This window comes from Setaria viridis, chromosome 1 (assembly GCF_005286985.2).
Source record: "Setaria viridis chromosome 1, Setaria_viridis_v4.0, whole genome shotgun sequence".
Classification (NCBI taxonomy): Eukaryota; Viridiplantae; Streptophyta; class Magnoliopsida; order Poales; family Poaceae; genus Setaria; species Setaria viridis.
The window spans coordinates 38,111,810-38,172,172 of record NC_048263.2 but is presented as its reverse complement, the minus strand read 5'-3'; the positions used below and the strand labels follow the sequence as shown (position 1 = coordinate 38,172,172).

The window sequence follows — 60,363 nt, the reverse complement described above, 5'->3', positions numbered from 1 at the left end:
AAAAGGAAAAAAAAACTGGCTAAAAGACGTTCGAGATCAAGGGGGGAAATATCGATTGCCTGCGTGCTCCCATGTGCCAAGCCATAAAACACCACCAGCAGTGACAACAAAAGTTCCCCAAAATAATGCTGGCAGATACTGTGCTATTATCATGTAGTACTACAGCACAAAAAAATCAACTCAAAACACATTTTTTTTTAGAAAGGGAAAACAGCACAAGGCCTAGTGGCTCTTGCCAGCACATGTTTTGGTTGATCACACTTGGGTCCACTGGATAATTTTACACTTTGTTTTGTTATGAGAGGGTGAAACCTACTTACTTCAAACACTACAAAAATGAAAAGTACTAAAAAAGAATCCTATGAGACACTTGAGGTTAGTGGGGGAAAAAAACGCGATGCTCATATGCTCCCAAAGCCATAAACACTATGCCAATAATGACAGAAAATCCCCAAAAGGAAATGATGATGTGGATTATGCTATCCTCAACCATTCCACAAATCTCAACTCGGACAAAAGTTTACAAGGAGAAACAAACAAAGAAAAAAATCCAATATTTTTGAAATAAAAAAATCCAATATATGACATGTCTTTTATATCATGAAGTTATTTACCTTTTATTACCTCACAAAAATCAGACCATTTCCTTAACTTTTTGCTTAGGATTTTAAGGCTTTAGAATGGGAGCACGATTTTTTCCCTTGAGATCAGGTACTGTTTGTTAGTGGAAGTAAAGAGTATGCATAAACTGAACCTTTTCCAACTGGCATGCCATTTCGTCTGAATATATATAATCCTTTCCACACCATGAACGAAAATTCGCACTGGTAGAGACACAAATTTGCGAGAGTCATCCATACACAAACGATAGGTGAAAAAGAAGTGGACGTGCACAGTTCTCCATGAAGAGCAAAGCATACTCCGTACCATCCTAATCCTAGCCCGGTATTGGCCGGTCCCGGCCACCCAAACAATGAAACGACTGAACCTCCCCCGGCAGCACCCCTCGGAGAAAGGAACGTTCCTTTCACAACCGTCTTTTCACACATCTCGGTGTGAAGTTACTCGCTGCTTTGACTACCCGAGAGGCCGAGAGCAACGTGCGGTGCGGTGCCGTGCCCTTTGCAGCGCTGCCAGAGGAGAGGAGCGTGGATGGCGCGGGGGAATGACCAAACTGCCATTCATCGGCACGCCCGCGGGCCCCGGTGGGTATCGGGTGTCCAACGGATCCGGGCTCGCTTGACCCAGCCCAATCTGAGCCATGCTGTTTCCGTCAGTCGGAATGACCAAACTGCCCTTCGTATTGGTCCGCACGTCCGCATCAGCCGGTCCAGAAGGCCGGTCCGCATGAACCGGCGGGTCGCGTGCAGCGCCGCGCCGAGAGAAATTTCTTGTGCTAGTGGCCACCTGGCGGCTGGACGATTGGTGCCACCGAGGCGCTTTCTTACGTGTACTGGTTAATGCCATTTTTGCAATATGGGCTTACGGTTCCTCAAAATTATGTGCAGGTTTCTGCTGTTTTTGTTATACTTGGATTATTTCTTCAAAATTGTGGATCCAGGCTGGGGATTGGACGAGATGTGCCACCGTAGCAGGTTTATACGTGTATTCTGACATTCTTGCGCGGATGTGCTTACTGTTTTCCGAAATTCTGGATCCAGGTCATGCAACTTCCATTGTTTCCGTTGTAGTGCGTAGACTTGTGCTGCTAAGCAGTCGGCTTGCTATCTTACGTGGACTCTATAGCAGGAAAAATATAATATAAAACGGCTCAAATGCATAACGAACAGGATTAATCAGGAATCATCATTCTTTTGCGGTTGATGTCATTTTGAGGGTTCGTTATGCAAAAGAGTGCAATGAATAGGTTTGGCAGGAATTATCCACGACATATTAAGACTAAGTACTGTAATAGAAATTGAAAAAATTAGCCACAACTACTCTTTCCAAAGGGAATTAGCTACACAACATAGTAACTTTGACGGAACATAATTGAAGTGCACCCAAGCTAGATGCCGAGATGTGATGGCTGCACCATGTTTTTTCTTCATTTATGCTGAGAAACAACTTGAACCACTACCAATAAAAGTACGCTTCTTAGATGTTAAAATGTCAATCACTAAGATTGCAATAGTTAATGAACTACTACTCCAACATCTAATTGGGGTATTAAGTTGGATTTTCTCAGTGAATTTCATCATCTAATTCGTTCATTAATAGTGTAAAAATGGAGGACTTACCGAATTTATCATCAATACCAAAGCACTGCGCATCGATGTCACTAACCTACTCGCAATAGAGTTAACAGAAAATCCCTGCGACACCCTTCACGCGAAACCCGACCCAGTGTCGTGCGCGCAAAGGATCCGCGCTCCAAAAACTCTCATGGGAAAATGCCAAAACAAAACAACCCCCAAAGAAGTCGCGAGCATGTTTTACGCCGACCCCCTCGCTCCGCTCCAAAATCTCAAATTCTCCCCTTCCACCCTCACTAGGCACAGCGCCCGGCCGCCCTACATAAACCCTCATCTCCACTGGTCTCTCCTCCTGTTTCCACACTACAGTGTCCGGCATCCTCCTGACCTCCTCCCCCTCCCTCCCTCTCGCCCCTCTGGCCTCTCCACTTGAGAAGAACTCAATAGAAAAAAGGCAAAATTTTTTTTTACCTTTTTTATATCTATCTGAATAAAATCAAGAAGAGGGAGAGGGAGAGAAGGCAGGGAGGGGGAGGATAGTAGCAATCCAGATTCAGAGAGGATAGCAATCAGCTCGCGAGGAGGGGAGGAGAGGAGAGTAAGAGCTGCGCTGGTGAATTGATTGCTCGTTGCTCCAGTCCTGCATTCCTGCCGTAGCAGCTTTTGGCAAGTAGGTGGCGTGGCAAGCATGCTGCCGGGCTATGACTGCGCCGCCTCCGTGCTGCTCTGCGCGGAGGACAACGCCGCTATTCTCGGCCTTGACGACGAGGGGGAGGAGTCCTCTTGGGCGGGCGCTACGCCGCCACGCGACACCGTCGTCGCCGCCGCCGCCGCCGCCGCCGGGATCGCGGCCGATGGGTTCTTGACGGAGTTCCCCTTGCAGTCGGATGAGTGCGTTGCGGCGCTCGTGGAGAGGGAGACGGATCACATGCCGGTGGAGGGGTACCCCCAGAAGCTGCAACGGCGGTATGGGGGCCTGGATTTGGCCGCCGTCCGGAGGGACGCCGTCGATTGGATTTGGAAGGTGAGTTGTGTGAATCTATCGGATCCTTTCTTTGCGTTATTATGGTGAGATGCTGAGATGTGAATCGCCGGATTTGCGTAAAGGTTTCTCCTTTATAGAGTTCATCGCGGTTCTTGACTTGATTGCTGCTCATCGGTGTCGTACTGGATGTATATTGTCTTCACAGCTCACTGAATCCGCATCTTTTTGCTGGATAGGTCATTGATCATTACAATTTCGCACCGTTGACTGCAGTTTTATCTGTGAACTACCTCGATAGATTCCTCTCCACGTATGAGCTTCCTGTAAGTCTTGCAATTTTAGTATCACTGCAAGCAATCCTACTCAAATTACATAGTGTTGATGGGGGGAAGATCCAAATCATGGCAGGAAGGTAACCCTTGGATGACGCAGCTCTTGGCAGTGGCATGCTTGTCTTTGGCTTCGAAAATGGAGGAGACTTTTGCGCCACTCCCCTTGGACTTGCAGGTGAGTCAGTGCGATGCATCTCATAAATGGCCTGCACATACATTGTGAAAGTTTTGCCTTCTCGAGAGATTAATTGACGACTTTGCCTATCAGGTTCCTGAGGCAAAGTTTGTTTTTGAGGGGAGGACCATAAAAAGGATGGAGCTTGTGGTGCTAAGCACCTTAAAGTGGAGGATGCACGCTGTTACTGCTTGCTCCTTTATTGAATACTTTCTTCACAAATTGAGTGATCTTGGTGTACCCTCCTTGCTCGCACGCTCTCGCTCTGCCGACCTTATCTTGAGCACTGCTAAAGGTACAATTTTAGAATTAGTTGATGTGATTCCTGGTCTTCATCGATCGGCATATTGAATTTGTCAATTTGGCAGCAATCAATTCCTAAAGTTTGACAATTGGGTCTGCAGGTGCTGAATTTGTGGTGTTCAGACCCTCAGAGATTGCTGCCAGTGTTGCTCTTGCTGCGATTGGGGAATGCAGAAGTTCTGTAATTGAAAGAGCTGCTACTAGTTGCAAGTATTTGGACAAGGTAATATTTCACAGCTCTGTGTTCCAACTGAACCATTTAGCACTTATCATTGGATGGTAACCTCTGAGTGCAACACTTACTCAAATTGTTTCCAATTTAGTCTAAACACCATTAATGTGTTTTAGGAACGAGTTTTAAGATGCCATGAAATGATTAAAGAGAAGATTACTATGGGAAGCATTATCCTAAAATCTGCTGGATCATCAATTTCCTCTGTGCCACAAAGCCCCATTGGTGTATTAGATGCTGCAGCCTGTCTGAGTCAACAAAGCGATGATGCTACTGTTGGATCTCCTGCAACATGTTACCATAGTTCTTCCACAAGCAAGAGGAGAAGGATTACTAGAAGACTGCTCTGATTGCTTCAGGTGTGCTCCTCACCACTCTAGGAGTTTTTGGTTGGTTCAATCATCTTAATTTAGTTTGGCCACTCAAGGATAATGGTGTAGTCAAGTAGTTGCTGAAAGGAACAACAAAGCAGGCACACTACTTGATCCATATAGAACAAATAACAAGCTGCGTGCTGTGAGCCAGTTCATGCAATTGACATCCGTAAGGGGAATACAAAACCCTTGGGGGTTCAGGATGCTGGTGTAGGTAGAGAGGGAACAAGGAATTTACATATATTGTAGAGATAAGAGCTCTCTCTTACCATTTTGTACTTTTGCTCCTTCAATTTGCATTGAACTTTAGGCAAGGGTTGCCTTGGGCATTGAACTTGCGATGAATGAGAAGAATCCAAAAAGGGATCAGCAGTGCAATAGAACAATTTGATATATTTCATGATACTAAAGATATATTTTCTTTTGTTAATAATGAGTTATCAGTTTGTTGACACTCAGCATTGTTCTGTTTCTTTTCAATGGTTGATCATGTGCACGGTACCATCGTTGATTATCCTTGATTGCTACCCTGCCTGTCCTATCCACTCTATTTATTTATCTGGAACATATACGGACCTTAAATGATTCATGGGTTTAAAAGATACATTAATCTGCTAGGTCAGTAGTTTATCTGATCAAATTGGGGAGTATAAATAAAGGGATCCTGTCACTTAAAAGTTACAATTTGGTTGGGAATATTTTGTTATTGATGCTGGTGAAAGCTAAGACTATGCCAATAAACCTTAGATCAGCTTGCAAAACCCTGAGAAGAATCCTCTGGGCACAGTAACTATTGTTGTGTACTTGGACTTTTGAGTATCGATCTTGATGCATTTGCACTTGAATTCCACCCGTAAACAAAACTGAGATCCACCTACCATCTCTGTGCGCCTCACGGTCAAGCATATTTTGGAGGCAAGAATCTCTATTGTTTTATTGCCACTTACCTTTTCCCCCCCATCAACTGCATATGCCACTGAGGTAACTGGAGCCTGTAACTATTGCACCATGAACAGAGCCAGGGTTGTGAAGCATCATCAGTAACCAGCCGATAACTGGAAACCCCCGTCCCCTGAACTGCCAATTGGGTTTCTGGAACCCTGGTCGTGTGTGGTCACTACTGCGTAGCAATGGTGCCAAGTACAATTGTTGCTTGACGCTCTACCCGCAGTACAATGGGCTGTAGTTACTTTCTACCAGTGTAGGGCGTGCCTCTGTCTTGGTTCACCTGGCCCTGTCATTTGCTGTTTCCGGATGGGTATGCTCCCCTGCACTGAATCACTGATGAGCTAATGCGCTAGAAAAGGGTTCTTTGTGTCGTTCAAATTGTTTCTCTGCATTGCGCAGATGCACAACTTACAGCAACCTGCGATCAAGAATTATCATACGAAAATCGTTCAGCTTTATACACTTGATAGCTCTCCATTGAATACTTCAGAGATACCTGGTAATGGGATGTCGCAGTGTACAGTCTGCAGTCTGCTGGTGCTGAATACTATTCGTGCCCCCAGCACTGACTACTGCGGGTGTGTGATCTCAGCGACAGTCCCAACCCAACCAAATGTCCGGATCAGCTTACAGCTATCGCCATAGATCCAACACTCTGGCCTGGCCATGCCGACAAGCTCCTGTTCGACGCTTGCTGGACAATGGCAAATCCCAACGAAATTTCAGAAGCTCTGCACATGATCTTTGCAATTATGCAGCAAAGAGGGAAAGGGGAAAATTATTCAGCTCTGAATCCAGGCCAGTCGCCCAGTCCTTGCCTCCATTCACTACAGGTGGCGGAGCCATGATCATTGATCGCTCGAAGGCACATTCTGAAGACCTGCTCCATGACTTGACCGGAGTAGCTCATCATGATTTCGTTATCGACTCAATGGCGCACATCATGGCTCATGAGCCCTCCTCCACGGGTCGTGGACCTTGCGTCGCAGGGAGGGCAGCGGCTCCGTGCCTGGACCTCCTCATTGGGCGCTCCCCATGCCTGGCTCCTACCACCTGCATTCCCTTGTCGCCCCCCTCCTACCAATCGAGCACTGCACATTAACTTGTCGTCCTGGATCTCGATCGATCGCCTCGCCCCCTCCCCAGCCAGCAGCACGATCATGCTGCCCCCGCTCTTCGTTGTCACGCACCCTCTTGCCTCTTGGCCGTAGTGCGGTTCTTGACTCGTTAACAGCAACTTCAGAGTCAGAGATCGATCCCAGGCAGCAGCAAATTCAGAGCCGAAACATGGATTTTAGATGGCAACGCGGTGCGTGAAATAAACTATGCGTGAGCAAGACTTGCAGAGGTGCAGTTGCAGAGGCATGTGCAGGTACACTGTTGCTGGTGGTGGTAGTCCTCTTCACATCGTATGATACTCTGATGAGCCATGAGTTCAGATCGCTGTAGACATTACGCTTCGGGCGGTCTCTCCTGCCTGTCACCCCGCGGCGTGAATCGTGGGTCGCCGCGGAGGGCTTGTCTACGAAGTGAACTTTTGGTGCCAGTGAGTGGTGACCACAGCCATTGGCAGGTCCAGGCTGCATCAGTGCATCACCCATACCATACATGAAGCCAACGGAATTCAATGGTGTGCTTGGACGGCCGCTACGTCACAAGCGGGCGCGTAGCTGACGGTGCCGGTGTCCACGCCCCTCTGGAAACTTGCCAGGTTTCACGGGCTCAGCGGATGCGATTTCCCCGCCTGGTCCTCCCCCATGGCTGCAACAACTCGGACCTTGCAGTGAGAGCTTCTCAACTTCTTCACCTGCAGGTAAACTTCTGCAGGCCAAGCTGCAACAACACATGTACGATGGTACGGCAGGATTGGCTCGTGTTTTCTCGGTGCGGCAGTGCGGGTTGCTCCTGGTAACAGTGGCGAGGGAGATGCAAAGGAGCCGTGGCTCCAACGTAAGATTACACGGGGAAGAGGCGGGCGAGCCAGCGACGAGCGGAACCGGAAGGGGAAGGGCTTGGATCTCTGTGCAGCTGGTGGTGCTGCTGCTGCGAGCCTGCGACGGATCAATCATCGGAAAGAGACAGATCTGGAGCTGTTTGGGGCGGGGAGGCTGGGGCGTGCGCCCGGCCGACGACGGAGCGCAGCGCAGCCACGGCCCCCGGCCCGCCACGCACGGGCACACCACCGTACCGAGCTAGGAGTCGGTTTGGAAAGGTCTTCCCCCGTGCGCCGTACGTGCCCCGCGTGACGAGATGATTGTTCGGTGTGCGCAACGCGATCGCCGGGGACCCGGCGTGGCTGCGAGCTGCGATCTGATCTGCCGTGCTCGGTGCTCCTCCTCCGTTTCGAATCTGGGATCTGCTGCCTGCGGATTCGCGCGGGTTTGTGCGAGGTAAACAGCGGGCGACTGCTCTTTGGCGGGAAGGCCGAGATTGGATTAGGGCAACTCCAAGTTCCTTAAAATTAAAATTATGTATTGGAAGTTCTTTCAAAAAAATTTTCCTCCAAAAACGTATCAACCCACAATAATTCCTTAATAACTAGCCCTCAATATTAAAACATGCCACATCATCGTATTGAACCTACGAGGGGTTTGTTTCTTTTTCCCCTCCACCACCGTGACCATGTCTCTGTCACTCCTCACGTCATCTTGTTCCCTAGCTCTCTGCGCATTCTTTCTTTTCCCCGTTCCCCTTCCAGTCTTTCCCCTTCTCTCTCCTCTAATCCTGTCACCCTTTTCATCTTCCTCCAAAAATGGATTTGTGGTGCGGTGATGGGCCGGCGAGGTCCCGCTGCCGCCTCGAAGAAGAAGGGGCCGAATCACATATGCCTCGTGGATCTCGCCGGCGACGCATCCGCTCCCCGGCGATTCGTCCATGTCGATCGGGAGGCTGATTTGCGTGCGGCCGCGAGAGGCCCGTGCCACGGGACCCGGTGCCGTCGGAGGCCCCCGATAGCGAGAGCGCGAGGAGGAGGAGCCGCGCCGCGCACGCCAGTAGCAGCGCCGCCACGGTCGCCATCGACGGCCTCCCGCCCCCGCCGTTGGCGTCAGCGTCGATCTCGCCGGCAACACCATCACTCCCCTGCGATTCATCACCGTCGGGAAAGGACTGGCGTCGCCGCTGCCGCCGCCGCTTGGGAAAGGAATGGCGCGTGTGGAAAAAAATAGCGCCAATGGTAGGCGTGCGTGGGCGGATTGGGGGAGAAGCGCCGCGCAAATTTGCAGGCGGAACAGCTCTCCATGCGGTGGACGCAAATTTAGGGTAGGTTTGAGAGACTTGTTGGAGCAACTTTTTTCCTATTTCTCCCTAATTAAAATTTTAGAGCTAATTTGAGGGAGTTCTTGGAGTTGCTCTCAGGCAGCCACAAGGCCTAGGCGGCTGGGCGACTGTTCTCCGAGGACCGAGGGCTGCGTCTCTGACAATTCCAAGTTCCGTTACATTTTCTTTTGGGCCTCTTAGTGTTCTGCGATTGGCTCATCGCGTTAATGCAAAGAGTTTAACCTGTTGTTGGCTGTCGCGTCCAAGTTATGGTTTAACCAAATGGCAGCCACTGAAGTTTTTTTATCAATCAATTGGCCACGACAACAGAAGTTTCTGCTCAGAACCCACAAACGTCGTGTCCAGCCAAGCAATTCTCAATAGCATCCAGTTTATCTCCTTTTCTTTTTTTTTGAAACTAGTTTATCTCCTTTTTCTATACAGGAAGCATCCGGATCCGGTTTATCTTGAGCATACTCATCACGCCTAACGCGTCGTCCACGTCACGGACTAGGAAACCCGCCTTTGTTTCGGACTCCGCAATGGCACCGAGGTCTTCCCCGAAACAGTTCAGGCGGCCTATCTGTATCGTCTTCTTCCGAGCTTGGGCCTTTCCGTGTTGACAAAAAGCCCAGCCCACCCAGTCGCCGCCATAACCGACCGTCCTAGTCAAGCCTTATCACTTTCCCCAAAATTAGAATCAAACCCTAGCTCGTCCTCCTCTTCGATCCCCCCCGATCCCCACCAGGCGACTCGCCGGAACCCTAGCTAGCCCTAGATCCACCGCGCCGCTTCCGCGGCCGCCGCCATGGCGACCCTCAAGGACCTCCTCCCGGCGCCGAAGACGACGGCGTCCACCTTCTACGACCACAGCAGCGACCCCTGGTTCAAGGAGCGCTACGGCGGGGAGCCGGCGCAGGGGTCCGCGGCGGCGAGGCCCGCGGCCGCCACCAGGGCCATCCCGCCCTACGGGAAGCGGGCGGGCTTCGTGCCGCGCCGGCCGGAGGACTTCGGGGATGGCGGCGCCTTCCCGGAGATCCACGTCGCTCAGTACCCGCTCGGCATGGGCCGCCGCGACGACAAGGGCGGTTCCAAGATCCTCGCGCTCACGGTCGACGCGCACGGCAGCGTCGCTTTCGACGCCGTCGTCAAGCAGGGCGAGAACGCCGGTAAGATCGTCTACTCCAAGCACAGCGACCTCGTGCCGAAGATCGCCACGTCCGATTCCCAGGCGCCGGTCGACGGCGACGAGGAGCAGAAGGAGATTGAGGAGACCACAGAGCGAACGAAGGCTGCCTTGGAGAAGGTTGTCAACGTACGCCTCTCAGCTGCTCAGCCCAAGAATGTGCCCACGCATGATTCTGAGTCCAAGTTTATCAAGTATAAGCCGTCCCAGCAATCCGCGGCCTTCAATTCAGGCGCAAAGGAGAGGATCATTAGGATGTCAGAGATGGCAGTGGATCCTCTTGAGCCGCCAAAGTTCAAGCACAAGCGGGTGCCTCGGGCGTCTGGGTCACCACCTGTGCCGGTGATGCACTCGCCACCACGGCCAGTTACAGTGAAGGATCAGCAGGATTGGAAGATCCCGCCATGCATTTCGAATTGGAAAAATCCAAAGGGGTACACAATTCCACTTGATAAGAGGTTGGCAGCTGACGGAAGGGGGCTGCAGGAGGTGCAGATTAATGATAACTTTGCAAAACTTTCTGAAGCATTGTATGTCGCAGAGCAGAAGGCGAGGGAGGCAGTACAGATGCGCTCCAAGGTTCAGAGGGAACTACAGCTGAAGGAGAAGGAGAGGAAGGAGCAAGAGCTGAGGGCTCTTGCCCAGAAGGCACGCATGGAGAGGACTGGTGGCCCACCTGCACCATCAGGTGTGCCTACTGGTGGCAGCAGGGGAGCGGTTGAGGCTATCGATGAAGATATGGATATGGAGCAACCACGTGAACCACGTGAGCAGCGCAGGGAGAGTAGAGAAGAGAGGGAAGCGAGGATCGAGCGTGATAGAATCCGTGAGGAGCGCAGACGTGAGAGGGAGCGGGAGAGGAGGCTAGAAGCCAAGGATGCTGCAATGGGCAAGAAGAGTAAGATCACGAGAGACAGAGATCGTGACATCAGTGAGAAGATTGCTCTGGGTATGGCAAGCACTGGTGGTGCCAAAGGTGGTGAGGTCATGTACGACCAGCGGCTGTTCAACCAGGACAAGGGGATGGACTCTGGGTTTGCCACTGATGATCAGTACAACATCTACTCTAAGGGGCTCTTCACAGCGCAGTCCACGATGTCTACGTTGTACAGGCCTAAGAAAGATGGTGATTCTGATGTGTATGGTGATGCGGATGAACAGTTGGAGAAGGTTATGAAGACTGAGAGGTTCAAGCCTGACAAGGGTTTCACTGGTGCTTCAGAGAGGACTGGCAAGCGAGACAGGCCTGTGGAGTTCGATAAGCAGGAGGAGAATGATCCCTTCGGTCTGGATCAGTTCTTGACTGAGGTGAAGAAGGGAAAGAAAGCCGTGGAGAAGATTGGAGGTGGAGGCACCATGAAGGCAAGTGGTGGGTCCTCAATGAGGGATGACTATGATGGAGGATCTGGGAGGTCCCGCATTAATTTTGAAAGGGGGCGTTAAGGTATTTGCTCTTCATGATATCTTTCTGCATGTTTTCAATGCATTATCAAATGTTTCAAGTGGTGCCATGTAAGAAGGTGAACTCTTTTTGATAGGAAAGGGCTTCATGTCTAAGCTACAGCAGGTCATGTCCCTGCCGTACTTTCAGTGGTTGTGTTAAAGAGTGTACTCTTTAGATCCTATGATCCTTATGTATTTGTGTATCAGTTAATGATGGGATCTATCATCTTCTTTACCCATATTATGTAAGCATACGTCTCTGTTGAACTTTCAAGCGGAATGAATTTTAAATACATCAATCCTGCCAAGCGGTAGGAACTTAATAAATACATAAATTATACTGCTTGTGGGATATGGAAGAACTCAACATACCTATTTGTTGTTCTGTCTTGGAAGGGTGAATTCATGCTGATGCTGCGAAGATTATGGCTTAACAATTTTTTGAGGGTGAGATGGATCTGATGTTCATAGATGTACCGAATAGGATTTCATCTTTGGGTGTTTTGGTCATCTGTAATCATCGAGTCGTTTTGTTCACAGATGTATTGAATAAGAATTCACCTTGTGATTATTGCAGTGACCATGTGTTGCTTGGCTGTGCTCGTTTTGTTAATGTGGAGTTTCGTGGACTATGTTCAATCTATTTTATTCGATGATGGCTTTGTATTACAGAGCCTTGTTCTGAACATGTCAAAAAGTCTCCTTGTCGATGGCTGTGATTTTCAGAGAACTCGTTTATGTGTAGTAGCTTGAGGGGTTACTTGACAGCATGATTGCTTGGTCGCATTTATGTGTTGTAGTAGCTGAGGGGGTTTGTACATGACCGCAACATCGCGTGGTCCTTTTTTGTAGAATGCAAACTAGCCATGAGATTGATAAGATTCAATCGTGATGATGATTCTTTTGAAATTTCTGGTCGTCGAAGAAGCCAAACATACCTCCCTGGTGCGACATTAAACAAGAACATGAGCCTCAACATTAGAAACTCGTGAAGCAATATGCTTCTTGCCTTAATTTCTTTAGGTTTGATGAGTACACAGGTTCTGCTTCTGAAGATTTTTTTTTTGGATAAGGAAGCTTTATTAAATTTCAAGAGCATTACATCAACATGATACAAAGTCTTGAAAAATACTCCCGACCTCTTCTGCTTCTGAAGATTTTTTTTTCGGATAAGGAAGCTTTATTAAATTTCAAGAGCATTACGTCAACATGATACAAAGTCTTGAAAAATACTCCCGACCTCTGCATAGCGGGATGCACACAGCCTATATATGACAATCCGTAGACTAGATCGCCATCCATGTGCTTGGGTAAAAAACTTCCTTAGCCACCTGCGCCAATCGTAGTAATGCTGCAGCAACCAATCATGTGAAGCTGGCTTCTTACAGCTGGCTTCTGTAAGATAGTCCATGTATGGAGCCAATGTATAATTTGAAAGATAACTTGCAATGGAGATGAGTTATTTTTTTACCAAATACTATATCATTTCTGCATAGCCATAACGACCAACATGTAGCAGCCGCTTCTAGCAGAATTAACGGTTTCATATCCTTTTCAATGCCCTGTAGCCAATTCCCAGATATATTAGACACACTATGAGGTTGAGAAAGTCCTGATGCCGCATATATAATGGACCACACCGCATGTGCAAACCGACATTCGAATAAAAAGGTGTTTAATTGTTTCATCCTTATGACAAAAACAACATCTTCTGCTCCTTCGCCAATTGCGTCTTGCTAAGTTATCTTTTGTCAAAACCACTCCCCCACATAAAGATTTTAATTTTTAACAGAGCTTTTAGTTTCCACATGCACTTATTTAAATTGGAAACATTGCTATGGATCATTGCCAGGTAATGAGGCTTCACTGAGAACTAACCACTTAGGTGTAGATTTCATTGAAATTCATCTGATTCCTTTCTTAGCACAATGTTAGCAATACGTGGAAGCAAATTGTTCCAAGCTGTTAACTTGTGTGCAATTAGATCTCTTCGCCAAGTTATGTTCAATGGTGAGGTCCCGAACACTTCTGCAACATTGTCATGTTTGTGACGAGCTATGTTGTACAAATAGGGATATTGTTCAGCAACGTTGAATTTCCCAACCATTTATCCTTCCAAAACTTAACTTGTGTTCCATCTTTAATTATGAAGGTCCCAAAAGATAGAAATTCCAATTTTGCCTTCATAAGACTGGCCCAAAAATGGGAGTCCCCGTTTCTCCACCGAGAGTGGTTTAGAACCAAGATATTTATTACGTAGTATTTGTTGCCAAGTCATGTCTGTTGCGAGTAGCTTGAAAAGCCACTTACTAAGCAAAGTAGTGTTTTTAAAATCTAAATTTTGAATCCCTGGACCCTCTTATCTTTCGGCTTGCGGTACTTTCGTTTCTGGTCATCACTTTGCCAAAAGAATTTTGGGCGAAAGTAGTCCAGTTTCTTGAGTACCCCTTTAGGGATCGCAAAGAAAAACATCATATACATAGGTAAACTACTAAGCACCGAGTTAATCAGTATTAGTCATCCCCCTATGGAAAGATGTTTACCTTTCCAACTGCTGAGTCTTTTCTTAAAGCGCTCCTCTACTTTCTTCCAATCAGCATTTGACTGTTTCCTATAATGTATTGGAATACCCAAATACTTCAATGGAAAATATCTCTAGTTACAGCCAAATAGTTCAGTATATTGATCAATTATTTCTTGTGCCTCGCCAAAGCAGAAAATTTCACTTTTATGGAATTTGATTTTGAGTCCTGATAGTTGCTCGGAAGCACAAAGCAATAGCTTCATGTTACGTGATAGTTGCTCGGAAGCACAAAGCAATAGCTTCATGTTACGTGCTTTCTCTAAGTCATGTTCCATCAAAATAATTGTATCGTCAGCGTATCGTAGAATAGACAATCCATCATCAACAAGATGTGGTACTACCCCACTAATTTGACCATCCGCTTTGACTCTACTTATTAGGATTGCTAGCATATCAACCACGATGTTAAAAAGTAAAGGTGATAATGGATCCCCCTGTCGAAGACCTTTCTTTGTTTGGAAATATGACCCGACATCCTCATTAATATTAACCGCTACACTACCTCCCGAAATGAAAGATTCAACCAGGAGATCCACTTGGGCGAGAAGCCTTTCATCCGTAGGGTCTGTAATAGGAATGACCATCTTACTTTATCATAGGCTTTTTCGAAATCAATTTTGAAAATAACCCCATTTTGTTTCTTTCGGTGCAACTCGTGTATGGTTTCATGTAAGACGACGACACCCTCTAGATGTTGCGTCCTCGCATGAAGGCCGTTTGAGTTGGGCTAATTACATGATCTGCAATTGCATTAACTCTTATTGTAGCCACTTTGGTAAAAAATTTAAAGCTTAAATTCAATAAGCAAATTTCTGTATTCGATTTGCATCTTTTGGGATCAATGTTATGACTCCGAAGTCGAGGCTAAAAAGGGGTAAGGTTCATTTATGTCTGCGCATGAAGATTCGTGATCGCTTCGAAGCATTAGCTATCACATAGTACGCAGCCATGTCTGCGCCAAGGATATTGCTTCATTGCATCAACGAAAGCCAAAGCTTCCATACTCTGGAGACGATAGACCAATTAACCCGCTAAAGACAGTGCCATTAGCATCAACATAATTCTGTTCTAGGAAACGCTCCTTGCTTTGATTTCCTTTAGGATTTGATGAGATGCTGCACACACGTGCTGCTGAAAATTCATGATCGCTTCCAAGCTGTCTGAAGGTATCACGCACTTGTGCACACCCGTGTCTAACGCAAAGGATGATGCTTGATTGCAAGCCAAAGCTTCCAGAGACAGTGGACCAATCAGCCCGTTAAAGACAGTGGCATTAGCAGCAACGTAATTGTGTTCTTTGCGCAGGCCAAAACCTGGGTGCTTGCTGGGGCCAAGCAACTGGCGTGTCTCTTGCATAGAGTGTGATTCATTTCTTTTATGGGACTTCTGAGCCCATCTTGTAATTTTTCAGCCATCGGCCGCCTCTCCTCTTTATTAATATACTCTCACCGTCCTATGAAGAGTGCAATTATATCCTCCATCCTATGAAGAGTGCAATTCTAATTTTTCTAGGACAGATTAGTGGTGACGTATTTTCTAGGACAGAGTGCAATTATATCCTTATTTGTTGGCCACATGCAGTAAGTTTTGACATGCAAATCAGATCTGGCCACTTAATTAGGCGGTAGTTAGATCTATTATCTAGGATTGCACTCTTTTATGTGATTTTTTTTTCAAAAGATAGGATTGCATTTTTCATGGGACGAAGGGAGTAACAGGCGGATCTTCTGCCGGTTCGTTTAAAAAAAATTATGTTCTTTGCGCTATCATTGCCGATGTTGGTTGATCAGGAGGCGCTATTATCCATTTGGGTGCAGGTTGTTTGATGCTTCAATGACGATGTTGCTGCTCTTTCCTCACATACTCCTAAGTAACATATCCCAGTGTTCCATGTCATGAAGAAACGCTGAGGTCCCTTGAAAAAGAAAAGGAAGAAGAAACGCTACGGGCTATTGAGATGGGCCAGCATCAATCACGACTCGCATGGGCCATAAATTCCGGCCTGCTAGGCTCAAAACAAAGTAATTTTGGGCCCATCATGGATCTTTTTTTTTCCTTGCACAGGAATCTTAGTTTCCTGTGAACCGAGCGTGACATTTCAGCCGTGACCACCACCCAAAAGAAACGGAAAGGAGCGAGACGAATATTTCGTTTCACTATAGCATTACGACCTCAGGAACAAGTTGGTTCCGGCGTAATCGGCAAGGATTTTGTATGGGAGCAGGGCGACCACAGAGCCGTCTCGTCGGCGACCCCAACTTGTCCGGCGCCAGTTTCCTCCGCTCGATCCCTGCGCCGTCCATCTCGCTACCGATTCTGATGCTAACAATCTCGCTACCGATCACGAGGACGCCTTCGATCGCCCGCTGCATCCCTCTGCTTTTCGCCGCATCGATCCGTTGCACAAGACGCTATCTTTAGACTGTGCAATCCAGCGGCGGCCTCGACAGTGTTCTGACTGTTCGTAATCTGACGACGGCCGGATTCAGCACTGTCGATCAGCCGCCCAAGTTATTCCTTCGCTTTCGAACTTTATCAAAGTAGAAAAATTCAGGCTTCGCTTCGTTGTACATTGTACCTACTGCAAGTGAACGATTCCGTTACGCATTGCACACATACGCCAACCCGTACGCATCAGTCCTTCCCGTCAATTTCGTGACGCATATCGTGAGACTATTTGAAAGCTACGCTCGTATCCTGCGGGGTCCCCCATCAACGTGACTTCTAATGGCCTGCCCAAGAGAGTACAGAGAAAGATGAGGACGACGAGCGAGGAGCTACTGCTACGTGGGGAGGTCAAGCAAGCAAAAGCCGTGGAAAATTAAAGAAGGGCGGTGGAGGAAAAACACGGCGCGAACGAACCACGCGTCGCGTACGTGCGAAGGGGCACGTCCGGAGATCGTGTCCCGATTCGGTGATCGCCTGGTCGCCGTCGCAACCTCAGGCAGCATCCCCCGTCCTCCTCGCCGGCTCGTCCACCGGCTGGCCGGCCGGCTCGCGCGCGCGCACGAGGACACGGCCCCCTAGCGGCCAACCTATCGTGATCCGCGCGCTCGGTTACGCGGCCGCCCTCGACATCATATCTCGGTCACGATCGCGCCAAGGGTCGCGGCAACGTGCGCGGCGCCGCGGCCCGCTGCGGCGCGAGCGTACGTGTGGAACGTGCCGTGGCCGAGGGGGAGAGGGATCGGTGCGCGCGAGTGATCACCTCCATGTCCGGCTGCCTGACCGACCGCCCGCCTTTCGGGTCGTCAAAAGGCAGCGGGGCCTTGTGCTTGCGCCACATCGACACTGTTGCTCGTTTTGTCCTATCTGCTCGTGGACGTGATTGAACTGGCATGTTACAAGTCTACTACCGGCTACCGCCCATGTGACGAATAGCGGTGTTAGGACGGGGAGTACCTAATTCCATTGCCAGTCAGCTCCTCTCTCTACTTTTTGCGAGGAAGGAAGCTTCTTCGTTTACATGTTGCCAACAAACAACCACCAAATCCTTCAACAACAAATGAGTACATCATCCACCGTGATTTTTTTGATTACACAACAAGCCTGCTTTTTTTTTTCCAAGAAAAGAGATCATCTCATCTCCGTTTTCCATGGCACAACGAGATATTTGTCAAAAAAAAAAATTCACATGTGCCATTCCAGGTTCCCCCTGATTCCGACCTCTAAAGGTGACACCAATCAGAGCCTAGCTACAAATCACACTGTGCATATTCATGCTGCGGTGCTGCCACTTTCAAGCTAGCTTTCCAAAGGAGTGGACAGGGAATTGCATAGGATCGGCAACAGCACCGGATGTTGACTGGTTTCAGCATCACCACCACTTAGTCCGTGAAAACAACAAAAACACAGTATTCTCCTGCCGAAATTGTGGTCCTCGGATCCGAAGACGACAAGCGCCGATCCAACGTTCGCCGCCTCACTGGCGGAAGAATCCGACGCTGCAATCGCCGGAGATATCAAGGATCTGGAGCCGGCCGGCGATTCCGAAAGCCACAAATCAACCTCAGACACCGCAGAGCTGTCCCGATTGGTACCTGTGATCCACACGAATTCGTCAAAGGCCACTGAGATCTCTTGCGAAACCCCGGCACAGGTTTTGTCGTTGGTGAGCAGCCGCGAGCAATGATGGTTGGTGCGTGTTCGACCGATATCTGGCCAGCTTCTTCGCTTGTGGCATGGGCCTTTGTCATGGTTAGGCTGCTCGTCCCATTCCAAGATCATTTTTTCTCGTCATCTTTCTCGGTAGATGCTAAGCCGAGGACAACGACCTGCCTTGTTTTTCAGGCTTGTAGAATTCAGGCATTCAGCCACGCGGTTGGCCGGTTGCATGAGTTATGGCCTCTCTGCCTCTCTGGTGACTTGGTGAGGTGTCGAGTTTACGCGCAAAAGGGATGCAGATTTGACAGGGATAAGGTGACGAACAAGGGCGCAGCCAAGATTGTTTTTGGCTTGTAACGAGTAGACCTGAAAGGGTTTACCAGCAAAATGATTGTGGCTGCACTGTTCTCGTACTGTCCGATTGACCGACTCATCAGGGATTGAGAGTGAAAAGTAGCTGGAGAGAATATTGGATAAGGGTTTCGTTTCACAGGGACAGGAAAAAAAGGTTGTTTGTGTCTATGTAATCTTCAGGTTACATCGCAGGGCTCACTGTAAGATATAATACCGAAGATAGGATATAGTTGACAGGACCAACGAAATGACTGATGAGTTCAGACGAACCGATGCTTCCAAAAGTCGAAGATTTCTAGATGACTTGTATGGATTGGCACAGATCTGCCGGGTGCTCTTTCAAGGGCTCAAACTGGACCGAAATTGCTGATCAAATTTTAGCTAAAGTAGCATACTTTGCATCCAGCTACAGTTTATATATCTTTGAGGATGGAGTGTATCCCTCTTGCTGCTGCAACCAAACAAATTAAACATTTGAATTCTTCCAATGGAACACGGACTTCCCTAGAATTTTTCTTTGACAAGGAGATATGACTATATCATTTTCATTTCATGTGAAATTTATCTTTTTTAAAAAAAACAAAAGTGAAATTTATCTGAAATTCTACCGGTCCTATATCCTAACGAGATGATCGCGCCGATTGGCATCTCGTGAGAGGGACGGAGAAAGATGCACTGCTGAATGCTACCATGCCACAGGAAGAAATCAAAGCCCGGTGGACGGCAGGCACTGGTGGCTGCACCTGCGGTGAATCGATGACGTCGTACGTTCCAATCACCAGCGTTAGGGTCCCTCCTCTCCGATTCGGCGATTCCCCGTTGTTCGTACGCAACCATCCTGTGTCCTGTGTAGGGTAATCTTGACTGGCCTGGTGAGCCATTTACACGACCTTTACACCAACCCATTGCAGCAACACTGACTCGAAGATTTTATGCACTAATTAACACCGGTCTAAAAGACTCGATTTCTTTAATTTCCTGCACTAGCACAATGACTGAAACGATACGTTTCAGGTCCCGTTTGAATAATCCTGTGACTTTGTGAGGCTGTAGTACAACTCTGGCGTGCTGAGGCCAAACATGCTGTTTACTCGCCGACGCGAACCGAAATCTGAGACCGAAGCACCTCGACAACGACAAAATGGCACCGAAACTGGCCTGCCCCAGCACGTTGCATCATCTTGGCGATCTAGCCGGCCAAACTGCCAAAAGCAAAACATCTCAGGAGTTTGCTCGTGGCATTCTACTACCAAACAGGCTTTATTTTCAACAACAAGAAGCTAACAGTATCCAAAGTACCAAACTTCCCTTCGTCCACCACCATCCGGTTAGGTTTCTAGGCAAGTTCGTGACGCGTTGCTACCAGCAAGAAAGGGTATCTCCCCAGCGGCTTGATTCTCCCAAACCAGATGCCTCTCCTCGAGCACCCACAAGCGAAACCAAACAAGGCTAATCGGGGTCCTAAAGAACCCGACAACCTCTTAATGACAGACACGAGGAGCGCCATAAACAAGGCGTGGTATCATACCAGAAAACCCTAAAAGAACCTGAGATCTAAAAAGGCCCAGGGATCTCAAATCCTCAGCGGAAAAACCATCTAGATCGAGGCGACCGATCGCCCCAGATGCAGCAGCTCATGATATAAAGAAACGGGCAGATCGAACTGGATCCTGGAGAAAACAAATGCGAGGTGCAGTGACCCCAGGAAACAAACCACATGCCTGCCAGCCTCTCAGCCGGGATGGCACAGCAGAGATCTAAACAATGCATTGATCCATGATAAAGAGACAACACATCCTAGTTAACTATTCGCGATGACGAGTTAGGGTCGTAGCGAAAACTGTAGTGGTTAGCACGCGGATGGTGGTGCTCAACTGGGCGTTCAAATATGCAGCAATGGAACTCCATCACCATCAGTTAGAAAACTGCTGTTACCTTTGCCAGTTGGGGTAGGTGTTGAGCTGCCTTGACGACCCCTCCAGGATCCTGAAAGGTGCAGAAGGGAAAAGGCAGCAGAATAAAAACAGACGGCCATCAGTGCAGTTGATGTCATGAGGCTCTACAAGAAACAAGGACGACGACTATCAGAGCAAATCATTGGTAGGGCCTATCGTTATGATGGCAATTCAATACCGAGGCTACGGTGTTTATTATAGCGATAGAGCTGTCACAGTCGAGGTTACATATAGATGATCATGGCAAGCAATGGAACAGTGATGACGATGACAAGCAGGGCAAAACCAAACAATGCCGATGAAATTTCAAATTCCTCCAATAGCTTCTTGATTAAAAATAGCAGAGGGTGGAGACCAAGAAAAGGGATAATGGTCAAAAATAACTCATGAGTGCTAAAAACGTAGAAAAAAAGGGAGAAAAAAATAGCGTAGCCGAGTTTTGGATAATCTAAAACATAATGGCCGATGGAACATTGAAGCTTCGGACATAGGCAGCATTGCCATTCCTTGGTCTGAGCAGAAAAACAAAAAGGGAGATGGCAAGATACAAGTAGCTTGAGACTTGAGTGCCGAAGAACCATCCGAAGCCAGCTGACTGGAGTCAGTGTGCAGTCAGTCCCTGTGCAATCAGTCCCTACTCATCATTGCTATACTGTAAGACCAGCGCCAAGCGCTCGGATGACTTGCTTTGGACGTGCTCCTCAACTGCCCCAACTCAGAATGCCACCCTGCCAGCCCAACGATCAATGAAGATCAAGAGAAAAGAATAATCAGCAGCCTCTTGATTTACAGGAGCATTCCTGCGGCAACTTGAAAATCATCCACAGGAAGCTTCCCTCGCTGGCTCTGAAAAACTTGATGAGGAATAATTGAACAAACATGTTCGTGGGTACAGCAGGTTCCAACAGCAGTACTACAAGAGGGTAACAAATGGTGGAGCATCATTCCTTGGTCCTGCCAGTGACCGATACAGGTACAACTTGTCAACAATCTCAGCCTCCCCTTCATCATCAGGGTGGTCCTTGATTACTTCAACCACCAAATTTTGCATTTGCTGAGCTACATCTTTGCAGCCCCTCATAGTTAGCCTGCATGAGTTCATCCATAAGAACCTCATATTGTAGAAGTAGTTCAGTCCTGAGAGCAATCCCTTGTCACTAAAAGGGCTATCTCTGACCTCAAGCTTCTGCAACTTAGTGCATCCCTCAAATATATATTGCAGGGACATGTCACTATTCCCAGCAAAGGCAACAGACAGAGTCTTTATTAGCTTCCCATATTTCCCAATGTATGCAAAAGCTTTATCAGTAAGCAGGCCAGAGACTGAAAGTCTGGTGAGCTTCTTGCAATTCATCACAATTGCACCAAAACCATCATCCATGGGCTCCCCGGTGATCCGATCAGGCCGGTGGCGGCCCATAATACAGAGGCGGAACACCACAAGGTCAGGACAGTTCTTGGACATAGCAATTACGGCTGCATTTGTCATCCGCTGGCAGAAGTAGAGGATTGATTCTAGCTTCCGGCAGCCTTCTGAGATCGCCTGAAGACCAACATCTGAGACTGAGCCCTCAGAATCTTCAGAGGCATCCAAAGGAAAAACTCGCAGCTCACGGAGTTCCGAGCATGTATCAGCCACAGCCCGAAGGCCTTCATCGCCCACCGTATCAAGAACCTAGAGTAAGAAATTTAAACATCAATGCCTACGTTTTTAACTGCCAGTTCACATAAAAATTAGTATACGCATCAATGTGAATCTGGAAGGCAGCTTACCCAGAAAGTGCGAAGATTGATGCAGTTGCGAATAACTGGTTTGAGTTCCTCAGCAGTTAGGCTTGCAAAGCTGAAGTTTAGAGAAGTGAGCTTGGCACAAACTGGGTAGATTGCTGGGAGGTATTCTGGATTAACATCCCGGAAACCTGATAGACAAATGAGCGACCTGGATGCAGCAAAAGATGTAGCAAGCTCAGTCACAGACAAACCCCCACCAGGGGCAGCTTCAGATCGGAATGCACCAGTTCCAAAGTGCGTGAGCTGGGGTGCTCTTGCCATCAGACGGCGCAGCTGCTCTACTGACACATGGTGGTTCACACGCAACCGGCGCAGGGCTGGTGAGCGAGCAACCAGTACCTCCAGGGCCTCAAAGTTGAACGGAACGCTGACACAATCAAAGACAAGTGACTCCAGAGAGGTGTTGGACTCTGGGAACTTGGAGATCCAATCCACCAGCTCATCGTCCTCATCCTCAACGTAATCTTCAATGAGATCTAGCACGCGAAGATGCCTACAAAATCAAAACCACCAACCGTGACTGTGAGATACCAGTGCTACAACTTAAATGCTGCTATTAGTGTTCCTATTCCCCAACAACGGAAAGCAGACAGCTTGCAACTGGAAGTACCCCAAATCTGGGTGTAACCAATTTAATTAGCTAGACTATTTTGCCAAGGACCTTGGGGTAAATGGAAAAGATCAAATTTAAACTTTGCCAATAGAAACCATAGGACTTTCTACGGCAAGATTCGACTGTGGCAGTACCAGGTGTCACGAGCTCGGTGATTAGAACAGCAAGAACAATAAATAAAGATTTACAGGTAATTTTGACAGGAAGGCGAGTTGCGATCAGAAACCAATACGGCCATAAAAGCTCGGCGAGATCAGATTCTGATCCATGGCACGGTCGGACCAATAAAACTGAAAAGCGTAAAGGGCTAGGAGTGCACATTAAATAAGGGGGAATTTGCGTGGTGCAGCTAGGATTGAACAAATGCACGAATGGCATAGTATGATACCCTCCCAAAGCGAGGAAAGCTGGTAAAATACTCCCCCGGATACCACAAGGCCGCTTAGATTCAGCTCGTGTGCAACAATAGAAAAGTTGAGTGCTACGGCGACGTACCGGCAGAGCTTAGCGATGGCGGCGAGGCCGACCGTGCTGAAGCCGTCGCAGCACACGAGCGAGAGCTCCCTGAAGAGCGGGAACGACTTGGCGACGAGGTGGAGGTCGTCATCGGAGATGGTCATCCGCTTGAGGCAGATGCGCTCGAGGCGCGGGTACGCGGGTCCCAGCGCGGCCACCCAGGGGGAGACGTAGGCGCCCCAGCCGTACGGCACGAGGCTGAAGTCCGCGAAGCGCGGCTTGCCCTTGAGCACGACGGAGCGCAGGCCGCCGAAGCGCTCGACGGCGCGCCGCGGCGAGACGGCGTAGCAGTTGCCGATGAAGAGCTCGCGGCGCGTCTGCGCCTCGGCGCGGTACCAGGAGCGGCAGACGAGCGAGGCGGCGTTGCGGTCCCTCGCGGCGGTGAGGAACTCGAGCACGCTCTCGAGCACGTTCTCCAGCACCTGGTCCGGCGGCGCCCACCTCCCGCCGCCGCCGTTGCCGCCCCTCAGATCCGGCTCCCACCTGTCGCCGCCTCCCCCGCCGGGGTCGTCCTCCGACATCTGCGAGGGCGGCGAGTCGGAGTCGTCCTCCGCCGCATCGCGCATGCCGGACGCGGAGGAGGACGAGGGCGAGGCGGAGGACGCCGTGGGCGGCGCTAGGGTTAGGGATTGGGGGATCTGGGGAGGGGAGGCGCGGTGGGGTGCGGGGGAGGAGGAGGTGGAGGACGAGTGGGGAGTGCTCATGTGAGACCTGGAAAAAAGGATTAAATAATGATTAGATCTGAGAGAGGAGCGAGCGAGCGAGGTGGACTGGGACGCATCGCAGGCGGCGATCGAAAGCCTCTGCCTTTTTATTCTCTCGCCCTCACCTCTCTCTCCTCCGTTTGGCTGGTTTCGGTTTGGGCTTGCAAAGAAGACGCCAACGCCAACGGAGATCAGATCGGATGCCAACGGCGGCCGGCGACGCCCGGGAAAGGAACAGGACGATACACCATTACGCTGCTCGCTACTCGCTACGCACGGGTGGGAGACGAAGATGTTGTAGTTGTAGCAGCCAGGAGGTGCTAGCATGGGCTTTGTTCCTTTCTCCTCTGGGCAACGGCAAGCTCGTACTAGGCTTCCAGTGCTCTTGTCACTTATTAGAGCAAGCCTAATAAGCTTATCTTTTCACAAATTCCAAAAAATAATTTTTATTACGATGATGGTAACAAGAGCCTTTCCTTGCTACCTCAATGATGGTAACACACGGAGGTTTCGTTCGTGCTTTAACCAACACTAAGAGCAACTCCAAGAGTATCCTAAAAAATTTTTCCCCAAAACTATGTATTGGGGGTTCTTCCAAAAAAAATTTCCCCCAAAAGCATATCAGTCCGCAACAGATCGCTAATAAATAGCCCCCAATATTTCAAACACAGGCCACGTCATCGTATTGGACCCATTGGAAGGGACGCGCGGGTGTGCGGGAATCAGGATTGGGGGAGGAATGCCAACGCTAAAATATACGCGGTGGCAGGCTGTTTTTTAGCGTCGCTAAAAAATTGGGGAAGGTTTAGGTGGATTGTTGGAGTTCATTTTTTCTCTCTTTTTTCCTAAAAAATGTATAGGGGGTAAGATTAGCAGCCTCTTGGAGTTGCTCTAACCACCTTAATTCCTTACCTCTAGAACACTCAAATCTGGCAGGACGGCTTCATTCTACTCCATGCACTGTATTTTAACACTAAAACGGCAAAGAATGTTTTAGCATTCACAGAACTATCAGGCCCGTATGGGGAGTTCAGAAACTCCGGGAGAATCATCAGGTACATACAGGCGACCAGATACACGTATTCAAACCGGGTCTTGACTCTTGACTCGTACGACGAGGTGTTGAAAGAAAGCTACAGTGACAGGTGAGGCACTATTGCGAAGCATGGCTCCTCCTGTCACGCAAGGCGACACTGTTTGAGTGCTCAATCATGCACAACACAACGCCCGGGCCCCGGGGCGCCCACTGTTCAGCTACATCGCGAGGTCTTGCTCGCTTTACTCCTGTGCCGCGTGCCGCGTGCACCGGTGTGTCCGTGCAGCTCACGAGACGGCCGGGCGCAGGGGGCGGCTCGGCGTCTGATCGAGCAGAGCGGAGCAGGTGCTCACCGGCTCGCCGAACCACGTTGACACCACACTGCTAGCGAAAGGGAAGACAGCTTCTGGTGGAGTGTAGTTTCTGTTCGCTCACTTTCTTGGTTCATCATCACCGCGTAAATTGCACGGTCGTGTTGCTTTGTTGATGTTTTGTCATTTTTCCCGAATGGCGATTGAAATCTACAGCATGGACCATAGACCATGAAACGTTGCATATGACGGATAGGAAATTTTTACGTTCCAGAGAAGAAAAAACATGATAGCTTTCGGAAAAAGGGAGAAAAAAACATGGCATGTTTTGATTCCTTTTCTTTCTACATGTGGTTACTGCATCGTTGGGCATACAGATTCCTCTGCGAGAATAGAGGCAGCCCAAAAGAAAATAAAAAAGATGCGGGTTTCACAGACTGAAAGGTGAAAGCTATCAGACAGCTGCTTGACTCGGAGAATCATGCACGGCGAGGGGCGGGAACCCGGAGAAATCACTTGGCAGTTGGCAGAGATATCTTTTCCGTCAGAGCCAACCATATTTTACCTCGGGACTCATGAAACCTCGCGACCCCCGAAGCGCTCGTCCGGCCGGGGCCCCTGCTATGCCATGAGGTCTCGTCTTCAGAGAATTCCACCTGCGCTGCGCTCGACTCGATTGAAGGCATCCGATGACAGCTCTCAATTCCAGGGTTTCTTGGCGTTCCCGGCTCCCAGCTGGAGGAAGGTTGTGCAGCTATGGCCGTCCTAAATGTAGCTCACAGGCTCACAGCCTTGAGTCCTTGATTGCTTGGTACAGCAGCTGAACAAGGACCAGAGAGCCAACGCGGGTCATAAGCCTTTGGCCCGACATGTTGCTGTCTTGTTGATAACCAGTAGCCGCCACCTGCAAGTACGGAAGTACAAGCATGAACGTTAGTTAATACTGATGAAGCTTAATGCTACTTGGTACCAGTACCAAAACTTGAAGACTTGAGTCAAGTTAGCTGATGGCTGCTGATACAGTGATACCTGCTTCCACGAATCTTGATTCAGTCATACTGATACTAGTTAAGTCATTTATTTGTTTCGCTTTACTCTTGTGATTTGCTGGAGTGTGCATTTATATAGACAAGTTTACCATCTTTAGTTCGACAGTGTAGCCACAATTAGCACCATAATTTTGATGCAGCTGGAGTGCATCATACTACGGTTAGGTCTTCAGCTTCGGACACCAGCCAAAATGACCAAATTTCAGTCACTGTCGCCCCTCTACATACAAGCACACTACTAACAGAGGGAAGGGTGCAACTCCGTTCCATTTTAGGGAAAATGAACTGGATGTGTAGACCAGTAACAAATAAAATCCAACTAGAAACAAGCTACAAGTAAAATGTTTCCTTGAGCATCTGAGTTCTGAAATAATCCAAAAATTGATATTGAGAAACATGTAGTCAGGACTCAGGAGTTGAGGAATGTGGTGCAGAACTGCAGATCACATGTTCAATGGCAGGAAATTCAGTTCTAGACTTATACAGTGCATGTTTCGTTTGAGCATAAGGAACAGAGGGGTCCCACATGAACAAGAAGGCCATAAAAGAGGCCTGCTTCATAGGACTCAAAACAAAATAAGAATGCAGATAATATTTCTTGCGCCAGTTGTATTGTGCATGTAGCTACAGCAAGGGTGGGGTTGGGGGATTACCTTGTGCATGTTATGTTCAAATGCAATGATATTCACAGCCCTGGTTCAATTAAACAAATGAATGAGTTCATGCAGTGCTTCTTCCACTCCAAATTGTTCCAACAATGTGTGCTGGCATACATCAACCACCCTGCACAAAGTCATGTTCAGAATAAAGAAAACTCCTGCTTAGCAAAACCAAACTGAAAAATAATGGCCAAAGGACTGCAAGTTACGTCCTTCACTAGTCTACTAATAAAATTGTCAAGAAAACTATAATAACTTTCACAGTATCCTTTTGCCATAATCTCATTGATGAATACCTGACAAAAGCTCATATATCACCAATGAATGAAACTGAAACTGAACCAGCTTACCAGCATATATGCTACCTAGCACCTTCAGACCTTATCTATGCTACTCCAAAACATTAGATTATTGGGAATTTACTTATTTACAGAGGCTACGGTGTTGATGGCGTGACCACTACTCTGCCCCTATACTTTGTCTTATTTACCCACCCTTGCCCTGTGTGCCTGTGTCTGATTATTGGGAATTTACTTATTGACTTATTTTATTTGCACATACCAAAAATTTCCTCTATGACACCTCGTATGAACCACTTATGCACACACACACACACACACACACACACACACACACACACACACACACACAGATATATATATATATATTTATTTATTTGTTCTGCCACTGCAACGCACGGCCGCATGGGCAATGTTGCTAGTTATTGCAAGAATTTCTACAAAAACTATTGGCTTAGCAGCTATCCATTTAACCCTTTCTTGTAATCTTGTCCTAAATCCTTAGAGCTGTAATTCAAGGAAGGTTCCACTTCCCTCCTGCTTAGATCCCAGATAGGGATAACAAGCAAAATTCTTATATATCTGGTTGATCCCGGAAAAAATTGACCATCCAAATCTTGAGTAGCTTGGCTACATCAGGCATTCCAATCCTGCTATAAGCTGTACATGCCCATTGCTCCTTGATAGTTCAGTTGGTGATGTTAGCTGAAATGAGAAAGGAACGAGTTCGGCAAGACGACCACTAAAACGGCAGAGTAAATAAGCTCAGTTACCTACTTATCTTTCAGTAAAGATTAGGTGTTAAGATCAGTGACAGGAGCTCATTGAGACACCCAACTACTTGCGATTAGTCAAGTAGACACATTTTTAAAACACTTGGTGTCTGGTCCTGAAGAAACCATCTACCAAGCCAATCCAATTCAGTCCAGTAAAATCAACCCTAAACGATCCTTAAAACATTGAAAGACACCAAGGAATCTTCCTATTCAATAAGCAAATATCGGACTATTGGATAAGGATGTTACATAATAGCATATCCAGAATAGTATTCTGCATAATAAAAAGGCAAATATCCTACTTCATGTTGGTATTTCTATATATACATAGACTCCATTATAATTCGAACAGGCATTGCACTAACTTTTGGGGTGAGGAGAGGCTATGGTACCGAACAAGTTTACCATTAAGGCAGCAGATGCGGGATAAGATATACCATAAGAAAAGAACCTGATTGGAATATGCTATTTGTTTTGCCACTTTAGATGTACTACTGATTGCATAAACAACTTAAACAACATGTCTAGGCCACAAGCCACGGTGCATTTTTACCTTTGAATGAGCTTCTGATTATCCATAGTAACAAGAAACCACAGCATCAATAGTAACAGCACTCATCTCCTTCTCAGACCTATGCTCTTCTTCTTCTGAGTGATCGCAAATCGTCTTGACATCGCAACATTGTAAAATCTCCTCATATGCTCGGACAATCGATGTATCGCGCTAAGGTCGCCTACAGCTGATAACCGCAGCATTATAGCATCAAACTTCTTGTATGAAAGTTTCATGTCACGGTTTATAACCTCATCTAGAAGAGCACTTGCATCTTCTGTTCTTCCACAATCAAACAGACCATCGATCATTATTTCATAGGTATCAATAGCACGTTTACATCCTCGTCTGTCCATCTCAAGCCAGATATCTAATGCTCTATGCGCCTCTCCCATCTCAAAGAACATCACCATCAGCATATTATAGGTATGAACACTGGGCTCACAATGTGCCTCTATCATTTTCTCACAAAGTTCAAGTGCATCATCAGCCTTTCGAAGACTACAAAGTACCTTAAGAAAGCAATTGTAGGTGACAATGTCAGGAGGAAATCCAGCCTTTCCCATCTCCTCCAACACACGATAGGCAGCATCCAGTTTACCCACCAAGCACATCCCTTCAATCAAATCTTTATAAGTCGATACGTCAGGCATACACCCACTACTTCTCATATCTGAAATCAGTTCAAAACACTCCTCCATTTGATCAGCCTTAGCTAGCGCAACAATCATAATCGAATACGTCTTGGCTGTGGGTGACGATATCGTTGATCCCTCATTCCTCATGAACTCAAACAACTCCCTTGCCTCTGACACCAATCCAGCACTGCAAAATGAATCGATAGCTGCTATGTAGGTGAAACTCTCTGGTGTGTGCTTCATCTGAATCATTTCCTCTAGCACCTTCATGGCCTTCTTGGGATCCCTCGCTCGGCACCACCCGAAGAACAGGATACTGTACGTCTCGGCATTACCCTGCAACTTCCTCTTCACGCGGCCGAACACCGCCTCCGCCTCCTTGACCATCCCACACTTGCAGAACGCGTCCAGCAGCACGTTGAGCGCGTCGGTCTCTGGCGGCGTACGCATCCGAACCCGCCGCTTCTTGGCCAGCTTCCTCATGTGCGTGAGATGCTTCTCCGTGTAGGCGCGCAGGATCGCCAGAAGCTCCTCAACCGGCACCGACCTCGTGCCATGGCGCTTCATGTGGTCGAGCACGTCGCAGAGGACACCGAACTGGCGGCTCTTGTACCGCGTGCCGGAGAGGATGTCGATGATGTCGTTGTAGGTGGCCGGTTCGTGGCTGTACCCGTCCTGGTGGGACGCCCAGGCGAAGAACCGGAACGCCAGCTTCTCCTCGTAGCGGAGGCGGTGAAGCACGTCGGCGACGAGCGGGGTAGTCAGCTCGGCGCCCAAAGCGTCGAGAGCGGCCTCCGTGCCCTCGTGGGCTTCCGCCTCCGTCTTAAGCATGGCATCATAGATCCTATCAGAGATCCCGGCGAAGCGCTCGTCCTGGAGGTGAGTGGGGAGGATGGCGTGCTCGGAGAAGAGCCGCCGCGCTGGGAGGATGGGTAGATGGGGCGGCGGCGGCAGGATTCGGGTGGGGTGTAGCGGTCGGAAGGAGGATGGGTTGGGGGAGTGTGTGGCGCCGTGGGTTGGTAAGGGCGCGGCCGCGAGAAGGCGGCGGAGATGGCGGAGCCGGGAAGGGAGGTTCATCGTGGGATTTGGGAGCGGAAGGGCAGGCAGGGCGCGGATTTGGAGGTTGGAGAGGATGATGAGGGTGGCCTGCGTAGGAGGGAGATTTGGGAATAGGGATCGCACCGCGGCGCGGCCGCCGGTGGGGCGCCCCGGCGATTTTCTGCGCTCCTGGTAACGAATGGGGATGGGATTTCGCCGGAGACAAAGCCGAAGGGCAGGTGGACCTTGAGAGTTTGCGCGCTCGAGTGGCTGTGACACAGCCCACCCCAGCGCTCGCTTCTTGGACTGGAACCAAGCCGAAGCCCGCATAGCTTGCGCGCTCGAGCGAACACAGCCCACGAGCGTGCGTACGGCCCATGAGTTTTGTTAACCTGATGATGTTTTGCCGCGGACTCGCTGCAAGCCTGCAACTGCCAACTGCAAATACGTTTTGTCAGACAACATTTTGTAAATAAAAAGATCTCAAAATCCAGAACGGCAAGGAAGAAATTGATAAAGGGATAATGAACAATGCAAAAAAAACACAGTTGCTCAGAAACTAGTAATAAATTGTGGAGGATCAGAAACTGCGAAATCCAAAACTGAAACCAACGTTTGAAAATTCGCATATGTGGCAGACGGATCACTCCTACTAATCCATAGCATTTGGCCGGAAAACAGATCAAAACTTACATGTGGATGCCGAAAGCCGAAAGGCATAGCATGGTGCCATGGTCGTACACCATACTATAGCAACCATTTTTTTTTTCTCGAATACGCAGGAGAATTGCGTATTTTTTATTAAGAAGGAGAATGTTTTAGTTACATCACCGCGGAGTTCATGCTCACGCTAGCGCATAAGTACTTGGGGAAAGGAGTTACATGTCCATAGATGACCCGGAACCTGACTACTCCCAAAGTAAACAACCTAGGCGACGCGCCCAAGCAGCCATCCAAAGCTCCGCTTCTCGCTTGATCATCTCCAGCAGGTCCGGCGCGAGACTGACCTTTCGATCAAACAGCCGAGCATTTCGTTCTTTCCAAACGCTCCAGATGACCAGCATGAACAGCGTGTCAAAGCCACGCCGTCTTTCCTTGGGTTGGAGTTTCCGTGCATGCTCCCACCAATCTTGTAGACCTACTGGCACCCCGGGGAAGATACAATTACAGCGCATCCAAGACCAAGCTCCCCACCAGATTTCCTTGGCAAAGTAGCAGTTGACGAGGATGTGGTCGCTGGATTCGTTCTCCTGGTCACAAAGCCAGCAGGTGTCGTGGGCGTCCAATTCATGGCGGCGTCGCCGATTCACAGTCCACAGCCTTTCCTTAGTTGCCAGCCAAGTGAAGAACTTCACTTTTTGGGAGCCCAGTTCTTCCAAATCCGGCGAGCACCCTAAATAAATCCGCAAGCGTACGGATATACTGTTGTAACATTTTATCCGAAGAGTATTCAAGGTATCGTTATTTATATTTTTTTCTAAAGGATGGCATTGGTGTAAAAGGATTTATCGGATACATATCCAGGACGATATGCTAAATAAACCAAAGTTCATATAGGATAAGACATGATAAATATATGAGGGTAATGTGACACACGCAGCCAATCTCAAAAATAAAGAATAAAAGAAGAAGCCTAAGGTTAGCGGGAGCAAGGCATACATGAGGTCCTAATGGCATCTATCTATACTAGCAAAGCTTATACAAGCACATGATTAGAACTAATTCTAGGCATACAATATTACGGGGAGAATACACGTCCCTGGTCTGCCAAGGCAAGGTATCTTTCAGAACTCTTACACCATACTCGAATGTAGGGGACTACAAGGGACGGATAGGGCTGTCACCACCTGCTGCCTACCCCTCGGTCCGTGGGACACATTCATATTCGATGGATCCCAACACGTCCGAGCACCACGCTCGTATACGGGATCACTACTCTAGCCCCTCCGGAACCCCGACCATGATGATTGACATGCATAGAACTAGAGCAAGCTCGAAGGCACAATGAACCGATGCGGTAACATAGATTCAACCTAAGTATATGGGTATAACTTAATAAAGCACAAGATATGGCATTGCGTACTACCGAAATAGCATAACAACCATACTTTTTATAGATAGAATACTGACAAGTCGAGTGCAAAGCCATACCGAGAGCCGGAGGTTATATCCCCAACCAACCCAAAGTCTAGCTTAGCACTACAAAAGTTTGAGCACTATCCTAGCTCCACTAGCCTAAGGATTACAAGAGTAGCAAGAGAGAGACGGAGAGAGGCTTCAAGTGTGGTGTGTGTAGAGAGGGGTGGGGGTCTCCTCCTCCTTTTATAGGTGGTAGAGGGCGGTTCCCGGGTAAATATTCCAGCAAATCCCTTGCCACCGCCTTGGGGAGTCAACCATTGCCCACCACGTGGAGGATAGGGACGAGGGGGCATTGTCCAGGTTCGGCCGAACCTGGGGTTCGTCTGACCCTTGACTGGGCTGTCTCACCACCGCCTTTGTGTGGTGGGCCGCCTAATGGGCCTTAGTCATTTTCCTTGTGGACCCACGTTGGTTTGGGCTGGTTTGCTCTAGCATGTGAGCCCTCTTATCTGTCGTGTACGCGTCTAGTATTCTTCAGTGTGTTTCGTCCACGTTTGCGCACGGTTCCTCTCTTATACAGACTTGTATCCCTGAAATAACTTATTTGCCAATACATATGGAACTAGGTTATTGATAACAAATATGCGAGTAGTGTGCCGGTCGGATTTCTGTCATAAGGACCGTCAACACACCCTTGAGCTTGACGCTTCCTGCATGAAGTTGTTGATATGCTGATGACGCCGTACAGGTGCCATCGCTTGTCCAGCGCCATCTGTAGGCGTCGGCTCTATCGGCCACCAACTGCACTTCTCCCACACGGTGCCATAGTCCGATGTATTCCAGCAGCGTAGGGATGGAGAGTCCACCCATGATGTCTTGCGTCTATTGGCATCCTGGCTACGCTTGTGCCACCGTCCTTGTGTTTCTGATGTTCTTAGAGACCATGGCGAGGACACTTGGTGCAATCATTTTGACCGACCGACCATCGATCCAATTATCCACCTAGAATAGAGTTCTTTTGCCATTACCGATCACAATTGTAATAGAAGCGTTGAAGAGCGCCTACACCTCTGACTCAACCCGGAGCTGTAGTGCAGACCAGGTATGCTCGCTGTCTGTTTTTTTGTAGCCACAGCCAACGAACGCGAAGAGGCCAATCTGAAGTCAATTACCCCCAGGCCTCCATAGATTGTCGGATGACAAACAGTAGGCCATGCAAACCGCGTTCTTCCCCCTGACCATCATGTCTTTTCCAGTCCACAAGAAGTTCCGGCGAATGCTGTCCAATTCTTGGATCACCTAGGCCGGCATCTTGTGTTCTATCATCAGATAAATCAGCATCGCGGACAAGGTCAACTTTACTAGGGTCAATCTCCCACTTTACTAGGCTACCTTCTCAATTAGCGGTCTGTACTGGGACTTTGGCAACGCCCTGATGGCTAGCGGAGCGCCAAGGTACCTGATCGGGAACTGGAGAACCGGGCAAGGTAGTATCGCTTGGAAATCACTCAGACCAGTGTCACATCCATAGATTGGGGGTGATAGAGCATTTCTCTAGATTAGTTTGCAACCCTGATGCCTCGCCAAAGATCTGAAGTATCTGGCTCACCACTGTAGCTTCTCCTGCTGTAGGGGTGTCTATTAGGATGACGTCGTCCGCGTACATACTGCAGTAGTGCTGGATGGGCGGCAAACCGGTTGGATGCAAGACACCATCAGCGCTGGCTCTGATCACAAGTCCGTTCAACATGTCCATCACCAGAACAAACAACATTGGCGAGAGAGGATCCCCTTGTCGCAGCCCCCAACGGTGTTGGATCTGATGCCTTGGTTCGCTGTTGAGCAGAACTTGAGTGGATGCCATGGACAGCAGGAGGGCGATCCAGTCCCGCCAACGGGCGCCAAATCCCCAAGCTTGCAGGACTTCCAGCAAGAATTGCCAGGACACCGTGTTAAAGGTTTTAGATATGCCAAGCTTGAGGAGGAGCTTTGAGATCTTGCACTTCCTGAGCATAACTGCCGACCGTTGCACATATTTGAAGTTATCCAAGATTGAGCAGCCGCCAATGAAGGCGCTTTGGTTGCATAGTACCAGGTCATTTATGTGCCGGGAGAGGCGATTTGCGAGGAGTTTGGACATCAGCTTTGGAAAACTGTGAATTAGACTGATGGGCTGGTAATCCCTTGGAGAAGTCGCGTCTGGCTTCTTGGGAATCAGTGTCAGCAAGGCACCATTGAGACAGGCAAACCCCCTATGGTCAATCAACAAGAATGCATTGACAGCCTGCAGTACGTACTGCTTGATCACTGACCACACTGCCTGACAAAATGTAGCCGTCATACCGTGCGGCCCTGGTGATTTGTCTGATGGCATCGATTTTATCACTCCCCAGACTTCTCAGAGAAAGGTTCATCAAGATTAGATAGGTCACGACCGACGATGCCAAGAGCCTCCAGGTTGAGAGTACATGGCCTCTCAGCTTCAGTGCCAAGCAACCCATCAAAGCAGCTATCGGGATAGATCCTCAGTATCTGCGAGGAAGAAAAAAGACGGACTCCTATTAGAATTTTCCTATAATTCTACTAGGACTCATACCATGTAATCCTACTAGGACTCCTCCTTGTAACCGACTAGTAATCCCCCTGAAGTATATAAAGGAGGATAGGGGTATCTAGATCGGCAGCTCAAACCAACAGAGGCCAAGACCTCCTAGAACAACAACAGAGGATCAAATCCTCAACACCAAATAACACCCAAGCGCAGAGCACAATATACAACACCCCAAATAGGACATAGGGTATTACGCTACTCTGGCTGCCCGAACCTGTATAAATCTGTGTCTTGTATTCTCGTTTTTATCTTCGAGTTTCAGGTCCGATGATCCCCCACCGACCAATCTACAACCTTGGGATACCCCTCGGTAGGTTGCCAGGTATAAAACAACAACATCTAGTGCACTAGGTAGGGGTGATCGTCGAGATCATCGAGCAAGCTTGAAGGACCTCATCATCAAGATCAATTTACTCGACAAGAAGCAAGTAACCGAGTCAGAGTTCCGAGCAGACAAATCTATGCCGAGACAGAATCAATTGGCTCCGCGTTCCAGTAAAAGGCCGAGTCGGTTTCCACTACAGGCTGCTGCATGCGGCTGGTCGATCAAGGCAGAGGAAAATCCGATTCGAGTTGAGAGATTAGGTAGACCGGGGATCTACGCCATAATTCCCAAGATGACAAAGGTTTGTTACAGTCACACGTGGATTGAGATAAATAATCAGCTCCGCTACTCTCCGTGAAAAGCAATTTTGAGGGATTTGTGCTACACGCATATGGAAGGCTATCACAAGACCTCAAAATCACAGCCTAACGTATATAGAAGATGTACGTGAGAACTGCTACCCCAACGTCCAGCCGCATCAAGTCGCCGATGACTACTTCAACCACTTGTCTCGACTAGAAAACTAGTCAAGGGCGGGCCTCACACCGTCGACAACTAGTCAGAATCGACTCCGACTAGTCAGCTTCATCAACAATCGACACGGCTTCGTCGACAATCATGCACGAATCAAGCTAAGCCACTTTTTTAATAATTATTTTTCTCTAGCTTGTTTTTAGCATGGCTGGTGAATGCGCCGACTAGTTAAGGGATATGGGTACCCCATGGGTCCCTACCAACCAGGACACTGGCCGGACCTGACAAGTGGGCCCGCCCGACTAGGGCACGCGGGCTAAGGACACAAAGATGCTTGGAGTACACGCAAAGAAGGCCGAGCGATTCAAATCAGCCCGGATATTGCGGTATACGTATTGTACTCGAACTCAGATCACCTTCCATATAACTATCGAGTAGATTAGATTCAAACCGACTTGTAACCCTAGGTCGGTAGTCTATATAAGGCGGCCAAGGGAGCCTCCCGAGAGGATGAGACCTCATCCCTAGATTTCACGCACCAGCGCAAAGCAATACAAGCCACCAGTATATAGGACGTAGGGTATTACTTTTCGAAGGCCTGAACCTATCTAAAACCCTCGTGTCCCTTGTGTTCTAGCGATCACCTTCGAGTTCTTGGTTTCACAATCCCCTCCACCTACAAATCAACCACTTGGGTAACCCCCTGGTGGACTGCCAGGCTTATGAATCCGACAGTTGGCGAGCTCGATGGCATCCCATCCCGGTGTTGTTTTCCCCGAGAGCATGAAGGGCTACCTCACCAATCTGATCCAGCTCCGCTTTGGGAGCATGCTGGCGGACTCCGACTCCACCACGTCTTCCGTCGACTCGGCGTCTGTCGCCAGCTCTGCGTCCTCCGGATCTACTCTGACGGAGCTAAACCTCCACCCAAGGATCATCACGCCGCTTGCCCAGCAGGTCGGCGATCTCTCTCTCTCTCTCTCTCTCTCTCTCTCTAAGAGGATTTCAGGCATCCTAGTTGCGACCCGCCCACCCACGACCTCTGAGCTAATTGCGGGGCTAGATTGCTGAGTGTATAGATCTCTCTGAGGTAGTGCTACGCTCAACAAGCTCGGCGCGGGGTCCTTCTCTTGCCCTATTCGGTCTGCAAAACACGGCCGCCGTGTATTCCGCAAAACTTGCGCAGCCTTTCCAGATCTGATCTGGAGACCCACCCAAACCCGCCTAATTTTCGGACTGTGGTGAGTTCCAGGTCCCCCGCATCGTCATGACTCCAAATCCCTATGGAAGCGACAAGGATAAGAACTCCTCCTCACCAGATCGTGAAGCCTTCGTGGTCTCCGCCGACGAGCCACCTAGGGATGGCGAAACCTCTTCTCAAGAAGCAGGTCGCAACGCCAGGAACCAGGACTGCATGGTATGACGCCAACAGAAACAGGACAATACCTAGCAACAACCTGCTGCCCACGATGAGGTAGAAAGTGATCAGCGCTGACCACCGCGCGCCAACGATGGCGATAACGCCGACTAGGACAGTGCCCGTGCCAAACTTAGGCACCCTGCACGCGCCCGCATTCTACAAGTCAACCTCAAGCAGGCCGGCCACAACATCTTCACCACACCCCAGGCCAACCTGGGGGCTGCTTTCGCCAACCTAGAAAACCCTCCAGACTCGGAGCAACTACAGTAGATCCGGGCGCGTATCCGCACCGCCAACACTCAAATCGAAGAGCGATCCCAAAGCCGGTCCACATACTCCCGGTCCACGGCTACCTGGCACTCTTGGAGTCGATTTGGGCATAGCAGATCCGGCCACCACTGAGGCGACAACCGCGTGGGAGGTCAGCTAGACCGAGTCCGGGAAGAAGAGGTGGAGCAACCTACCAACCCATTCGCCAACAACGTCAACAACGGTAACAACGACAACCGACGTCATGCCAGGAGAGGTGTTGACGCTAAAAATCGGCCAATGACTCTCGGCGTCGGACACACGACCCGGGAGAATTTGCTTAACTTCTGTTCGGGTGATCGCCCTGGTGCAATTCGCGCGGCGTGCCAGTCAATATGACCTGTTGATTGACAAGGAAAGAAAAGTGTTAAATTCCAAGGGCTTCGATCGGCTAAGTTTCTGATATGTCTTGAAAAGTGTATCAGCGAATCGTCCGATTTACTATAGAGACGACCGGCTATAAAACAGTTGATAATCATGTAGCAATTGTAAGGAAAAACTACTAGAGCAACCTAGATAAAGCTACAGAAGCAACACTTGGAACAGATCTAATCGGCTATGTGATGATAAATAATGAAAAGCCGACAGTTCGTGTCTCAAGCTGGATTACTGGTGATAAAACTAAAACGACAGGTAAAACCTATAATTCTAGTTAATATCGATAACTGGTGAATAAATCTAAATGAAACGACAGTGATGTGCCCGAAGCTAAAGCTTAGATATTACTCGATAAGCAGAACTTACAAATTGGCCAGAGGTCGTGTTGATTCAGCCCTGCCAACTCGTACGAACTCGTGAAAAGAGAAGAATTTGGCGAAGTCGCCGACTTGAAAGTAAAGTGCAAGGAAAAAGTAGATTTGTTTTGTTGATTGAAGTGTTGTTGTTTACAAGCCTTACGAGACAGCTATTTATACCCTGTTACAACTTATTTCCCTAACCGACGAGGATCTATTTCTAATTTTAAAGATAAATATTTACAAACGTACGCAACCCGTATCGGAGTTGGTTATTATTTTCCCACGGGCCAATCTTCTCCTTCAGCTAATCATCACCCTGGCCTACTTTAGGCCCACATCAGCCCAGCCGCTCTGGCTCTCAATCAGCCAGCCTCTATTGACTCCTTCAGCTGATCAGCCGAAACCTTGTAGCTCTAATCGGCCGATTCCCAACTGTAGCTTCTTGCTCGCCGCGTCGGCCGCCTTCCTCTCCTTTGAAGCTGATCCAAACACATTTCAAAATCCAGCGTCAACACATGCCCCCTAGTTTCGGAGTGAAACATATCTTTTGCTCCAAAATTTCTTCAACTCTAATTTTTCCCCAAAGAAAGCGCAACAGTAAACGCGTCAAAACTCCTTTTTGCTCCGAAGTCTTCCCTTTGATGATTGCGGTTCTTTCGAACGGCGCGCCCGCAGGAAACTGCTCTTGCTGAAATTCGTGCAGACGACGCGATAAAAATCCCACCTTTACCCTTCTCTCAAACCATCCTTTAAATACTCACATCTTCCGCTGCTTCTTCTCCCCGAGCTCCAAAAGCTTTTCTTCTCTAGCGGATCATCTTCCGACGCATTCCGACGCCCATTCAGCTTCCAGCTGCATTCCTCCGGTGACTCCTGTTTCATCTTTTGATCATTCCGCACCGGTCTCCCTAATGGCGATTCCATCGTCAACCATAGCTTTCATCCTAGAGGTAAATACCCTAAAATTTTTTCCCTTTTCACTTTTCACCATTTTGCGCATCTTTAGATCTGTTCTTAGTTTTCTCTCATATCTTCTCAGGAGCTTAGGGAAAGAATCACCATTCCTATATCCGATGCACCGGGTCTTATCGGTCTTGGCCCCATGGGGAATCCAGATCCAACCGAGTTAATCAACTTGGAGACTCACAGAATCCCCTTCAAGCAATCAAGCATGGATCTGAACAACTGGTCAGGCACATTTAGATCCTAGCCGAATGAGACCCCCGGCTGGAGGGAATGGTTCCTGAGGATGTCCAATTCCAAGAGAGTTCTTTAGGACGAAATAAAAATCGTCCACTACATAAACTTGTCTCTGTCTCAAATGGAGAGGAATGATTCCTTGGTCATCGCGGCATCTTATTTTTGGTTCGACGCCCTCAATGCGTTCCTTTTCGGCCACGGGCCCATGACCCCCACTTTGGCCGATGTCCTGATGTTGACCAGTCTTGATGTTTCCTCCCCTGACTCGCCCTTTGATTTCCTAATCAAGCCCACTCACCGTCTGGAAACAAAAGGAATCGGCGGGTGGAAGGGCTTCATCGAGAAAAACATGAAGACCGGGCCTATCGGCGATAGAGAGTACACGGCCTTTTTAATGATGTGGCTGGAGAAACACTTTTTCTGTGGCAGAGCAGTCGGTTCCTCCTCCAACACACAAGCTCTGGCCGAAGCCTTAGCAAGAGGCTCTGCTATTCCTTTGGGAAAGCATTTGCTGGGATCGGCCTATTACATGATGCATCAGATCGCCGTAAAGCTATCATCCGGAGAGGCTATTGGGAACCCATGTGGTCCCTGGTGGTTTACCACCCTCTGGTTTAACTTGTATATGAGCAGAGTTTTCAGAGAATGGGTCGAAGACAAAACCTTCCCCAACATTGAATCAGAGGATGATCCATCATCACGACGCCGTTGCACATCCTTTGGTGAAGCTGTATCATCTTTTCTTGGCAGCAGATTTACTCCCTCGAGAACGGCTGAATACTTCAGATGTTTTTACATCGGTTTTAGTGAAGAAACCACAAGCTGGTACCCATACCAGAGAGAAGAACCTCTTTTCGAAAACCCTGATTGCTTTGACTTGAGCACTAGTTCCTTTGAAGATGGACTCATGGATATTTTGATCAAGCCCAGGATCCTGCCAGCAAACTTCTTTTCTGGAAAGGATTCTCCAACTTATGAATTCTACAATCCATCGGTGGCAGCTCGGCAATTTGGCCTAGGATAGATGCCAATTGGGATTTACTTTGTCAGCCGTGTGAAGTTTCAAGAGTGGCTTTCAAGAGGGCTCGAATACAATCGACTGTGCAGCTTGATACCAGATTCTAGCACCATCAACTTGACCAGCTGGCTAATAGCACCCTTCTTCGTTCAACAATTCAAATTATGGTGGAGAGAGTGGAAACAACACCTTTTTTTGCACATCTCCTGCAATATATTGTAACAAGCTGGACCCTGCTCATATTGACCCGAACGCAGAGGTAACAATCTTCCCGGCCGATTTCTAACTGTCTTTTTCATGCTACAGGGTTATTACTGACTTCCCCTTTTTGCACAGTCTAAAAGTCAGCCTCGTCCAACACGCAGCCGAAGCAGAAGGCCGATAGAAAACCGCCATCCATATACATCATTCCCGATTATCGGCTTTCACGCCCCGTCGATGGAGTACATAGGCACCGGCTGATTGAAGCAGAAATTGAAGATGTCCTCTTCGAAGAAAATAAGCCGACGGGTACGTGCCCATATAGAATCGGCCGATCAATCGGTGATGACACTAGCCGAGCCCTCAGCTGCGCCGACTCAATCAGAAGTACTGCCAATCATTCAGGAGGTTGACCCCCAAGCAGTTTCAGAAGCCGGATCGGCGGCCGCATCCTTGCTGGTAGAAGATGTACAGGTAATCCTGTCAATGATCACCCTTTCCTTCTAAGTATACTGTCGACATTAAATTCCACTCCTTATTAGGTTGCGCAAATTCTTCCGGAGCGAACTATGCATCAATCGGCCGACCCTCAGGCAGAGACCGAACCACCAGCAAGCCTTCCAGTCGAGGTAAAGAATGTACATTTTATTTGAGTTTCCCAATCCCTAATTAAAACTGACTGATCTTTGGCACAGGCCATCCTAAATACATTGATTGTCCCCTTCAAGCAGCCATCAACCGCGCGATTTTTGGAAGTAAGATAACTGACACCCATTCTCAGATCCAATTATCCCTTCATACTCATAGAGATTTTTCCTATCATTCTCTAGGAAGCTGGTCCAAGCACCGTGCCAATCATTGTCGAATCTTCCTCTTCTGATGAGCCAACCACTCTGATTCCTAAGACAAGGATAGCACTCCCACCAATGCCAACAGAGGAAATCCAATTTAAGGAGGTAATAACCCTCAGTATTTTACCGGCCGATTTCCTACCTCTGTTGGCTAAAACACTTTTTCCTCTTTACTTTCTCAGGAACAAGACACGCCCAACAATAGCCTCTTTTCCTTCGCGGTTGCTATCTCTTATGATGAGGAGGTTGCTTCACGTCAAGTGGCCCTGGGCTCAATAACCGAAGAAATTCGTGCCAAGCTCCAGAGTATACGAACCCTCCTCCAGGATGACATCGGCCGATTGGTGGAAGATACTTCGCCGATTCGGCAAATCTTCAATGAAATCAAAGGCCGAGTCCCAGAAGACGCAGAAGAAGCTCTTGCACCCGCGGCATATATTGAATCAATGCAAATCCTGGTGTTTAGGGCTCTCAGGCATATGGCCGACCGTGCCAAGCTGGCAAAGGCACGCGAAGAGGAAGACTCCTATAAGCACCGAGCTCAAGAAGTGCATCACCAAATCGGCACTCTCGAGAGTTCACGCCCAAGCATTGTCAGCGCCATTGCCCGACTCAAGCGGCGCAGGGTAGAACTTGCCAAGGAGATGGAGCAGGTTGTGAAAGCCATCGCTGCTGAAGAAAAGAAACTCCAAAACCTCCCAGCCATCATCGCCGATTTGAAACAGGAGAGGCAAAATGTCACCAACGAGGCCATCCGACTCCACCGCAACATGCCAGAAGTTCCCGGATCGGCCGATGACGACCAGCAAGTATTAGACTCAGCAGATCAGATCCGCTAGTGGGCGATCGCGGCCATTAATGCCCTCCTTGAATGAATGTACGGAACAATTAGCGCCTTCTGGATGTTTTGTAAAACATTAACACTTTTAACATTGCTGTGTGAATACGAATATGAACAGATCTTCTCCGCAGTCTTTTAGCCCAACAGTCGTTTGCTTTGAATGAATGCTTTTACTAACTGTTGCTTCTTATCCTTTTCTTCTATAAATACGAGATCTCCGTGTCTCTTTTGGAGGTACTCACACTACGTCCATACATTTGCCCTCTACTAAACGCTTTTAGATCTCCAACCAGGCATCCGGATGGCTTATTCTTCCTCCGTCAATCAAGTACAAAATCAACTTCGTGCTTCTTGACCGATCTTTACCGTCAACTGACTGCCCATTGTTTCTCCAGCCAACCTGGCTCAGCCCCGATCTTGAGCGGGCTATCAAGATCATGCATTCCGATGAACCGCTGACGCAGGCGGACAAAAATTTGATCCAAGCCCATTGTGAAGAACTTAAGGACCATCTCCCCACCCACATCAAGAAGATTGTGGACCATATCAAGGCCAACGCCTCCAGGAAGCCACCTCAGCTGCCAGTTGAGAGGAGCCACCAATTGCCCCGCCAAGTCGCTCTTGAAGATGCCATGGCGGACGTGGAGGAAAAGAGCACCCGCCTGTTGATCGAACTAGGCCGGATTCAAAGAGATATCAACACAAGTAAAGCTCAGTTAAAACGCCATTAACATATTGTAATTCAATGAATGTATTGGTACTTTTTATTCTGAGGGCGACTTGTACCATGTCGGCCATGTACCCAATTATTGTACCGAATAATAATCAGCTTATTTGAACAGATGCTTCTCGCTTTTTTGTCCTTAAGGCGATGCTCCTCGCATCGGCTATATAAACCCGAGTCAATAGGAATCGGCCATAAGAAATCGAAATGCTATATCATCGGCTAGGCATCTACCCATATGCTGGGATAATATCTTTTTAAATACCTTCCATTTAGAGCCCTTGTAAATTCTCCTCCCTCGATGGTCTCTAATATGTATGCATTTCCCGGTGCACACCGACTGACCCTGTATGGCCCTTCCCAAGTAGGTTACCATTTTTCATATTTGGGGTCTTTAGATCCTATCGGCAGGACCAACTTCCAAACCAAGTCTCCCTGGGAGAACTGTTTGACCTTGACCTTCTTGTCATACCATCTGGCAACCCTTTTCTTATTTTCCTCAATACTAATCAAGGCCCTCAATCGCTGATCCGCCAAATCCTCCAATTCCCCTCTCATGAGGATAGAATAGTCATCGGCCATCAACTGATCTTGAAGTGACACGCGCCTAGACCCAGTCTTCAATTCCTAAGGAAGCACTGCTTCGTGTCCATATACTAATGGTAAGGAGACACCTTGGTAGCACCGTGGCAAGCCATCCTGTAGGCCCACAAGGACTCACTCAAAGTTGTATGCCACCGCTTTGGTTGTTCCTCTATGTTCCTTTTTATTAACTTGATTACCCCCTTGTTGGACGATTCAGCCTGGCCATTGGCCTGAGCATAATATGGAGAAGAATTTAGCAACTTGATTCCCATGTCGACAGTGAACTCCTGAAACTCTCCTGAAGTAAACATTGTCCCTTGATCAGTTGTAATTATTTGAGGAATACCAAACCGATAGATAATGTGTTCCTTCACGAATTCAATCATGTTGGCCGACGTCACGGTTTTCATAGGAACTACCTCCACCCATTTGGTGAAATAATCAGTAGCCACCAATATAAACTTATGTCCTTTGCTCGATGGAGGATAAATCTGTCCGATGAGGACGATCCCTCAACCTCTAAACGGCCACGGCTTTATTATTGGGTTCATAGCCGAAGCCGGTGCTTGTTGCACGTTGCCAAATTTCTGACAATCCTGACATCCCTTATGATATTTAAAACAATCCTCAAGTATTGTCGGCCAGTAGTAACCATTATTTCTAATCATCCACTTCATCTTGAAGGCCGATTGATTGGCTCCACACACACATTCGTGAATTTCCCCCATCAGAGTCTTTGCTTTCTCTACCCCAAGGCATTTGAGTAACACTCCATCAATCATCCAGTAAAACAAATCATCTTCAAGCATTACATATTTCGTAGCCTGAAAATGTATTCGTTGTTTGACGTTCTTGGATGGTTCTTTAAATAATCGGCGATCTCTTTACTCTAGTCGTCAGCTGCAAGCTCCAGGGCCATAGTACCTTGAATCGGCCGATACCCGGAAGCATGCTGGGCATGCCTATTAGCTTCCTCATTGTAATCTCTGGGAATATGCTCAATAATTGCGGACTTGAACTCCCTCAGAAGCTGGAGGCAATCTTCATAATAGATCCTTAAAATATCATCCTTGCATTCAGATTTTCCAGTTAATTGGTCCACAATAAGCATGGAATCCCCAAATATCTCCACCGCGTCGGCTTTGACCTCCCTCAACAGTTGGATGCCTTTTAAACAACCCGGTACTCGGCTTGATTGTTAGTAGCGAATGCCTCAATCGGCAGAGAGAAATCATAACTTACCCCCTGAGGCGATATGAGGATGATGCCGATTCCTGACCCGGCTCCGCAAGAAGACCCATCAAAGTATAGTGTCCACGGAGCTGGCTCGATGACGTCAATCTCTGGTCCGCAGTGCTAGGCTACGAAATCGGCCACTACTTGACCCTTGACAGCCTTGGCCGATTCGTACCTCAGGTCAAATTCTGAAAGGGCCAGAATCCAGTTTCCAATTCTCCCCTTCAAGATCGGCAGCGATAACATATATTTGACGACATCATCCTTGCATATGACTACGCACTCTGCCGATAATAGGTAGTGTCTAAGTTTGGTACAATAAAAATATAGGCAAAGGCACAGCCGTTTCACCGGAGGGTATCTAGTTTCCGCATCTAAGAGTCTTCTGCTGACGTAATAAATCACCCTTTCCTTCCTCTCGAACTCCTGGACCAGCGCTGAGCTGATAGCTCGCTCATCGATCGATAGGTACAGTCTGAACGGTTTATCAGCCTGCGGAGGGACCAACACCGAAGGGGAGACCATGTACTGCTTGATGTTATCCAAGGCTTTCTGTTGTTCCACGCCGCAGACAAATTCTTGGTCGGATTTTAATTTCAATAATAAATTCTCTTAACAGACTCATTAACTCACGCTTATACTCGGGGTCTAACCTAGCACTGATATACGTCGGCCTTGGCTTGCTACCGTCTCCAAGATCTACCAACTTCAATGAATCGGCCGACATAAACCCGTGCCCAAGCTTCCCGTCTTCTTGGACGAACTAATCTATTTAATTTGATTCTTCAAAGCCGACTGCTTGGATCGGCTGTAGACCAAAAACACCTCAGAACACCTTCAGATATGATCTGACGTCTCGCAATTTTGCCCAAGTCCTGCCAGATATGCATCTGACGTGCTCGCAGCTCCATTGTTGCGCGTCGGCTGCGGCAACGCTGTAGACGGAATCAGCGGTGACTACTTTGATGGTGTTGCCGATTCACTGGACGAGGCATTGGTGCATTGTAGACGGGATGCAACAGTTTGCATGAATCCAATCTCGCCCGAGCAACATATTGTAGGACCCTTTGCCATTAATAACAAAGAAAGTGGTGGGTAGGGTCTTACTGCCGATGGTGAGGTGGACGCAGAGTGCCCCCCCAGGCCGGAGATATGTTGCCTTTGAAATCCTTGAGCATCATATCCATCTTGATTAAATCATCTTCTCCCTTGCCCAGTTTGTGGAACATAGCATGTAGCATGATGTTCAGGACCGCGCCTCCGTCTACCAACAGTTTAGCGACCGGTCATCCGTTGACTTGCCCCTTGAGGTACAGAGCTTTAAGGTGCTGGTGTTTTTCATCCTCGGGTTTCTCAAAAGTGGCGGTCATTGGCTCCAAAGCCTGCCATTTGCTCCTCTATTTCTGTCACGTCGTCACGGTCGACGGGAGCCATGAATTCCATTGGCAAGATGAACACCATGTTGACATCAGTAGCCGAATCCTGATCGTCGTTCTCTTCGTCGGTTTTTCTTCTGGGGTGCCAAACTTGAGATCTGACCCCTCTCTTGTCCACTGCTTGTCTTTGTCCTCTTCTTGCTGTTCCCATTGGCGCAAACGTTGGACCCTCCTTTTGTGGGATTTAGTCAGACCGTCTGGGCACCACTTGAGGTTCACCGGTTTGCTTGGCGGTTTAGCGTGCTCCCAGTCTGGCTCCCACCCCAGAGGGTTTTCGTTTGAGACTCTTGCGTCGGCCATCTCTCCCAGCCGATCATGTGCACTGGTTCTGCCCCCCAGCCGATTACGCTGGTCTACTCTACCCCCCAGCCGATCACGCATTGAAATGCACCAATCTCCTTGCTCGTGCCTATTTCTGCTGATCGGTTCTAGTCCTCGATCCTCGGAGCATGATCTCTTGAATGGGCGGTTGCTGCGATACTGACCATTGCACTCAAGGCAGTTATCGGCTGATGATAGCCTGAGATTTTTTTCCCAACAGTGAATGAAGAACGGGCATCTCCAGTGATCCTCATGTCGGCGCACCATCTCTTCACGGCGTCTTGTATCCTCCCGCTGCCTCTGGTATTTGCTGAGCAAGTCCCGGGACAGGACTGGCTGATGTGGTTTCTCCGAACCTTCACTTTCGGTTTCCATCCAGCCTTTCCCTTTAACGTCTTCGGTCGAGGCCTAGTTTCTAGGGTCCACCGCGCTGATCCTTCTGGTCGATTCTGACGTCAACACTTTGGTTTGGAGCACGTTCCTTCCCACGTCGACCATGTTAGCAGGGAAGGGGTGCTGGTCGATCTTCATTGGCTTTGCTGGCTTCACCGGGACCTCGAATTTAAGTCTCCCTTGCTCGATAGCTGATTGTATCTGTTGATGGAAGATCTTGCACTCATTAGTGTCGTGAGATGTGGCATTGTGCCACTTGCAATATTTCATCCTTTTGAGCTGCTCAGCGGACGGAATCGTGTGGTAGGGTGAAAGTTTGATTTGTCCTTCTTGGAGTAGTAAGTCAAAGATTTTTTCGGCCTTGGATGTGTTGAAACCGAATGTCTCCGGTTCCTTTTTACCGAACGGACACGATATTGGCTTTTTCCCTTTTTCCCACTCTGCCAGGCCGATTTCTGCTTCCTCCTTCAATTTGGACCCTTCCACGTATGCCACTTTTTTCTGAAAATTTCTTCACTAGTCGAAGGGGTGCACCACCTGGCCAGACAGCCGGTGAACGATTTGGCTCAAGCTCTCGAACTCCTGTGAAGCGCACTTTTCTTTGATATGCGGTAGGAATCCTTGGAAAGCGATGTCAGCCAACTGGGCGTCGGTTAGAACTAGGGTGTAACACTTGTTCCTGACTTCCCTGAACCTCTGTATGTAGCTGGCCACTGACTCGTCGCTTCTCTGCTTGAGGCTGAGAGCTTCATCTTGTGGATCCCCGCAAAGTACTTGTGGAATTGTTTTTCCAATCGGCCCAGGTAACAATGGAGTTAGGCGGCAGCGTCGTAAACCATTGGAAGGCTAACCCAGAGAGGGATGACAAGAACAACCGGACTCTCAGAGCATCTTGCGCAATAGCTTTTCCGCACTGGATGATGAACCTATTGACATGCTCCACCGTAGATGTGTCATCCAGGCTTGAGAACTTAGTGAAATCCGGCACCTTGTACCGATGTGGAACGGTAAGAGGTCGTAAGCAGGCGGGTACGGTGTCATGTACATGTAAGTCTGTACCTTCGGTTTTAGCCCGAACTGATCCTGTATTATATCAGCTATCCTTGCGGTCCAGTCCACTTGTTGCTGATGCTGCTGTTGCTGATGCACAACCGGCTGAGGAATCGGCACGTGCTGTTGGACTTGCGGCACCACAATTGGGTGATAAGCTGGTACGTGATGCGGATCTTGCAATTGTGCTGCCGGCTGAGGAGCCGATGGCTGCTGTCGCACAGGGTCAACTTGACGTAGTGCATCCGCCGCGTATCGTACAATACTACCGGCGCCGCAGTTCTGAGTGGATCTGGAGCGTTTGCCCCCTTGCCGATTTCCGATGTGGTCTGCTGGTATTGCGGGGTTGTTGGCCGAGAGGCCAATGGAAACGATGCCTGTACTGGAGATTTTCCGTAACTAGAGGACGGGTCCAGATCGGCAAGTGTCGCTGTCGTTCCCCATGGCACCGAGGTTGAAAACGACAGTTGTGCAGGGGGAACCGGTGCAGGGTAAAATGGCGCTTGTGATTGATAGAGCATTGCATCGTTATATCCCATGGGCATTGTAGCATTGTACCCCCCACTCTGCATCTGTATCGGTTGAGGAGCCGACTGAGGCATATTTGGCACCGTTGATAAGCCTCTGATCAGTGCTACGATAAGGGGGGCGTAAGCTGATCCCTGGTACCCCTGAGCCGTGCCGTTGACCATGGAGCTGACGACGACATTGTACACTGTGTTGGTCATCATCTTGGACTGGTCGATCATAGCCTGATAAACAGATTGCTGGATCATCTCAGACATCTTTCCCGAGTCTTCGGCGATGGTGATATGGCGAGGGGTTGGAAGAGCAGCCTTCCTGACGGTCTTCCCGCTTCTGGTACAACTAAAGGATTGCAGGCATGCCTTCTTGTATTCTTCCAAAGCCTTTGCCACCTTTTCCTTCTGGTCGTCCTTGAGATTTGCTTCAATGATTTTGATGATGTTATCTTCCGAGATCTCAGTAGCCTTTGACGTGATGGATCTTGCTTTAGTCGCACTGGGCATGCCAAAAGTGTGTTGACACTAAAAATCGGCCGATGACTCTCGGCGTCGGACACACGACCCGGGAGAATCTGCTTAACTCCTGTTCGGGTGATCGCCCTGGTGCGATTCGCGCGGCGTGCCAGTCAATCTGACCTGTTGATTGACAAGGAAAGAAAAAACATTAAATTCCAGGGGCTTCGATTGGCTAAGTTTCCGATCTGTCTTGAAAAGTGTATCAGCGAATCAGCCGATTTACTGTTGAGACAACCGGTTATAAAACAACCGATAATCACGTAGCAATTGTAAGGAAAAACTACTAGAGCAACCTAAACAAAGCTATAGAAGCAACACTTGGAATAGATCTAATCGACTATGTGATGATAAATAAAAATAATAATGAAAAGCCGATAGTTCGTGTCTCAAGCTGGATAACTGGTGATAAAACTAAAACGACAGGTAAAACCTATAATTCTAATTAATATCGATAACTGGTGAATAAATCTAAACGAAATGACAGTGATGCGCCCGAAGTTAAAGCTTAGATATTACTCGATAAGCGGAACTTACAGATTGGCCAGAGATCATGTTGATGTAGCCCTACCAACTCGTACAAACTCGTGAAAAGAAAAGGATTTGGCAAAGTCACCGACTTGAAAGTAAAGTGCAAGGAAAAAGTAGATTTGTTTTGTTGATTGAAGTGTTGCTATTTACAAGCCTTACGAGGCAGCTATCTATACCCTGTTACAACTGATTTCCCTAACCAACTAGGATCTATTTCTAATTTTAAAGATAAATATTTACAAACGTACGCAACCCATATCGGAGTTGGTTATTATTTTCCCACGGGCCAATCTTCTCTTTCAGCTAATCATCACCCTGGCCCACTTTAGGCCCACATCAGCCCAGCCACTCTGGCTCCCAATCGGCCAGCCTCTATTGACTCCTTCAGCCGATTGATCGAAACACTGTAGCTCTAATCGGTCGATTCCCACCTGTAGCTTCTTGCTCGCCTCGTCGGCCGCCTTCCTCTCCTTTGACGCCGATCCAAACACGTGTCAAAATCCGGCATCAACAAGAGGCGATGCTGAGGATCGCGGTAGACATGGTCGGCAACGTGATCTTTTTGAAGAGTTGCGTGACCTCTATGACCGTTGGGACCTCCATCCTGACCTCAACAACTATCACCAAGAGCGGGAAGAGGCCAAGCTCCGTCGCCGCACCGAGTACGATCGCGACTACGATGCTCCTGGACTCAACCGTGACGTAGAATGCGAGGACCACCGGCACCAGGAAGATGAGATGCGTCGCTGCGCTGACTACAACCGCATGTACGGTGCCCCTGAAGATGCTTATGTTCCGCCCAGGTGCGACAACTGCAGATGCCCCAGGGCTCCAGCCGTTGTGTACAACCTAGAGGACGATGATGACATGACAATCGCTGATTTCACCACCTTCACCCCGTGGCTTAGGGCTATTGACTGGCCTGCGTCAATTAAGCCAGCCATAAATGAAAAGTACGATGGTTGCTCCGACTCCACCATTTGGCTCAAGATGTACAGCACCGCGGTGAAAGCGGCCTACGACACCTATGACCAGATGGCCACCTACTTTCCGGTGGTGATGGGTCCCGTCCCGCTTCTATGGCTGGAGAACCTCCCACCAAACAGCATCAACAGTTGGGGTCAGCTCGCTAGAGCTTTCACCTAGAACTACCAGGCTACCTACAGCCGACCTGGTAACACGGAGAACCTTGGCCAAGTCCGTCAGTGGAAGAACAAAATTATTCAAGACTACACCAACCGCTTCTTTGAGAACCGCAACAGGCTGGCCGGCGTCGAGGACCGTGACATCATCTGGTATTTCCGCTCCGGCCTGATGAACTGCCCCATGTTCTGCAAGTTGTATGAGGCTACCCCCAAGACGTTTGGGTAGATGATGGAGGTTGTCAACACCCAGGCAAACATAGAGGAGGCGGCGACTGTACAATTCGAAGATGGCAAGCATCGCAAAAACGACGACTATGAACAGCCGACCCATCATGAACACCAAGCTCGACCGGAGTCTCGACTTCGGAAAAGGGCCCCCAAGGTCCTCACTGCTGAAGGCGACCCCGCCAGGCCGACCACCTACCTTCGGGAAGAGTTTGATGATACCCTCAACGCTCCATGGCCCTTCCACAAGGACACACGCCACAATCTTTGGGACTGCACGGTTCTCAAGAAAGAGCTTGGCGCCCCGGTGGAGTACAAGCGACCCCACCGTAATGACTCTTGTAGGGATGACAACCGTCGCGGCTACCACCGTCACGATGACCGCAATGACCTCGACGACCATCGCTGCGATGACCACTACCATGACGACCGCAACCACCGTAGTGACGATTGTGACGATCATCGCTAGAGTTCATAATTCATTTACAAACCGAGTTTGAAATTCATAAAATATTACAAGCTAGAGTTTTTGAAATAAATATAGTAGAAGTCTAAACGATAAAGCGTGAATAAAGATACATGATGATATGAGTAGCCCGCCACATGTCATCCAACACGAGACCACCTCAAGGCGAGACCAGAGACCACTCAACCAACCACCCTTTAGGTAAAGGATGGCCATCCCAAGGTTGACCGGCAACCAACTTTATCATTTCATCACTAGTACCTAAAAGTAACAACAAAGCAAGGCTGAGTATACTAATACTCATCAAGACTTACCTGACCATGGTATATACTTAGCCGACTCCTAGTATGAAAGGCTTTTGGTTGAGGGGTTTGTTTTGCCAAAAGCAACTTAAGGTTGAGCTAACCATTCTAAGTGAGCAACATTTTCAAACTTTTTAGTGTGGAAAAACAATTGATTAGATAACAATATCAACATCATTTCACACTTCCTTTCATTCCACTTCTTACTACGATGTGACACGGTGATCAAGGTTCTCTTAACTGAGAGTGGCGGCGAATCGATTCGATTTATAACCTTGCAAGGTGGACCTATACACAAGACATATAAATGCCCTGTCGAGCCGCGTATGGCAAACGGTCCCCTTAGAGAACGATGGCAGTTGCGAACTCCTGCTACCCTCGAGTGCTAATCACCACCGGTACCTCCTCGGGCCTTCCGTGAGTTACTGACTAGCACATGAATAGGAAACAGGACCAACTCTATTTGCAATCGCGCCCTAAGGTACTAGGTTTTACCAGTTTCAACTACCTCTTACTTCCAGCATGTGTATAGTACAATTGAAACTCGATCAGCAGGGCCACAACGAACAGACCTTAATCGACACAGGCGGAGCGCAACCACAATGCTAACTTCAACTTTATTTTCTGTCTCCGCCCGGTCTCAACCTTTTCTTTCATTAGTGATTCATTCTCATGTAACTTGCCATAAATATTGAAAGGTCCTATGTCTCGCGAGCGATAGGCAATCACTCGACTTCTACCGTTGTTAATTAAGCATGGCACTTCTATCGACCTATGCATACTACTATTTTGAACCTGGGAGTCCTAGGGATCATGCAACTAAGGTTTCATTCAACTCCTAGGAACTTAATGCATAAAAGTAAACACATATTTATGATAATTGCATAGTTAGGGGTTATGCTTCGGGGCTTGCCTTCCAAATTAGCCTTGGGCTCTTCTGAACTTTGGTTTAGGTCTTGGGATGCTTCAAATGGAGAGGCTTCACGCTGCTCACTCTTGGGCACGGTGATCAATTCATACAATCCGTCGACTAGTGGGTTATCTACATGAAAATGCATATGTATGAGTGGATTAAAAGGTGATGACACATGCATGAGGTCAAGTTTAGAGAGTGCAGCAACTCAATCATACAAGATTACGAGTTCCAGTAGAGCATAAAAATATATTCTCTCTACACAAGAAATATGCTTAGGGCAAAAACTATAGCAATATCATACTAGAGGCCAATAAATGACATGTACAAGCTACCAGAGATATTCTGCTAGCAAAATTTTTAGGTAGGATCATGCTACTGATAGAGAGCATAAAGAATACTTTGTGGGCCTACAAATCCTAGTAGCAAGTATCTTTAATAAATAAACTAGCTTTCGACATGAATAATTATTCAGGAAGCTTCTGTTGGTGTATGAACATGAATGATTTAAAGGACCTTTCCCCTTACACAAGAAATCTACTGGAAAAATTTTAGCTTGATTGGGCTACAATAGGGTTTATTAAAAATCAGACATGGTTACACTGCAGTTATGAAGGATGATTTATAACTAGAGTTCTATCCTCAGTTTAGTACTACAAACTTTCCAGAGTAGTTTTCAACACTAATATATACTACTGTGAATTTATCAGGATTTTATGAGTACTCTAGCTATTTATTCCCAATTAAGGAGATTAAACAACATGCATTTTAATCAGAAATAGAAACACCTATTTCACAAGAACAAGTATTTTTTCTAGGTAGATGTGAGCATCAGGAAGACAACAAAATTTATTTCAAATTTTTCTCATTTTTCTATGATTTTATATTGATTTCCAAAGTTTTAGCCATTTCAACTAAAATTAAACCCGGAAAAGGAAAAACGCTTTTGCAAGAAAGCCCTCCGAAACAACTTTTCCCAACAGGTCCGCCCTTCCTCTTACGAGCCAGCTCCTAACTCTTACACTTAGGCCCCTTGACAAACTCCCACCTCACACTTAAACGTGACCCTTTTACGCACAACACCCTGAGCTTCTATTTCTTTCGCAACCGAGCCCGTGCCCTTCTTCAACCTCGGGACAGCTCACGGCCGACGGCAGCGGCGCACCGGCGCCGGTGCGGTGGTGCGTTTTCCCTCCCCGATGACTCCCCTAGAGCCTTGCTCAAGACTGGCGCACCTTCTTTCCCTCTTTTCTCCTCCACTCTCTAACCGTAGCCCCTACTTCGACGGGTGGCAGCGCATGGCCGGTGGCACACTCGGAATCGAGCGTGGCAACTCAAGTGATTGGACTCAACGGCGAGCGCATCACGGTCAAGGGCTCACCAAAGTTCGGTTTCGGTTGTTTGTGGGAGCAGAGGGGGCCGGGAAGGTGGAGTTCGGCGGTGGGGTGGAGCTTGGGCGGGTGGTGGCAATGGCAGCTATGGGAGCTTCAATTCGCGGTGTTTTAGGCCATGGCGGTGGGCAAGAGGTGGTGGTGGAGGTAGCTGAAGGGGTGTAGGAGCGGTGGGTGGTGGTGATTTGAGGATGGCGAGGGTGAGTAGGCGGATTGGGCTAGTGGACAGGAGTAACCCATCGACTCTGTTTGCGCGGTGGCTTGGCCGTGGTGTGGAAGAGAGAGTGAGAAGGAAGAGCGAGACTTGCGGCCTGGGGAGGAGATAAGGCCGAGAGCGTTGTCGGTGGTCTTCGGTTCCTTGGCAAGCAATGGCGTGGCGCAGTTGAGCAGTGGTGGCTAGGCGCGAGCAATGCGAGCGTAGGCGAGGCGTGGCGTGGCGTCAGTGACATGGCGCGCTGGAGTGGTTGGCGACGGCACGGCGGTGTACGACGCGTGCACGAGTGCTGACGAGCGCACGTGTGTTGATCGAGAGGCCTGTGGTGGAACAGGCGGCGGCATGGAGGGGGTGGGGGCTCGCCCCTGCCATATGTGGCAGAGCAGCGGTATAGGAGGATGGAGAAGAAGGTGATGAGTGGGCCCAAGCTATTTTTCTAGAAAAATTTTCCCCCTTCAAAAGAGCAAGGTGCAGCTAGCCAAAAATTCCCCAAAAATACCCATTGGAAAGATAAAATCATGAAGAACACAAAGGAGCTTGAACCAACTCCAAAGCTAAAAAGGATTAGCCAAAATTTGAAAAGTAAAACAGTTAAAATTGAAACTTCACTAAATTTTTATCACTAGCAAACATCTTCCAAAAATTATCAAAATTTTTGTAAATTCATAATTTTGCATCGAGTATTTAATTAAAATAAAAAGGATCCCCAGTTATATTTCAAATACTGAAGTTTCTTCACAAAGTTGTATTTGAACAATAAATGTCAATTTGACAGAATTTTAAACTGATGCAGTGACATGATGCTCATTATGCACTAATGAAGTTTTCTAATCCTAAGATTAATACCCGGGGTGTTACAAGAACAACTTGAGACCGACCTCAAGAAGGCCAAAGAGGATGTCGTAAAGCATGCCGAGCAACTCCGGCAAAAAGACTTGGACCATGCCTTGCGGGATCAGATTCTTGCTGCACACTTGAAAGGTACGTTGCATCGACCTGTCAACTCAGTTCTATCTTTGGAGTCCTTTTGCTGATGTGTGCTTGTTCGAATGAGCAGATGCCGAGGTCAGGGACCAACGGCTCAAGCAGCAATGCTCGTCTCCAGCAAGAGCATGACGTAGCGATTCACCGTGAGTACACTGTGTTGCAGAAGCTGGCCTACGAAGTCGGCGCGCGCAAAGATAATGAGCACTGCTTAGAGGCTGCAATGCATAGTCTTCAGCATGACCAATTGGTGATTATAGGATTGGAAGTGGAGCTGAAAGATCTGCGTAAAGCGGCCGGCTATGTGATGGACGTGGTCCAACCAGAGTCCGACCCAACCGCGCTGATGCCAATTCTCGATCGCCTGAAGGCTGCGCCTGGTCGACTGACAGAGCTACCGAAGGACACCGCGGTGGAGTGCGTCAAGAATGTCTTGACCGTGTTGAAGACACACTTCCTGCGGATTCCCTTGGAGCATGCTGGTGCAGGGGTCGCGGCCGACTTCCTTGTAGAGAAACTTCCAGAACTGGCCGACCAGTTTAATGATGTAGCAGAAAACATTGTTAATGATCTTGACCTATAAAATGAAACTTGTGGTGTATCAAACTGTATGATAAGACATGTGATGTGATTGACTTAACGTATGTGTAGAGAAAAGGGGCTCCATCCCTCCCTTGGTGTATACGACAGTACAGTGTGTAGCCGAGGCCTGTAGCCGCTAAGTGCCTAGCCTTGCCTGACCAGCGTCCTGCTGAGCCCGGATCTTGAGCTTGTAGGAGGGGTGAACGCAAGGTTGTCTAGGTTCCGTGAGCTAGGACGCTAACCACACAAGTTAGTCATTTTGCCTTGGGAGGGGGAGGAGCAGGATGCGAGACCCAGAGGTCATCTCATGGGGGAAGCCCCCCCAGCTTAAAGCGAGTGGTCTGTCAAACAGGTTGAACAGCCCCCGAGCATCAGTGTAACACCTCGGGTGTTAATCTTAGGATTAGAAAACTTCATTAGTGCATAATGAGCAGCATGTCATTGCATCAGTTTAAAACTCCATCAAATTGACATTTATTGTTCAAATGCGACTTTGTGAAGAAACTTCAGTTTTTGCAATACAACTGTGCCTCCTTTTATTTTAATTAAATACTAGATGCAAAATGATGAATTTATAGAATTTTCCATAATTTAAGGGTGATGTTTTCTAGTGATAAAAATTCAGTGAAGTTTCAATTTTAACTATTTTACTTTCCAAATTCTGAGCAATCCTTGTTAGATTTGCAGTTGGTTCAAGCTCCATTCCAACAGGATGCTCAGAGGTGGGTGGAGAAAAAGCTCAAAAGCCATACTTCCTGTGCTTTCAGAGGATCTAAATCAGTCTTCATCCTTTCGCTTTTCAACTCGCAATAAATATGTAAATTTTTTTCGCAGAAAATAACAGATGTTCGATCTCCTCGAAAGAAAATGAGTTCGATCAGCAACACCGGTCTCCACAGCACTTTGAGTTCTTTGTGATTTTATATTTCCAATGGATATTTTTGGGGATTTTTTGGCTAGCTGCACCTTGCTCTTTTGAAGGGGGAAAGTTAATTCTAGAAAAATAGCACGGGCCCACTCATCACCTTCTTCTCCCTCCTCCCATACCACTTCTCTACCACAAATGGCAGGGGTGAGCCCCGACCCCACCGTGCCGCCACCTGTTCCATCACCCAGCCTCTCGGTCAACACACGTGTGCCCGTTAGCACTCGTGCGCGTGCCGTACGTCGCCGTCCCGTCGCCAACCACTCCGCCGCGCCATGCTGCTGACGCCACGCCACGCCTTGCCTGCGCACTACTCGCGCCTGGCCACACTGCTCAATTGTGCCACGCCACTACTTGCTAAGGAACCGAAGACCACCGGCGATGCTCGTGGCCTTATCTCCTCCCCAGGCCGCAGGTCTCGCTCTGCCTTCTCCATTCGCTTCCACGCCATGGCAAAAAACCAGAGCAAGCGAACCGAGCGAGTTCTTCTCCATCCGTTGGCCCAATCCGCCGCTCACCCTCCGTCATTCTCGAATCACCAGCGCCCACTGCTCCTCAACCCTCCAGCTACCTCCGCCACCACTTGTTGCCCTGCACCATGGCCCAACTCGCCGAGAACTAAAGCTCCAGTGCCACCATTGCCACCACCCGCCCGAGCTCCACACCACCAATGAACCCTCACCTCCCGACCTCCTCTGCTCCACAAACTACCAAAACCGAACTGTAGTGAGCTCCTGGTCGTGATGCGCCCGCGGTTTAGTGGAGATAGGCTAGTTTCCGTGCTCGATTTCGAGCCCGCCGCCGGCCTTGCGCCGCCGCTCGCCGCCGGGATAGCTAGGGTTTGGGTTTTGCAAAGTTGAGTACGAGAGGTGATGCGTCTGCACTAGGGAAAGCCCTCGGAGTAGTCATTGGGGTGGGATACGCGCCCTTGCACTGGCGTGGCCGCGTCGCCGCCACCGGCCGTGACCCGTCGCGAGGTTGAAGAAGGGTGGGGAGCTGTGTGAGAAGAGGATAGAAGTCAAGGGGGTTATGCGTAAAAGTTCTAGGTTTAAGTGTGAGGTGGGAGTTTATCAAGGGGCCTAAGTGTGAGAGTCAGGGGCTGGTTCGTAAAAGGAAGGGTAGGTCTGTTGGAAAAAGTTTTTTCGGAGGGCTTTCTCGCAAAAGTGTTTTTCTTTTTTTTTTTTTGGGTTTAGATTTGTTTAAAAGGGCTGAAGCTCTTGAAATCTATGGAAAATTGTAGGAAATTGATAAAAATGCGAAATAAATTCTTTTAGGTTTCCTATGAACTGTTTACCTAGGGAAATCTACTTGTTGAGGTGCACCATATGTTTCCGTTACTAAATAAAATGCATGTTGTTTAATCTCCTTTTATTTGGAAGGCATAGCTATGTTGTTCATAAAATCTTGTTAAATTCTCAGTAGTATAGATTAGTGATGAAAACTATTCTGAGAGGTGTTTAGCACCTAATCACTGATATAACTCCAGTTATAATTTATTCTTTATAATCTGCCATGTCACCATGTTTGATTTTTAGTAATTTATGTGTTAATCCAATCATGCTCAAATTTTTTTGCAGCAAACTTTAGGTGTGGTGAGAAAGCTACTGTAAATGTTTTATGTTCATATAACCTAGAATGCGTCCTGAATAATTATTCTTGCGATAAACTAGTTTAAGTTATTAAAAATACTTGCTACTGAAATTCTAGGCTAATAGATTGTTGTTATGCTCTTTATCAATAGCATGATCATCCCTTAAAAGTTTGCTAGCAGAATCTCTCTGGTTGCTTGTATATGCCATTTATTGGCCTCTAGTATGTTATTCCTATAGTTTTATCCTTAGCATCTTTCTTGTGTAGAGAGAATATATTTTTTTAATGCTCTACTGGAACTCGTAATCTTGTATGATTGAGTTGCTGCAATCTCTAAACTTGATTTCATGCATGTGTCATCACCTTTCAATCAACTCATACATATGCATTTCATGTAGATAACCCACTAGTCGACGGTCAGTATGAATTGATCACCGTGCCCGAGAGTGAGCATCGTGAAGCCTCTCCATTTGAAGCATCCCAAGACCTGAACCAATGTTCAGAAGAGCCCAAGGCTAATTTGGAAGGCAAACCCCAAAGCATAACCCCTAATTTCAGAACTATACAACTATCTTAAATATGTGTTTACTTTTATGCATTAAGTTCCTAGGAGTTGAATGAAACCTTAGTTGCATGATCCCTAGGACTCCCAAGTTCAAAATACTAGTATGTGTAGGTCGATAGAAGTGCCATGCTTAATTAAGAACGGTAAAAGTAGAGTGATTGCCTGTCGCTCTCGAGACATAGGACCTTTCAATATTTATGGCAAGTTACTTGAGAATGAACCACTGATGAAAGAAAAGTTGGAGATCGAGCGACGACAAAAAATAAAGTTGAAGTTAGTATTGTGGTTGCGCTCTGCCTGTGTTGATTAAGGTTTGTTCGTTGTGGCCTTGCTGATCAAGTTTGAACTGTACTATACACATGCTGGAAGTAAGAGGTAGTTGAAACTGGTAAAACCTAGTACCTTAGGGTGCGATTGCAGATTGAGTTGGTCCTGTTTCCTATTCGTGTGCTAGTCAGTAAGTCACGGTAGGCTCGGGGAGGTACTGGTTGGGATTATCACTCGAGGGTCTTAGGAGTTCGCAACTGCCATCGTTCTCTAAGGGGACCGTTTGCCATATGCGGCTCGACGGGGCATGCATATGTCGTGTGTATAGGTCCACCTTGCAAGGTTACAAATGGAATCGATTCGCCGCCGCTCTCGGTTAAGAGAACCTTGATCACTGCATCACCTCGTAGTAAGAAGTGGAATGAAAGAAAATGTGAATTGATGTTGATGTTGTTATCTAATGAATTGTTTTTCCACACTGAAAAGTTTGAAAATGTTGCTCACTTGGAATGGTTAGCTCAACCTTAAATTGGATGCCAAAACTTGAAAGTAAGGATCCACTCTTAGTTATTTTTTGGCAAAACAAACCCCTCTATCAAAATCCTTTCATATTAGGAGTCGACTAAGTATATACCATAGTTGGGTAAGTCTTGCTGAGTATTAGTATACTCATCCTTGCTTTGATGTTACTTTCAGGTACTAGTGATGAAATGATAGAGTTGGTTGCCGGTCAACCTTGGGATGACCGTCCTTTACCTGAACGGTGGTTGGTTGAGTGGTCTCCGCCCTCGCCTTGAGGTGGTCTCGTGTTGGATGACACGTGGCAGGCTACTGATGTCGTCATGTATCTTTATTCACGCTTTATCGTTTAGACTTCCACTGTATTTTATTTCAAGAACTCTGGCTTGTAATCTTTTATGAACTCGAACTCGGTTTGTAAATTACTTAAGAACTCTATATTTGTAACCAGAAATACCATGTTGTATCATCTGTGTTCACCTTCA

The 60,363-nt window shown here is 48.1% G+C and overlaps 4 protein-coding genes across 6 annotated transcripts; 2 read left to right on the top strand and 2 right to left on the bottom strand.

The window, feature by feature from the left end:
* The first annotated feature begins 2,537 nt into the window (after positions 1–2,537).
* Positions 2,538–5,054, top strand: LOC117838967 (cyclin-D3-1). Its single transcript, XM_034719188.2, has 6 exons — positions 2,538–3,219; positions 3,417–3,503; positions 3,589–3,687; positions 3,781–3,982; positions 4,092–4,213; positions 4,339–5,054. The coding sequence occupies exons 1-6, from the start codon at positions 2,884–2,886 to the stop codon at positions 4,570–4,572; spliced, it is 1,080 nt and encodes a 359-aa protein (XP_034575079.1). The 5' UTR covers positions 2,538–2,883; the 3' UTR covers positions 4,573–5,054.
* A 4,247-nt stretch (positions 5,055–9,301) lies between these two features.
* Positions 9,302–12,007, top strand: LOC117838955 (SNW/SKI-interacting protein A). Of its 2 annotated transcripts, none has more exons than XM_034719179.2 (2): positions 9,302–11,432; positions 11,828–12,007. In XM_034719179.2, the coding sequence occupies exon 1, from the start codon at positions 9,611–9,613 to the stop codon at positions 11,429–11,431; it is 1,821 nt and encodes a 606-aa protein (XP_034575070.1). In that variant the 5' UTR covers positions 9,302–9,610; the 3' UTR covers position 11,432; positions 11,828–12,007. The 2 variants fall into 2 exon arrangements, with proteins under 2 accessions (XP_034575070.1, XP_034575060.1); XM_034719169.2 differs by lacking the exon at positions 11,828–12,007 and adding an exon at positions 11,527–11,783 and having other exon boundaries at positions 9,303–11,432.
* Positions 12,008–20,710: 8,703 nt separating this feature from the next.
* Positions 20,711–24,059, bottom strand: LOC117838933 (transport inhibitor response 1-like protein). Its single transcript, XM_034719141.2, has 3 exons — positions 23,328–24,059; positions 22,202–22,712; positions 20,711–22,103 (listed from the first exon to the last, which is right to left on the bottom strand). The coding sequence occupies exons 1-3, from the start codon at positions 24,050–24,052 to the stop codon at positions 21,342–21,344; spliced, it is 1,998 nt and encodes a 665-aa protein (XP_034575032.1). The 5' UTR covers positions 24,053–24,059; the 3' UTR covers positions 20,711–21,341.
* A 1,634-nt stretch (positions 24,060–25,693) lies between these two features.
* LOC117838919 (pentatricopeptide repeat-containing protein At1g73400, mitochondrial) lies at positions 25,694–30,690 on the bottom strand. Of its 2 annotated transcripts, none has more exons than XM_034719131.2 (3): positions 28,736–30,690; positions 27,102–28,111; positions 25,694–26,303 (listed from the first exon to the last, which is right to left on the bottom strand). In XM_034719131.2, the coding sequence occupies exon 1, from the start codon at positions 30,448–30,450 to the stop codon at positions 28,798–28,800; it is 1,653 nt and encodes a 550-aa protein (XP_034575022.1). In that variant the 5' UTR covers positions 30,451–30,690; the 3' UTR covers positions 25,694–26,303; positions 27,102–28,111; positions 28,736–28,797. The 2 variants fall into 2 exon arrangements, with proteins under 2 accessions (XP_034575022.1, XP_034575013.1); XM_034719122.2 differs by having other exon boundaries at positions 27,102–27,231.
* Between the last annotated feature and the right edge of the window lie 29,673 nt (positions 30,691–60,363).

Excerpts from the sequence above, each read along its gene's own strand:
- LOC117838967 (XM_034719188.2), top strand. The coding sequence starts at position 2,884 with ATGCTGCCGGGCTATGACTGCGCCGCCTCCGTGCTGCTCTGCGCGGAG. Across the intron at positions 3,504-3,588 it reads TCTCCACGTATGAGCTTCCT|GAAGGTAACCCTTGGATGAC; the intron begins GTAAGTCTTGCA and ends AAATCATGGCAG. Across the intron at positions 3,688-3,780 it reads CACTCCCCTTGGACTTGCAG|GTTCCTGAGGCAAAGTTTGT; the intron begins GTGAGTCAGTGC and ends TTTGCCTATCAG.
- LOC117838919 (XM_034719131.2), bottom strand. The coding sequence starts at position 30,450 with ATGAACCTCCCTTCCCGGCTCCGCCATCTCCGCCGCCTTCTCGCGGCC.
- LOC117838933 (XM_034719141.2), bottom strand. The coding sequence starts at position 24,052 with ATGAGCACTCCCCACTCGTCCTCCACCTCCTCCTCCCCCGCACCCCAC. Across the intron at positions 22,713-23,327 it reads GCCATCGCTAAGCTCTGCCG|GCATCTTCGCGTGCTAGATC; the intron begins GTACGTCGCCGT and ends TTGATTTTGTAG. Across the intron at positions 22,104-22,201 it reads TCAATCTTCGCACTTTCTGG|GTTCTTGATACGGTGGGCGA; the intron begins GTAAGCTGCCTT and ends TTCTTACTCTAG.
- LOC117838955 (XM_034719179.2), top strand. The coding sequence starts at position 9,611 with ATGGCGACCCTCAAGGACCTCCTCCCGGCGCCGAAGACGACGGCGTCC.